The 63,034-nt window shown below is 43.2% G+C and overlaps 5 protein-coding genes across 5 annotated transcripts; 4 read left to right on the top strand and 1 right to left on the bottom strand.

The window, feature by feature from the left end:
- The first annotated feature begins 4,096 nt into the window (after nt 1–4,096).
- LOC307211600 (ovomucoid-like) lies at nt 4,097–29,926 on the top strand. The gene is made up of 4 exons (XM_079968350.1): nt 4,097–4,213; nt 27,548–27,576; nt 28,328–28,437; nt 29,760–29,926. Exons 1-4 carry the CDS (start codon nt 4,159–4,161, stop codon nt 29,818–29,820), a joined length of 255 nt encoding a protein of 84 aa, XP_079824476.1. The 5' UTR covers nt 4,097–4,158; the 3' UTR covers nt 29,821–29,926.
- On the bottom strand, nt 18,380–21,780 carry LOC307211601 (ovomucoid-like). The gene is made up of 4 exons (XM_079968351.1): nt 21,659–21,780; nt 20,742–20,770; nt 19,904–20,013; nt 18,380–18,609 (listed from the first exon to the last, which is right to left on the bottom strand). The coding sequence occupies exons 1-4, from the start codon at nt 21,711–21,713 to the stop codon at nt 18,555–18,557; spliced, it is 249 nt and encodes an 82-aa protein (XP_079824477.1). The 5' UTR covers nt 21,714–21,780; the 3' UTR covers nt 18,380–18,554.
- Nucleotides 29,927–36,056: 6,130 nt separating the features above from the next.
- On the top strand, nt 36,057–42,031 carry LOC307211599 (ovomucoid-like). Its single transcript, XM_079968349.1, has 4 exons — nt 36,057–36,248; nt 36,922–36,956; nt 41,006–41,115; nt 41,806–42,031. The coding sequence occupies exons 1-4, from the start codon at nt 36,194–36,196 to the stop codon at nt 41,867–41,869; spliced, it is 264 nt and encodes an 87-aa protein (XP_079824475.1). The 5' UTR covers nt 36,057–36,193; the 3' UTR covers nt 41,870–42,031.
- A 4,520-nt stretch (nt 42,032–46,551) lies between these two features.
- LOC307209906 (serine protease inhibitor Kazal-type 6-like) lies at nt 46,552–50,260 on the top strand. The gene is made up of 4 exons (XM_079965282.1): nt 46,552–46,954; nt 47,805–47,830; nt 48,428–48,546; nt 50,030–50,260. The coding sequence occupies exons 1-4, from the start codon at nt 46,897–46,899 to the stop codon at nt 50,076–50,078; spliced, it is 252 nt and encodes an 83-aa protein (XP_079821408.1). The 5' UTR covers nt 46,552–46,896; the 3' UTR covers nt 50,079–50,260.
- A 6,041-nt stretch (nt 50,261–56,301) lies between these two features.
- On the top strand, nt 56,302–61,632 carry LOC307211368 (ovomucoid-like). The gene is made up of 4 exons (XM_079967912.1): nt 56,302–56,609; nt 58,859–58,884; nt 59,969–60,099; nt 61,451–61,632. The coding sequence occupies exons 1-4, from the start codon at nt 56,546–56,548 to the stop codon at nt 61,494–61,496; spliced, it is 267 nt and encodes an 88-aa protein (XP_079824038.1). The 5' UTR covers nt 56,302–56,545; the 3' UTR covers nt 61,497–61,632.
- The last annotated feature ends 1,402 nt before the right edge of the window (nt 61,633–63,034 follow it).

Here is a 63,034-nt window from a genome sequence, read left to right as displayed (position 1 = left end):
TCACATATTTGATAAATGGTGTAAAATTATTTTTGAACACCTGTGTGAATATTTGTTGCCAATGTGCTGTACGAGTTGCACTACCACTGTGTTCTGTAGTAGCCTAGTGGGGTTTTCTGTTATTACTAGACAGACCACCCAACCTTGCAGGCATATTACTTAGCCACTGTCTTATGAATCTAGGCACTCATTGTGTTTTTCTCTTAAAGAAGTATTTATTTGCAAAAACCACTCTTAAATGTGTCAAGCATGAAACCCCTGGAGCTGCCCACTCGCAATTTGACAGGATTAATTTTCTCATGTTTGCAATTTTTGTTTTGCAGCGTGAAAAACTTTGTACCTGTTCTAACCCTGCAATATTTTAAACTTTAAGGTATCTTGCATGAAATCCCTGGCACTGATGATCTATAATTTGGCAGGTTTCAGCCCCCGCAATGGGGCCTTACCATGTCACCAAATCACATGCCCCAAGAACAACTTTATCACACAATTCACTGCTTGCCAGAATGATAAATCAGCATTTCATGTGCTTGAATGTACACCTTAATATAATACTTGGCGTACTGTCATTTGCATTCCTCATCTTTGCCTCATTCTTAATCATGTCACATTCAGAAAGGCCTTGCAGTCCAAAAGTTAAGTTGGGAGGACATTTAAAAGTGTTGTGTCCTTCATCTTCAGAAATATTGCAAAGGGTATCCAAAACCAGTATGCACCAGGGAGCTTAATCCCCACTGTGGCTCTGATGGCAAGACCTATGGAAACCAGTGTCTCTTCTGCAATGCATATATGTGAGTATATCAAAGAATCATGCAGTTGGAAGGAACCCCGAGAGTCATGTAGTCCAACCTCCTGGAGTGCAGGAATCATTCCCCCCCCCCCAGACATCTTTGTTGGAAGTTAAAAAGTACATGATTATATTTTCACTAAGCATGGTGAGATGTAAATAAAAGAACTGAAAAGAAAAAGAGAATCAGCACCCATGTAGAAGGGAAAGTCAAGCGGAGGGAAACCCCTCTCCTGAGTTATGTGTTGCTTATGGAGCCCAAAGGAACATGGTGAGCAGAGCTAATTTGTTGGTAGCCCTGAATTTGAAGATGGAGTGGCTTGGGAGGGCTATTCACATGCACCACCCTCCTGACACTCTTGTTACTGCTTCTAAGAGTGATCCAGGGGCACGGGGAGGGGAAATATGCCCAAATGGGCTCTATCGCCATCCCACCAGGCCAGACTCAACGCAAAAAGTAGTAGGGTTGGCCCAGAAGAAAAATAACCAAAAAAGCCATCAGGGAATTAGGGGATAGTAAGAACATTATTCTGAAGGTAACAAAGGCCTACACTAGGTGTTTCCTTAATGTGGATCTTGGAATTGCTCTAGGTAAATGTCTGAACGTTTACCCCTGGAGTAGTTTGACTCAGATTTACAATGAAGACGGGCAAAGGGGAATCTTCCACAAAGGGTAGACCTGAAAAGAATATTGGTCCCTCTTGCTCAATATTGGCTAGGCTGACAGGAAGCTGTTTTCCAGGGTCTCTGACAGGATTCTTCCTCAGCCCTTTCCCATCCCCAAGACACAGAGCAATGATGGCCTAAGCTTTCCCACCTATATAGTATTTCTCTTTCAGGAGTTATAATGAAAGCTGCATCTTATGAATTCTCATATTTATTTACTTCTTTTTTCTCATTAGCAAAAGTGGAAGAAAGCTGGAACTGAAATACTTAGGAAGATGCACAAGACTATGAAACACCTGCAAAAGAAGTCCCATTACTCTTTAAGATTCACTCATCGCATCACCACAAAAAAATAAATCCATTCTTCTCTTTGCTTATCCTCTGTGAGCCAGTGAATATCTTGCAACATCTTAATTCGGTTTATCAATAAATAAGCTCAGCAACATTATCAAACTCTCCATATATTTATTTGTGTATTATCTATTCTTAAAAATATTATATGATTTGGGCAAGAGATTGGTCTTGAAGTTTGTTACTAATAACGCACAATCAGGGAACTGAGTCAAACAATCAGGAGAATCTTCTCCCTTTCGACTATTACATTTCTGAGTTCTGGCAATTGAGTTCTGCAGAGTAAAAAACCCAAAAAAAACCACCTGTAGAGAGCAAGGTGATTAGTTAGACACTGAGGCTAAATCCCATCCCCTTGCCATGATACATTTCTTTGCTTTTCTATTGATTTTTAATCGAAGCAAATTAAAAAAAAACACCTGACATAGTTATAAGAGAAAAATACACATAGTAAATCAATTGATATAATATATAATTGATATAGGCCATTCAATTGGGTACCCAGCTACATCATTGTGCCATCAGAAGACTTAATGTTAATGCAATGGGATTTCTCTCCTCCTTGCTTTCCCCACCTGGGTTTCATACTGTGTTGCCTATGTTGCTCTGGTGGATTTGGGAAATCCCTAGGGCAGGTTAGGCTATGCAGAGGAGGAGAGTGGGAAGGGGAGACCGTTCTGCTGCCCAAGGGGAACGTAAGAAGCAGCTGCTGGATCAGGCCAATGGCCCACCAGATCCATCATCCTGTTCTGCATATGCCCAGTTGCCCAGTTCATTAGGACTTCTCTTAGAGGCAGCAACCATCTTGTTTTAGTGAGAGAGAAAGGCAGAAGAGCTCCTCACTTTCACAGGTATTGTTCCACAAGGAAATCTCAACAGAGCAGAGAAAATAGTGTCCGCCCATCAGCCTTTTCCACTGGAAGGCAACTCAACTGCTCATCAGAATATCTGCTTATGGCAGGGAATGGCAGGAAGTACCCCCATGTTGTGCAAACATCTGATAAAGTGTCAGGCTTCAATCCTATTCACTCTTCCTTGAAAGAGAATCCTTACTTCATAAGGCTTAAGGTAAAGGTAAAGGTACCCCTGCCCGTACGGGCCAGTCTTGACAGACTCTGGGGTTGTGCGCCCATCTCACTTAAGAGGCCAGGGGCCAGCGCTGTCCGGAGACACTTCCGGGTCACGTGGCCAGCATGACGAAGCTGCTCTGGCGAGCCAGAGCCGCACACGGAAACGCCATTTACCTTCCCGCTGGTAAGCGGTCCCTATTTATCTACTTGCACCTGGAGGTGCTTTCGAACTGCTAGGTTGGCAGGCGCTGGGCACCCCACCGCAGGGATTCGAACCGCCGACCTTTCGATCGGCAAGTCCTAGGCGCTGAGGCTTTAACCCACAGCGCCACCTGCGTCCCTTCATAAGGCTTACTGCTGAGTAAAAATGCATAGGATCAGGGGAAGCTCCTTTGAGCGACAAAGTGGGACATAGCTCTGCCAAGATTTGGAATCCTCCAAACTCTCCAGACCCAAGGTCCAGACTTTCTCCTGCCAGCTTCTTGTTTCCAAAATTGGCCAAGATGTGGGATCATGCCCATGTCTCTTCTGTCCCAGCATCCTGTTCTCACAGCTGACAACCAGATGCCTATGGGATGCCTGCAAGCAGGACCTGAGGGCAAAAACACTGGACCCACCTGCTGTTTTCCCAGTAACTTGTATTCAGAAGAAAATGGCCTCAAACAATGGAAATCCAAGATGCTCACGCCATACATTCATGGCTTGTTTTCTCCTATCAAGCAAATCTTGTTTTCTCTATGCTTGTTTTCCACTTCTGTGGTTTTAAACAATTAAAGATAATAAGTGTGTTTGACGTATATAATGTGTTTGTATTGCTTTCTGGGACAACAATACCTCTTTTATTTTATGACATACATGCTGAACGAGTAAGGCTCATTTGTTTTTCTTTGTGCTAAAATGATTGCCTGGGTCAAAAGAATCCAAGAATTTCTAAAACTGTTTTGTTTGTACCTCATTTTTTGTGACCTGTAACAGCAATGTCATCATTGCATCAGAAGCCGTATTTCCTAAGGATCTGGTTGCCAAATATTTCTTGCACACACAGGGAATGTGCACTTAAGGGGAACCATTAAAACTGGCAGAAAACATTGCAGTCCTGTATAATCACATTTGCACGTGTAAATATTTCTCAGAAATTGGGAGATTTCATCATCAAGGCTGCAGAAACTTCCATAAATACATGGAAGAGATGCCATACCTCATCGTAACCAGTGGAATCTGAAAAGCATCTACTGCTTGGAAAAGCACTAAGAGGCCAACAGATCCAAACCCACCAGAAAAATCATGAAGCCAAGCAGCTTTCTCCTCCTCACTCTGATGGTCTTCTTTTTGTACTCAGGTGAGTCATATTTCATATTGCAAAAGTTCTCTTTCTTGGAGAGGTGTAGGGACCAAACCCTAGACTATTCATGTATTCAGATGAGTGTAGGAAGGCTCCACCTGTGTTAATTAAATCCAGTTAAAATCTCCCTGCATACCTTGGTATTTGATGTCTGAAAGCTAAATGAAGGAGAGGACATTGGTCAAACATAGGGACACACATCCCCCCAAAACACACACACACACACTTGAGCCTTTCCCACATTCATTTGAATACTGAAACATGTCTATTCTCAAGGTTCCTCCTACATGAAATGATGAATGTCAGGAAGAACCAGAATGAATGTCTTGCCATGTGAGATTCACAATCCATCAGGGCTCTTCATTCCTGATAGTGCCCAGCACTTTCCACCCAATAGGAACCTCTTTGTGAGGTGAGACTTCAAACATTAATGCCCCCTAAAGCTACTACCACCACACACCATGCTTCCTTCACAATCTCTACATGGCTCTTGTAAGATAAATGGTAGACTTGGGAACAATTCTAAACACACACGGCACCACAGCTGGGTATTCCACTGAAATTAAAAAAATGGTACCCAGTTAGCTAGTAAATGAATCAGTATATTCAGTTATTCCTATTTAACTGATTACACCATTTTCCATTGATTTGATTATCTTCAAATCCATGCCCTGTGACATTTAAAGTAAATTGCATATTTCCAAGCCACATTATGGGTGCACTTTCAGTATAACAAAGGATGTAGAAGATGTTGTTGTTGTTGTTTTTCAATAATATTTATTCAAGTTTTAAAAGGTTACAAAGAAAAACACAATATATAAAAACAAAACATATCCAAGAGAAAAATAAAAATAGGAAAATAAAAAAGCAAAAACAGCTAAAAAGGAAAAAAGAATACAAATCCAAAAAAGCAAAAGAACAAATTAAACCTTAATATAACTCCTTTTCTTAACTTATCTCCTTGACCTCCTCACATCTCCCCTCTTTGTATTCTAATTCATATAGATATTTCAGCAAATCCTTTCATTTTCCAAACCAAGCCAGGCTTCCATCTCCAAAAACTGGCTCCTCCTGGTTGCCATCATGTAGGGCCTCGAATTATAATCCACCATTTGCTTTTGTAGGGTTACGGCTCCCCCTTTCATCACTTTAATCACAACAAGTTTCTCCTTCTCAAATTCTTCGATTTGTTCAGTTGGAAGATGTTCCTGTGCCAAGTTCTTGTCAGCTTCTTTACTAATGCCCACTTTTGTTCCCAAGATTACAACATTGGTAGCCATAACATTTATCTGGTCTTGCAGCTTTCCCAACAGATAAAATGTCCTGTTCAGTTCACACTCGACTTCCTTCCCAACCGCCATCCTTAAACAGTCCAAGGTCAAAAACTAGTTTCTCAGAGCTTTTATCTTTAAAAGCAATTTCCCAGCTGCATCCTTACGACAATATGACAAAGCTCCCTTTAGAGGGACACAAGTTCCTTTTATCACTCCTCTCAATCAGAGGAACGCCGCCATTGCCGATGGCGCTAACCCGGAAGTCTGTTGTTGTTTAGTCGTGTCCGACTCTTCGTGACCCCATGGACCAGAGCACGCCAGGCACTTCTGTCTTCCACTGCATCCTGCAGTTTGGTCAAACTCATGCTGGTAGCTTCAAGAACACTATCCAACCATCTCCTTGTGCCCTTCTCCTTGTGCCCTCCATCTTTCCCAGCATCAGGGTCTTTTCCAGGGAGTCGTCTCTTCTCATGAGGTGGCCAAAGTATTGGAGCCTCAGCTTCACGATCTGTCCTTCCAGTGAGCACTCGGGGCTGATTTCCTTAAGAATGGATACGTTTGATCTTCTTGCAGTCCATGGGACTCTCAAGAGTCTCCTCCAGCACCATAATTCAAAAGCATCAATTCTTTGGCGATCAGCCTTATTTATGGTCCAGCTCTCACTTCCATACATCACTACTGGGAAAACCATAGCTTTTACTATACGGACCTTTGTTGGCAAGGTGATGTCTCTACTTTTTAAGATGCTGTCTAGGTTTGTCATTGCTTTTCTCCCAAGAAGCAGGTGTCTTTTAATTTTGTGGCTGCTGTCACCATCTGCAGTGATCATGGAGCCCAAGAAAGTAAAATCTCTCACTGCCTCCATTTCTTCCCCTTCTATTTGCCAGGAGGTGATGGGACGAGTGGCCATGATCTTCGTTTTTTTGATGTTGAGCTTCAGACCATATTTTGTGCTCTCCTCTTTCACCTTCAATAAAAGGTTCTTTAATTCCTCCTCACTTTCTGCCATCAAGGTTGTGTTATCTGCACATCTGAGGTTGTTGATATTTCTTCCAGGAATCTTAATTCCGGCTAGGGATGTAGAAGATACAATGCTCATTTTTTGTTCCTAGAAATAACTGTTCTAATATGAACTGTTATTCAATATACGGATTTTCTTTATAACTTTACATTTTCTGTCTTTTGCTTCTAGATGTTGCTGTTAAAGCATCATGGGAAGCGGTAAGTGCCAAATATTATGATAGCGTTAAGAAAATATTCTTTAAGAAACAAATAAAAGTTCCTTGAAGCTTTAAAAAGGGTTCCAGAATTTTGTTTAGTGTGTGCGAGTGGCACTCTAGGCTTGATTGGTGCCAGCTGGAGGTACAAATAAAGGGAGGAAGTTGAAGGTTGCAATTTCCACATGAGGAAAGCACACACACTGTCTGTGCTGGTCCTGGGGACTAGTCGAGAGGTGAGGTCCGAGTCCAGTCCGAGGTTAATGGTGCAAAATGAAGGCAGTCCATAAAAGTCGAAGCTGGTTGCAGGGCAGGGTGTCGGGTGAGGTCAGAAGCTCCGGCATGGAAGCAGGGCAGGGATCAGGCTGCTACTGACAACCAACGATGTTGCTCCTGCAACTTGGGGCTGGCTGGCTTTTATCTCCCCCGAGGCATAGGGTGGCCCCAATCCACAGGTGAATTGCCTCTCCTGGCCTGAAGGCGAGCACTCCTCCTGAGGGAACTTAGTTCCCTCCGCCTCTCTGCCCTGAGCCTCTGCAGCTCAGGAGAGGCTGGAGGGTTACCGGACCCAGAGGCAACCTCAGCTTCCTCTGATGGGGCTGAGGGTGGAGCACCTGCAGGCAATGGGTCCTCCATCCCCTCAGGAGCCAGAGCAGACTCAGCTGGTGCCTGCACCTGAGGATCCAACACAAGTGAGGACCCTTCAGGCTCATGCCCCAGCCCCAGCTCAGCTGGTTCTGGAAGCGGGGAATCCTGTGCAGGCTGGGATTCCTCAGGTTCAGCATTCAAATCTGAATCCCAGGCCATCACACAGTCAGTACACATGCTGATAACAAGGTTGGAAGTAAATCCCCAAGGCTCCTAAACACTGGACTTCTCTGCTGTGTGGAGCTGGCACAGTCTAAATGGCAAAAAATAATCCACGTTCCCAGCTTTCCTTCTGACTGCCAAGAGCTGGAAGAGCCTCAGATGGGAGTACCTTTCTGCCCCTTTCCAGCCTGTTAATAGTTGGGAAGAGCAATGCTCACTAAAGCAAAACAGAGCTGAAATTCTCTTCCTACGAACTGAATACAGGAATCACACACACACATACGTCATGTCTGGGAGCATCAACCTGTCTTTGGAAGAAGTGGTAACTTGGGTTGAATATGGAACAACATTATCATGCAATTCACTGCTTGGCAGGATGATAAACCAGCTTTTCCTGTGCTTGAATGCATATCTTAAATTAACACTTGGTGTATTTGTTATCTGTGCTTCATTATTAGGCAAGTCATAGTCAGAAAGGCCTTGCAGTCCAGAGGTTAAGGGGGGAGGAGCCCTTAATAAGTGCTGTGTCCTTTTTCTTCAGAAATATTGCCAAGGGTACCCAAAAGTCATATGCACTGAGGAGTATCATGCCCACTGTGGTTCTGATGGCAAGACCTATAGCAACCGGTGTCACTTCTGCAATGAATATATGTGAGTATATCATTTTGTTGTCGTTTAGTCGTGTCCAACTCTTTGTGACCCCATAGACCAAGCACACCAGGCACTCCCGTCTTCCACTGCCTCCCACAGTTTGGTCAAACTCATGTTTGTAGCTTCGAGAACACTGTCCAACCATCTCGTCCTCTGTCATCCCCTTCTCCTTGTGCCCTCCATCTTTCCCAACCTCTGGGTCTTTTCCAGGGAGTCTTCTCTTCTCATGAGGTGGCCAAAGTATTGGAGCCTCAGCTTCACGATCTGTCCTTCCAGTGAGCACTCAGGGCTGATTTCCTTCAGAATGGAGAGAACCATAGAATTGTAGAGTCGGAAGGGACCACAAGGATCATCTAGTTCAAACCCCTGCAATGCAGGAATTTTTATTTTTTTTGCACAATGTGGGTTATGTGTTGCATATGAGGCCTAAATGAACATGGTGAGCAGAGCTAATCTGTAGACCGCCTTGAATTTTAAACTCAAATGGATTCACATGCACCACCCTCCTGACAGTACTGTTGTTGCTGCTGCTAAGTGGGCTCCTGTGGGAGGAGAGGGCAGGGGAAAGATGCCCAAATCAGTTCTATGTTCTGTGACACAGATCAACAATGAAGGGTGGAGAAGACGGATCTTCCACCAAGCGGTGGAGCTGAAAGGAACACTGGTCCATCTTGTTCGATATTGTCTAGGCAAATGGCAGAAGCTCTCCAGGGACTCAGACATTATTCTTCCATAGCCCCTTCCCTCCCCAGGACTTAGGGCAATAATGAACTTAGTTTTCCCACCTATATAGTATTTATCTTTAATGAGTTATAAGGAAACTTACATGTTATGAATTCTCGTATTTATTTTTTTCTCATCAGAATAAAGAATAGACAGCTGATACTAATGCACTTTGGAGAATGCAGAAGAGTTTAAGATGCACAAGACTATGGAACATCTGCAGAGAAGTCCCATTCCTCTTCAAGCTTCACTCATTGCATCACACACCCCCCAAAAAAAATTCCATTATTCTCTTTGGTTATGCTCTGTGAGCCAGTGAATACTTCGCAACATCTTAATTCAGTTCATCAATAAATAAGCTCAGCAACATTATCAAACTCCCCATACATTTACTTGTGTGTTATCTATTCTTAAACATATTAAGAATAGAATTTATATATGTCATCCAAGTTAGTATTCAGCTACATCCTTGCACTAGTGCAAGAATTAGTACATAACACACAATCAAGGAACTGAGTTTTAAACAATCAGCCTAATCTACTCCCTCTGGACTGTAACACTTCTGACTGCAGACAATGGATTTCTGCAGATTAAGAAAACCCCAAACCACCTGTTGACAGCCAGGTGATTAGTTAGACATTGAGGCTAGAACCCATTACCCTGCCATGATACTTTTCTTTTCTATTGATTTTTAATGGAAGAAAATGAGAAAGAGAAGCAGAGAAATAAAAGTACACATAGAAAATCCAATTACCACCATATGAATTGATATATGCCACCCAAGTTGGTATTCAGCTACATCCTTGCACTAGCTCAAGAATTAATGTCATTGCAATGGGATTTCCCTCCTCCTTGTTTTCCCCACTTGGGGGTCCCACTGTGTATCCTTGATTTCTCTGGTGGATTTGGGAAATCCCCGAGGGAGGCAGGTTAGGCTGTGCAGAAGAGGACTGGACAATTTTTTTCCAAGAAGAGTCCGTTTTTATTCATCCTATTGCTCCCATAAATGTAATATTAATAACCTCAGTAGCCCCCCCATCTGATTCAAAACCAGAGACGTGCATTGTATCACAAATTGGCCTGTATATAAATTGGCCTGGGATGCTCGCCCCGCCCCCTGGGTGCTGGCCCCGCCCCTGGGTGCACAGCATGTGCGCCGCTACGGATGCCAGAGCAGCTAGCTCTGCCTCTGCCTAGGACAACCAAACTAGGTGTCTCCAGGAAGACATCTGCCACGACCTGAAGCAGCTTGGCCAGGGAATCCTTAGTGCAGCGGGGAAGTCGGTACACCAAAAGGAATCCTGTACTGCCCCTATTGCCCAACTTCCAGAACATGCACTCAGAAAACTGGGTCTTCCCAATAGGACGCCCCTCCCTAATCCGATTCGAGATCAGTGACTTGCATTGTATCAAAAATTGGCCTGTATATGATTCTCGTTTTCAGAATGTGGGAATTGGGAGTCTGAAATCAGGAGACACTGTGGCCCCTTCAAAAGAAATTGCATTACAAAATTGCAGACATCTGCTTCCATAGGTTTTCATGCCAGCCACATCTAAACTCCTCATATATATATGAGAAATCTCTGTTGGCTAGAAGTCCATATAATAAATATTTACATGTGGAAATAGGACATTACAGAGGGCAGCAATGTAATGTACCATGCATAATAGTTCCCTTCCTGTGCAATAACTAGGGACATACAAGAGATATGGGGTAACCAGTAGCTTAGGAAGTTGCATGCAAAGTAACTTGTCTAGACCATAAGCCAAAGCAAGCTGAAAAAAGACTCCAGTGATAAATTGCATGTCATATAGTATTCACCAAAAAATAACAATTTATTACATGTACTCCTAGCCAACACTGATTTCAGATATATATATATTTTCCGGGGGTGGGGAGTTTAGATGTGGCTATCATGAAAACCCATGGAACGAGCCTTTCTCATTCAACATGTAAGCTATAAAATAAAAGAGGTGTTGTAAAGGTTGTCTTAGGAAGCAATACAAACATGTTATATACATCAAACACACTTATTATCTTTAATTATTTGAAAACCCCAGAAGTGGAAAACAAGCACAGAGAAAACAAGATTTGGTGATAGGAGAAAACAAGCCATGAATGTTTGGCGTGAGCATCTTGGATTTCCATTGTTTGAGGCCATTTTCTTCTGAATACAAGTTACTGGGAAAACAGCAGGTGGGTCCAGTGTTTTTGCCCTCAGGTCCTGCTTGCAGGCATCCCATAGGTATCTGGTTGTCAGCTGTGAGAACAGGAGGCTGGGACAGAAGAGACATGGGCACGATCCAGCAGGGGTATTCTTGTGTTCTTCTGATGCTCAGAGTATTACCTGAAGGCCATCTTCATCATTTTCTGATTCTCTTTGAAGCAGTATATTGCCATAGATTTAAGGGGGGGACCCCCCTAAACCCTAGAAATGAATATATGCTAGGATTTTGATTAATTGGGATATGGATTAAAATACAAGCTGCAGGGCTGTGCCAGACAGAGAATTCCTGGACTGGATTATCCAAACCAGCCTGACTGGCTTAGTGAAGAGCAAACCTGTTAACATGACATAAGGCTTTGATGGGCCATCATGGAGGAAACCACAATGTGTTAACAAGGTGATGGAGTGTATGTTTGAAGTGACAGGAAAAGGAAGTCTGGAAGCAAAGTGTGCTAGGAAGAAGTAGGAGGGAAAAGAACTAGGATCCATCTTGGGAAGACTGGCTGAAGGCTGCCTTCTCTGCTGTGGGGTACAAGCCCCTTTTGGAAGGACCATAACTGTAAGATCTGGACTCCCTCCATACAGATTGAATGTGCATATAGCTTAATAAAGCTTATTAAAGCCATGACAGTCTCCACCGCATCCTGAATTCTCCAAAGAAACACAGACCCTGGGGCCCCATAGGCTTTTGCCACCACCTGGCAGACAGAGGGACAGGCACTTGACTTTGGTAACAATATTCATTCTATTGAGATCACAGTGGTTTGGAAAGATCTTGATCCTTTTATATATTTTTTTGCAAATTAAATTTTTATTGATTTTCAGTAAACCACCTGTACCTATTATCAAAACCTTCTAAGTCTAAGAGATCTGTGTTTTCTAATTTTATCCAGTCTTTCACCCATGTTAAACATGCCGCTTCGTAGAATAGACTCAGTTCTGGCAGGGAAAAGCCTCCTCTTTCTTTTTTATCCACCAAGATTTTCATTTTTATTCTCGGTTTTTTTCCCTGCCAGACGAATCTTACTAATGTTTTTTGCCATTCTTTAAGTTGTTTTAGCCCTTTAATTACTGGAATAGTTTGGAATAGAAATAACATTCTGGGCAAAACATTCATTTTAATCACGGATATTCTCCCCAAGAATGACAGCTTTAATTTATCCCGTATTTCTAAGTCCTTTTTAATACCCCTCCATGTTGCCTCATAATTGTCTTTGTATAAGTTTATATTTTTTGCTGTAATCCATACTCCTAAGTATTTAACTTTCTTAACTACTGTAATTCCAGATCTTTGTTGTAGTTCCTCTATCTCTTCCTTGGTCATATTCTTTGTCAACATTTTAGTCTTATTATTGTTAAGTTTGAGGCCTGCCACCTTGCCGAATTCTTCTAGTCTCTGTAAGGCTTCTTGTAGACTCTACTTTGGCTCTTCTAGTGTTAACACTAGATTGTCCGCAAATGCTTTAATTTTGTACTCTTTACTTCCTACCTTGATCCCTTTAACTTCTGATGCTTCTCTTAGCCTCTTATTAAAAACCTCTAATACTGTTATGAATAACAGGGGAGACAGGGGGCATCCCTGTCTAGTCCATTTAGTGATATCACTAATTAGTGATACCTCTAATACTGTTATGAATAACAGGGGAGACAGGGGGCATCCCTATCTAGTCAATTTAGTGCTATTTATTATAAGTTTGGCTTTTTGATCTTGATATATGGCTTCAATTCCTTTTCCAAACCCTTCTCCAACTCCCATTGCTTTTAGATTTTCTTTCATAAATCTCCAGGAGATGTTATCAAATGCTTTTTCGGCATCAATAAATATCAATGCCGCTTGCTTGTCTATCCTATTCTCTAAATATTCAATAATGTCTATGACACTTCTTACATTGTCTTTCAATTGTCTTCCCGGAAGAAAGCCTGCTTGATCTTTGTAAATTTTCCCATTTAAAAGTCTTTTTAATCTTTCCGCCAATACATCAGCAAATATTTTGTAGTCGTTATTTAATAAAGAGATGGGTCTGTAGTTTTTAACTTCTAAGCCATCTGCATCTTTTTTTGGGATCAGGGCAATGTAGGCTTCCTTCCATGTGGCTGGGATTTTTCCTTCTTTTAAGATGTTATTCATGACCTCGCATAACACTGGAACTATTTGATCACATAGTGTTTTATAATATTTAGATAAAATGCCTTCTGGCCCCGGAGCCATTCCCATTTTCATTTTTTTTATTGTTTTCCGGATTTCTTGTTCTGCAATTGTCTGGTTTAATTGTTCTCTTTCATCTTCCTTAATATGTTGCAGTTGATATTTTTCCAAATATTCTTCTATTCTATTATCTGTCTCTTGTCCTTTTTTATATAATTCTTTATAGTATTTCTGAAACATCTTTCTTATTTCTTTGGGGTCTTCCACTATCTTTTCTCCATCCCTTATTCTACCTATTATATTTTGTTTTTTCCTTTCCTTTAACTGCCAAGCCAAATACTTCCCAATTTTGTTAGCTGATTCAAAAAATTTTTGCCTCAGCATTTTAATTCTCCATTCTACTTCTTGATTCACCACCATGGAAAACTGGGCCTGTAGCATCTTTATTTTTGTTTTATTGTTTCATCTTCTGGTTTAGATGTTAACTGTCTCTCGCTCTCCATGAGATGTATCAAGATTTCTTCTTTCTTTTTCTCTCTTCCCTTTCTTAAAGGCAAAGGTAAAGGTACCCCTGCCCGTACGGGCCAGTCTTGACAGACTCTGGGGTTGTGCGCCCATCTCACTTAAGAGGCCAGGGGCCAGCACTGTCCGGAGACACTTCCGGGTCACGTGGCCAGCATGATATCGCTGCTCTGGTGAGCCAGAGCCGCACACGGAAACACCGTTTACCTTCCCGCTGGTAAGCGGTCCCTATTTATCTACTTGCACCCGGAGGTGCTTTCGAACTGCTAGGTTGGCAGGCGCTGGGACCGAGCAGCGGGAGCGCACCCCGCCGCAGGGATTTGAACCGCCGACCTTTCGATCGGCAAGTCCTAGGCGCTGAGGCTTTAACCCACAGCGCCACCTGCGTCCCTTTCTTAAGTGACTGTTTTTCTGAATTAAAAACCCCCTCATAACCGCTTTACTTGCGTCCCAGACTATTTCTATGGGTTTCCTTTATTCAAGTTGTATTTAAAGTATTCCTCAATTGTTTATTTCGCCCTGTTTATTATCTTCTGGTCATTGAACAAGTTTTCATTCATTCTCCATCTGAAGGTTGCGGGGTCTTTTCCTCTTAACTCCATGTACACCGAATTGTGATCAGATAGTGTTTGTGGAAGAATTTCCGCTTTATTAGCTCTCATAATTAATTCTTTCGAGATCCAGATGTGATCTGTTCTTCCCCAACTTTGGTTTGGGTTTGAGAAAAAGGTGAACTGTTTTGTTGTAGGAATTTTGAATCTCCATATGTCAATTAGTCCCATATTATCCACCAATTCGAAAAAAGTTTTAGGTAGTTTGCCTTCGTTTGTTTCTTTTTTCCTTGTTGATCTGTCCAAGTCCGGTATAGTCATGCCCTTGAAATCTCCCATCAGTATCAGGTGTTGGTCCATCAATTCTAACAACTTGTCTCCCAATGTTGAGTAAAAGATCAATTTTTTATCATTAGGAGCATAGATTCCAACATCAGAACTCAGGGATCACACCTACAATCATGAAGTGTGAATTCTGCCTCATCTCCTTCCTAACCACCCCAGCAACTCTCTCCAGCCCTTATGCCATTACTTATTAGCCACCCATGTATAGTCCACACCAACATTGCCTCTCCACTAGCAGTTCTCTGGCCAATGGTATCTGGAGGATACCATGGTTGATGGTATCAAGATAAATGGTATCAAAGTTATATCAATGATGCTGCTGCTTTTGGGCAATCTGCACCTGATAACAGTGCCCATTTCTGATTTGTACTGGAGCTGCACCGAAGTTGCTTGTGCCATGGAGCATTTCGGAAGGAAACACGTTCAGTCTGGCCTTAGTAAAAAGTCTGTGGTAGCTGACCACTGCCAACCTCTTTAGATATTCAGCTATGTGAAATGTCCCAACAATCTGTAAATTCACATCCCTTGGTGAGCAGGATGGGTAGGGCCCGCAGATCACCATAGTGACTTTAGTGATTTAAAGGCTATGTTGAAGCCCAAGTATTGAAGATGAGATGGGGACAGCCCATTGAGGAAACTTTTTGGGTGTTGTGCTTGGACCAGCAACTAACATAATGGTTCTGAGCTAGAGGTTGGAGTAGTCCTGTGCCCAGTTTGAAAACATAGATCTTAAGCCAGTACAGATAAGGGAAGTAATAGTACTACTCTTTTATGCCTTGGACAGACCACACCTGGTATACTGTTTCCGATTCTGGGCACCCACAATTTAAAAAGGATATTGACGAACTGGAATGTGTGCAGAGGAGGGCAACCATGATGACCAAGAGTCTGGGAACTAAGCCTTATGAGGAACGGATGAAGGAGCTGGGCCTGTTTAGCCTGGAAAAGAGGAGACTGAGAAGCGATATGATTTTGTTGTTGTTGTTTAGTCGTTCAGTCGTGTCCGACTCTTTGTGACCCCATGGACCAGAGAACGCCAGGCACTCCTGTCCTCCACTGCCCCCCGCAGCTTGGTCAGACTCATGCTGGTAACCTCGAAAACACTATCCAACCATCTCGTCCTCTGTCGCCCCCTTCTCCTTGTGCCCTCCATCTTTCCCAATGTCTCAAGGGCTGTCACATGGAGGAGGGATCAAGCTTTTTTCTCCTGCTCCGGAGGGTAGGACTTGAACCAATGGTTTCAAGTTACAAGAAAGGAGATTCTGACTAAACATCAGGAAGAACTTTCTGACAGTAAGAGCTGTTCGACAGTAGAAATAACTCCAATGGAAGGTGACAGACTCTCCATCCTTGGAGGTTTTAAAGCAAAAGTTAGATGGGTATCTGTCGTGGATGCTGTAGCTGAGATTCCTGCATTGCAGGGGGTTGGACTAGATGACCCTTGGGGTCCATTCCAATTCTACAATTCTGTGATTCTAATTAGCTCTGCACCCCACACCCCTTATCATTATCCACACAATGTATTCCGGCTCAACTGGGTGGGGTTCAATGTTCGTTGCACTCAGAGTGAATCCACTGAAGCTAATAGACCTAATTAACTTAGGTTCATAAATTCAATTTGGTTAGAAAAAATTGAATGGGATAGCTTGCCAATTCTATACATACCGTCAAAATTAGCTCCCTTCCACCCACCCTCAATTCTCTCCAAGGGCAGCTGGTAGGTCTCATACCCTCCAACATTTCTCCCATGAAAATAGGGACATCCTAAGGGAAAGTGGGACATTCTGGGATAAAATCAGAAACCGGAATGGCTTCTCTAAATCAGGGACATCCCTGGAAAATAGGGACACTTGGAGGGTCTGAGCTCCTGGACCTGGCTATCTTCTCTATCTCCCTTCTCTCCATCTCTTACACAAACACACAATCACATGCACGGCAGGAAGAGAAGATGTGTGCGGTGGAAAAGATCAAACAGCCACACAGTGAAGCAGAGAGGCTGGTAACCAAACCACTGCCAGCTTATCTCCCAGTTTATGTTTGTGTCTTGCTCGATGGAGACATGGCGCCTGAGAGAAAAAACAGCAGCACAAAAGGATTAGAATCTTCCCTCTCACCCTCCATAGCCCTTTCTATGTGAGATCGTTGATTGGGCCTTTTTTCAACTGTCTCCTCTCCTTGGAAACAGGGCAGGAATCTGCTGCCAGTGCTTTTTATGGCTGACTAAGCAAAGGAGATGCGCAGAAGCCCTCAGTTGTTAAAAATGCATTGGCATTATTGTGGTTGACAGGCGAAGACTGGACCTTGGGCTTGGAGAGTTTGGAGGGTTCCAAATCTTGCCTGAGCCATGCCCCACTTTGCCCCTCAGAGGTAAGGGGCAGAAGTAAGAACTCGCTTTCAAGGAAAAGTGAATAGGATTGAAACCTGACACCTTTTTTGAAGTTTGCACAGCATGGGGGTACTTCCAGCCTTTCCTAACAAAAGCGGATGTTCTGATGAGCAGTTGAGTTGCCTTCCAATGCTTTCTCTCCATTCTTCTCCTAGTCCTCCAGTAGAAAAGGCTGAAAGACCTTTTCTCTCTATTTTCTCTGCTCTGTTGAGATTTCCTTGTGGAACAATACCTGTGAAATTGAGGAGCTCTTCTGCTTTTCTCCCTTACTAAAACAAGGTGGCTGCTGCCTCTCAGAGATGGGCATATGCAGAACAGGATGATGGACCTGGTGGGTGATGGGTCTGATCCAGCAGCTGCTTCTTACGTTCTCCTTGTGTAGCAGAACGGTCTCCCCTTCTCGCTTTCTCCTCCTCTGCATAAACTAACCTGCCCTGGGGATTCCTCAAATCCAGCAGAGTAACATAGGCAACACAGTGGGACACCCAGGTGAGGAAAGCAAGGAGGAGAGAAATCCCATTGCATTAACATTAATTCTTGTGCTGGTGCAATGATATACCTGGGTACCCACTTGAATGGCCTATATCAATCATATGATGGCAACTGAATTTTCAATGTGTACTTTTCTCTTATTTCTCTGTCTCTTTTTTATTTTCTTCTATTAAAAATCAATAGAAAAGAAAAGAAATGTATCATGGCAGGGGGGTGTCGCGAAATTCCTCGCGGCGCTTTCAGCAGAAACGCTCAGAGTCTCAGGTTTTTCCCAGTGCAGTCTTTTAAATGTGAGCTATATACAGGTATTTACAAAAACAGTCCATACAGAGTACCTGCTCCTTAAGGCGAACAAATACTCTCCACCCAGCATCACCACACCACAGCACAACCACCACAGCAACCACACCCACTGTTAAACAGGCTTTCCTTTTTAAAACAGGTGCTAGCCAATCACATTAATCACACACTCCTGCTGAGTCACTCTGACCCAGCACTTCACAGAGTATTGCATCATCCTGTTGAAGCCTGCAGACTTATTCAGTATCCTGCGAATCCCAACAAGGGGTGGGTTCTAGCCTCAGTGTCTAACTAATCACCTGGTGTTCTACAGGTTTTTTGTTTGTTTGTTTTTTTACTCTGCAGAACTCAATTGCCAGGACTCAGAAATGTCATACTCGAAAGGGAGAAGATTCTCCTGATTGTTTGACTTAGTTCCCTGATTGTGCGTTATTAGTAACAAACTTCAAGACCAATCTCTTGCCCAAATCATATAATATTTTTAAGAATAGATAATACACAAATAAATGTATGGAGAGTTTGATAATGTTGCTGAGCTTATTTATTGATAAACCGAATTAAGATGTTGCGAGATATTCACTGGCTCACAGAGGATAAGCAAGGAGAAGAATGGATTTTTTGGTGGTGATGCAATGAGTGAAGCTTAAAGAGAAATGGGACTTCTTTTGTAGATGTTTCATAGTCTTGTGCATCTTAAGCTTTTTTGCATTCTCCATAGTATTTCAGTTCCAGCTTTCTTCCACTTTTGCTAATGAGAAAAAAAGAAGTAAATAAATATGAGAATTCATAAGATGAAGCTTTCATTATAGCTCCTTAAAGAGAAATACTATATAGGTGGGAAAGCTTATGCCATCATTGCTCTTTGTCTTTGGGATGGGAAAGGGCTGAGGAGGAATCCTGTCTGAGACCCTGGAAAACAGCTTCCTGTCAGCCTAGCCAATATAGAGCAAGAGAGAACAATATTCTTTTCAGGTCTACCATTTGTAGAAGATCCCCCTTCTCCCGCCTTCATCGTACATCTGTGTCAAACTTCTCTAGGAGGAAATGTTCAGACTTTTACCTAGAGCTGTTCCAAGATCCACATTAAGGAAACACCTAGTGTAGGCCTTTGTAATGTAGGCCTTCATAATAATGTTCTTACTATCCCCTAATTGTGGGACGTGGGTGGCGCTGAGGGTTAAACCACAGAGCCTAGGACTTGCCGATCAGAAGGTCGGCGGTTCAAATCCGCACGACGGGGTGAGCTCCCGTTGCTCGGTCCCAGCTCCTGCCAACCTAGCAGTTCAAAAGCACGTCACAGTGCAAGTAGATAAATAGGTACCGCTCCGGCAGGAAAGTAAACAGCGTTTCCGTGCACTGCTCTGGTTCACCAGAAGCGGCTTAGTCATGCTGGCCACATGACCCAGAAGCTGTACGCCGGCTCCCTCGGCCAATAAAGCAAAATGAACGCTGCAACCCCAGAGTCGGTCACAACTGGACCTAATGATCAGGGGTCCCTTTACCTTTATCCCCTAATTCCCTGATGGCTTTTTTGGTTATTTTTCTTCTGGGCCATCCCTACTACCTTTTGCGTTGTGTCTGGCCTGGTGGGATGGTGATAGAGCCCTTCTGGGCATATTTCCCCTCCCCCCCATCACTCTTAGCGGGAGGGTTGTGCATGTGAATAGCCCTCCCAATCCACTCCATTTTCAAATTCTGGGCTACCTAAAGATTAGCTCTACTCACCATGTTCCTTTGGGCCTCATAAGCAACACAAAACTCAGGGCCATGGCTTAGAACCTGACATTCTGCAAAGTGATTCCTGCACTTCCCAGGGGAGGGGTGTCCCCCTGCTTGACTTTCCCTTCTACATGGGTGCTGATTCTCTTTTTCTTTTCCATTTTTTTATTTACATCTCACCATGCTTATTGCAAATATAACCACGTACTTTTTAACTTCCAACAAAGATGTCAGAGGGGGAAAAAGGATTCCTGCACTGCATGAGGTTAAACTACATGACTCTCAGGGTCCCTTCCAACTCTATGATTCCATGATATACTCACATATATGCATTGCAGAAGAAACACTTGTTGCCATAGGTCTCGCCATCAGAACCGCAGTGGGCCTGGTACTCCATGGTGCATATTGACTTTGGATACCCTTTGCAATATTTCTGAAGACGAAGGACACAACAGTTTTAAAGGTCCTCCCCGCTTAATCTTTGGACTACCCATTGTGGGTGCTTACACCTGTCAAATTATAGATCCTCAGTGCCAGGGATTACATGCAAGACACCTTAAAGTTTAAAATATTGCAGGGTTAGAACAGGTACAAATTTTTTCATGCTGTGAAACAAAATTTGCAGACATGGTAGTCCCCTCAGAGAAGATTAATCTTGCCAAATTGGGAGTGAGCAGCTCTAGGGGTTTCATGCTAGACACATTTAACGGTTGTTTTTGCAAAAAAATACTTTAAAAAAACACACAGTGAGTGCCTGGATTCTTAAGACAGTGGCCAAATAATATGCCTGCAAGGTTGGGCGGTCTGCCTAGTAATAACTGAATAACCCCACAAGGCTACTACTGAAGACAAGCTGAGACTCTCTTATAAATTGTGGGTAGCAACTGGAACTAATAATACCACCAACTTTTTTATTTTATTTTTTAAAGGGGTGGGATTAGAGATGTGAAATCCTGGGAAAAACCCAGCTCTTGTATGCTATATTTGTGTCGATGTGTTTTTGTTCCCTGTATTTTAAATTCTATTTTAAAAATTGACACACACATAATCACACACACAGAGAGAGAATATTTTAAAATTCCAAAAGAAGTATAAATTCACTTATCTTAACTCCATGCTACTTCCATGTTCTATCATAAGAATAAATGATTTCCCACTTACCGCTTCCCATGTTGCTTTCACAACAACATCTAGATGCAAAACACAGAAAATGTGGAAATTATTTCGCAAATCCATATGGTGCATAATAGTCCATTTGATAACATTCATTTCTAGGAACTGAAAAGTGGGGTGCATTGTATCTTGTACATCCTATGTTATCCTAAAAAGTGCCTTGGCAATATGCAATTTCCTTCAAATGTCACTGAGCATGGATAGGAAGACAATCAAATCAATGGGAAATGGTTCAGTCTGTTAACTATAATAATTACAAATAACTGTATATACTGGTCTAGTCCATATCTAACTGGGACCCAGTTCTGTTGATTTCCCTTGAATGCCTGGCTGTGGTGCTTTGCATGTTTAGAATCATGGCTGGGTCCACTTTTGATGTCACAAGTGCCACAAGGAGACCATGAAGAAAAGAGGGTACAGGGTAGCTTCAGGGGGCATTTGTGTTTTGAGCTTCAGCTTTCAAAAAGGCTCCTATTGTGTGAAAAGTGGTGGGCGCTGTGTGCAATGTAGAGCCCTGATGTACAGCATCTTTATTTGATAGAGTAAATTTAACATAGCAAGACATTCATTCTGGTTCTTCCTGGCACATATCATTTCATATATGAGGAACCTTGAGAACAGACATGTTTCAGTGCCCAAAAGAATGTGGGAAGGCTCAAGTGTGTATGTGTTTTGGGGGGATGTGTGCCCCTGCCCCCAGGGTCCCTATCCTTAAAAACAATGTCCCCTCCTTCCGTAAGGTTTAAAGCAGCAAACACAATGGTTTGCAAGGAGATTTTAACTGGATTTAGTCAACACAGGTGGAGCCTTCCTACACTCATCTGAAGACATGAATAGTCCATGGATTCTTTGGTCCCTACACCTCTCCGAGAAAGAGAACTTTTTCAATATGAAATATGACTCACCTGAGTACAAAAAGAAGACCATCAGAGTGAGGAAGAGAAAGCTGCTTGGCTTCATGATTTTGCTGGTGGGTTTGGATCTGTTGGCCTCTTAGTGCTTTTCCAAGCAGTAGACGCTTTTCAGATTCCACTGGTTACGGATGAGGTCTCGTATCTCTTCCATGTATTTATGGAAGTTTCTGCAGCCTTGATGATGAAATATTTACACATGAAAATGTGATTACAGAGGACTGCAATGTCTTGTACCAATTTTAATGGTTTCCCTTTCAATGCACATTCCACGTGCATGCAATAAACATTTGGCAACCGGTTCCTTAAGAAATATGGCCTTCTGGTGTGATGATGACATTGCTGTTGCAGGTCACAAGAAATGAGGTACAAACAAAACAGTTTTAGAAATGTTGGGATTCTTTTGATCATAGGCAATTGTTTTAGTATAAAGAAAAACAAAGGAGCCTTACTCATTCAGCATGTAAGCCACAAAATAAAAGAGGTATTGTTGTCCCAGAAAGTAATACAAACACGTTATATACATCAAACACACTTATTATCTTTAATTGTTTGGAAACCACAAAGTGGAAAACAAGCATGGAGAAAACAAGATTTGGTGATAGGAGAAAACAAGCCATGAATGTATGGCGTGAGCATCTTGGATTTCCATTGTTTGAGGCCATTTTCTTCTGAATACAAGTTACTGGGAAAACAGGAGGTGGGTCCAGTGTTTTTGCCCTCAGGTCCTGTTTGCAGGCATCCCATAGGTATCTGGTTGTCAGCTGTGAGAACAGGATCTTGGGACAGAAGAGACATGGGCACAATCCAGCAGGGGTATTCTTATGTTCTGATTAAACCACACTTCCGATGCTCAGAGTATTGCCCTAACAATATCTTTCCCATTTTTCCTTGGCGATTCTCCTTGAAGTGGCATATTCATTCTATTGAGATCGCAGTGGTAAGGCAAATCCTTGATACTTCTAAGGACAGAAGTCTTACAATTGTAAATGGGACTCAACGGTTCGGTAATTTTGGAGAGTGCTGGTTGCATTGCCTTCTTACTTCAGGTAAGCTCCAGTGGCTGCAGTGGCAGGAGGGCAGCCCCACAGCTCTGGCCCACCCAATGTGCCACTTCTGGATGCTGAACTTTGACTTGGACCCTCAGCCAGATCCAACAGGGCTTTTCTTCTCAAAACCTTCTCCAGTTTTGAAAAATAGAACTGGCATGTCCAGAGCATGTATATGTTATGGTGTGTGCATTTAGCCCATGGGCAGAAGTGGAAAACGGTACATGTTGGCTGGCAGTGGGTGCAGCAGATATGGAGCTGTATTTACTTCAGCAGCAATGAAATGATATCACCCTTCTCTAGAAACCCACGTGATACATTGCAATAAAGTTAACTGAGAATGTTACTGTCTTTTAATTCATTTTTATTGATTTACTTTGAAAATATCTGTTATATTTGCTATGACTTATGCTTGAGACAGTAAGCTGTTCCACGTACTATTTGCTAACTGGCTGGTTGCCAAATGTTTCTTGAACTGTGCACTAAAAGGAAACTGTTGAAATTGGTACAGGACACTGCAGTTCTCTGTAATATTCCATTTCCATTTCTAAGCACTAAGAGGCTGACAAATCCACCATTACAATCATGAAGTTGCCTGGGTTTGCTTCTCTGGCTGTGGTCGGGCAAGCGAGGTGCCAGTAGGGGATGCTGTCTGTTTCATTTCTCCAATCTGGGTGAGCTGACTCTGGGGGTTAGGCGATCTTGTAGGTAAACTGGTCCCAAGTTGTTAAGGGCTTTGTACGCTAATACCTTGAACTCTGCCTGGTACCCCATCCAGGATAGGCAATGGACCAATTTCTTGGACACAGGGACTACTTACCCACAGTGCATCCATCTTGCCAGGTTTCAAGCTCAGCTTGATTTTATTCATCCATTTCACCACTGCTTCCAGGCAATGGCCCAGGTACTGTACAGCCTCTCTGGATTCAGATGTTATGGCAAAGTAGAACTGAGTGTCGTCAGCATACTGATGGCACCTCACTCCGAAACTCCTATTGACCTCTCCCAATGGAATCATGTAGATATTAAATAGCATTGGAAATAAGCACTCCATAATGTGGCCACAAGATGCCCCCCCCCAAAACAGTGTCCCAAAGCTTTTGCAAAGTTTTTTGCAGGTACAGTCACTCTGATTCGGAAGGAAGTAGCCACAAGGCGGCCCCCCCAAAGAGTGATCCACAGCTATTCTCGGGACTTGCCATGATACATTTCTTTGCTTTTCTATTGATTTTTAATCAAAGAATATTAAAAAAGAAACCAGACAGAGTTATAAGAGAAAAATACACATAGTAAATCAATTGCCATAATATAAATTGATGTATGCCATACAATTGGGTACCCAGCTACATCATTGTGCCAGCAGAAGACCTAATGTTAATGCAATGGGATTTCTCTCCTGCTTGCTTTCCCTACCTGGGTGTCCCACTGTGTTGCCTATGTTGCTCTGGTGGATTTGGGAAATCCCTAGGGCAGGTTAGGCTATGCAGAGGAGGAGAGAGAGAAGGGGAGACCGTTCTGCTGCACAAGGGGAATGTAAGAAGCAGCTGCTGGATCAGGCCAATGGCCTACCAGGTCCATCATCCTGTTCTGCATATGTGCTGCATTATCCTTCTTTTTAAAAGTATCAAGATCTTTCCAAACCACTGTGATCTCAATAGAATGAATATTGCTACAAAAGTCGAATGCCTGCCCCTCTCTCTGCCAAGCGGTGGCAAAAGCCCATGGGGTCCCAGGCACCCACACAGGGTCTGTGTTTCTTTGGAGAATTGAGGATGCAGCAGAGACTGTCGTGGCTTTAAGAAATATGGTTTATTAAGCTATGTACACCTTTGATTTGCATGACGGGAGTCTAGATATTACAATTATGGCCATTTCAAGAGGGACTTGTACCCCACAGCAGTGAAGGCAGCCTTCAGACAACCTTCCCAAGATGGATCCCAACTCTTCTTCCTGCTTCTTCTTCCCAGCACCCTTTGCTTTCAGACAACCTTTTCCTGTCACCCCAAACATACACCCCATCACCTTGGTAACGTCCACATCATGGATTCCAAGTTGGCCCATCAACACCTTTGTCATATTCATAGAAAATTCAATTACCGCAATATAAATTGATATATGCCCCCCAGGTTGGTATTCAACTACACCCTAGAATTAGCTCAAGACTTAATAAAATTATCTGAAGAAGTGTGCATGCACATGAAAGTTTATACCAGAACAAACTTAGTTGGTCTATAAGGTGCTACTGGACAATTTTTTAATTTTTTATATTTTTTTCAACTGCGTCAGACCAACACGCCTACCTACCTGAATCAAAAATTAATGTTATTCATGTTATTAATTAATGTTATTGCAATGGAATTTCTCTCCTCCTTGTTTGTGATTCAAGGACCAACCACTCACTTGGGGATAAGAAAGAGACATGGACACGGTATATTAGGTTAATGGACTAAAAATGGCCACAACTTTATTGATTACAGCATGGGAGAGGTATTGGCTTAGGCATTGGATAAAATTGGATCTGACGAAAACCAGCAGCGGAATGAAAGGGAAGTGCTGCCGCAGCCACGTTTGAGCAGCAAAAGTCCACCCCCAAGCCTCCAGCTGGTTGGTTGGCTGCCTGGGGGCGTGGCGCAGCAGCCAGGTCAGCTGGGCAGGGGGCTGGAACGCCCCCTGCCAACGCGGGAAACGGCTCCTGCCCACAACTCCTCCCCTCTGTAAGGAGGAGAGGCTTTTCCCCACTTGGGTGTCCCACTGTGTATCCTTGATTTCTCTGGTGCATTTCGGAAATCCCCGAGGGAGGCAGGTTAGGCTGTGCAGAAGAGGACTGGACAATTTTTTTCAAGAAGAGTCCATTTTTATCCACGCTGTTGCTCTCATAAATGTAATATTAATAGCCTCAATAGCCCCTCCCTAATCTGATTCGAGACCATTGACTTGCATTGTATCACAAATTGGCCTGTATATGATTCTCGTTTTGAGACTGTCGGAATTTGGAGTCTGAAATCTGGAGACAGCTGCTTCCGTAGGTTTTCATGCTAGCCACATCTAAACTCCCCCACCCCCACGCCAATATATATGAAATCAGTGTTGGCTAGGTGCATGTAATATATTGTTATTTTTTGACAAATACTATATGACATGCAATTTATCACTGGAGTCTTTTTCAGCCTTGCTTTGGCTTATGGTCAAGACAAGCTATGGTCAAACGGTCACCCTTTGAAGACACAAATAAATTGGACCAATACTATGTGATATGCAATTTGTTGTTATAGTCCTTTTTCATCATGGGTTTGGCTTATGGTCAAAACAAGCTACTTCGTATGCTACTTCCTAAGGTACTGGTTACCATATCTCTTGCAGGTGCCTGGGTTCTGCACAGGAAAGGAACCATTATGCTTGGTACATCACATTGCAGCCCTTTGTAATATCCTATTTCCACATGTAAATATTTCTTGAGACTGGGAGTTTTCATCATCAGGGCCACAGAGACTTATATATATTCAGGGCAGAGAGTCCAGACCTCACTGCAGCCAGTGAACTCTGAGAAGGATCTACTGCTTTGAAAAGCACTAAGAGGAAGACATAATTAAACCCATCATGAAGCCAAGCAGCTTTATCCTCCTTACTCTGATGCTCTTCTTTTTGTGCTCAGGTGAGTCATATTTCACATTACAAATGTTCCATTAGATACTCCATCTCAGAAAGGAACCCAAAATCCATGAATTGTCCAGGTGTTCCAAAGACTGTATGAAGGCTCTTATTAGGTTGTCAACTGAATCTGATAAAATCTCCCTGCAAACCTCAGTGCTTCATTTGTGAAAGCTTGTGGAAGAAGGAGGCATTGTTGTCCCACACAGGGACATGGGAACAGAGAAGCACATCTCTCAAACACACACACACACACGCACACACAAACACACACACACACACACACACACACACACACACACAAGTTGAACCCTCACATATTCTTTTGAATGTTCAGAGGTAGCTATTCTCAAGGAAGCTTCTATATGAAATTAGTCAGTAGGAATGAGAAAGAATATCTTGTCATGTGAGATTTGCTCTGTCACCCTACTGAAAGCAACAGAATGGGCTTCAGTTCAGCTAGGAGTTGAATGGGTATATACATGTTTTCTTTATTAGTATCGTCAACTGATTAGCTAGTTTGATTTGATTCTCTTCCCATCAACTGATCAGGGACATTTAAATTCAGCTCCTATAAATGAACTTTTAAGAGAACAAAGGAAATGTAAGATAAAATGTATCTCATTTTTCTCTTCCTAGAAATAAATGTTTTCAAATGGAGAAATAAGTCAGGCATTGGGTAAGCCTTTGTTTGGTTGGAGGGGAGGTTGTAGCCTCCATCTTCCCCTCCTCATTAAGGGTATCTTGTTAAAGGAATCCAGGGGTGTGGTTCTGTCCAATGCCTGAACGTGAGCTAGGGCCATGCCACAATCCCAACAGGAAACCCGGAGGGTGCCCCTATTTTATGTAAGTCATAGGGCTCCCCCTTTTGGTGGTTTGGTTACTCCCTGCAGACGGGCAGAAGTCGAGATATAGTCTGTCTTCATCCAATGCCTAAGACAAACCACTCACATCTGTAACCAATAAAGTTGTGGCGTATTCAAACCCATAAACCAAAATCCACTTTCCGTGTGTTTATTTATCCACTAGGGAATTGTGGGTCACAGGGCCTTGGCACGCAAAAAGGAAGTGTAAGATAAAATGCATCTCACTCTTACATTCCCAGAAATGAATGTTCTCAAATGGACTATTATTCAACATGTAGATTTGCTTTGGAATTTTTACATTTTTTATGTTTTCATTCTAGCCATTGTCACTGAAGCAAGTTTTGAACGGGTGAGTGGCAGTCATTTATTCTTATTACAGAACATCAAAATAACTTGCTGTCAAGATGTGTAATATTGCTTTTTCCTGCAGCTCATGGTTAAACTATAGAACTCGCTCCCACAGGAGGCAGTGATGGCTACCCCCCTTGATGGCATTGAAAGGGATTAGACAAATTCATGGAGTAGAGGGCTACTTCATGAAAGCCAGTGTGGTGTAGTGGTTAAGAGCAGTAGACTCGTAATCTGGTGAACCGAGTTCACGTCCCTGCTCCCCACATGCAGCTGCTGGGTGACCTTGGGCTAGTCACACTTCTCTGAAGTCTCTCAACCCCACGCACCTCACAGAGTGTTTGTTGTGGGGGAGGAAGGGAAAGGAGAATGTTAGCCGCTTTGAGACTCCTTAAGGGGAGTGAAAGGCGGGATATCAAATCCAAACTCTTCTTCTTCTGCTTCTACTTTATTGGAGTTTACACAGATGGCTTTTTGCACTGCCTCTCTCCTTGCCAGTCCTTCCACATAGTTATAGCATAGTTGGTTGTAATGTTTGCAGGTCGCCTTTGAGTTCAGCAGATTTGCTTTGTGCAAAAATAAGACTGCGGCCCTGTCCCATTTGATCATTACTATTCATTTTGGGGGCGGGTGTGTTTGTGATTTCTTAAAACAAGAAAAACCTGATGTGCAACTAAGACCTGACTGGTAAAAGCAACCACATGAGATTTGCCAGAAAATGGGTAATACTGTAAAATTTACTCTCTCTGTAGAGATATTGTCGAGGATATCCAAAACCACAGTGCACCCTGGAACTCAATCCCCACTGTGGCTCTGATGGTGTGTCATATGGCAACAAGTGTGACTTCTGCAATGCGTATATGTGAGTACAGGTTTTGCTTATGAGGTGGAAATGTTAAGTCTGCAAGCCATGCATATTCTGTCAACTTAAGTTGCCATTCGTCTTTGGTTGAGACGTTGCTTGTTTTCCATTTTTGGGCTAACAAAACACAGGCCGCAATAGTATCATACATAAATAACCTTTTTTAACACCTGGGAATATAAGTCTGAATTATCCCCAACAGAAAGGACTCTGGGCTTTTGGGGGGGGAGTATTTTTAAATATATTTTTTTCAATTCATTATGGATCATTTCCCAATACTCTTTCACGCTTTCCCCACCCCCAAGGAGCAGAGATGCCCCTGTCAGGAGGGCAATCGTGTTGAAGTGCCCCACCATGCCTATCATGACACAAAAGGTAGTAAGGTTGGCCCAGAAGAAAAATCACTCAAAGGTCCATCAGGAAATTAGGGGGTAATAAGAAAGTTATTGTGAAGGTAGGAAAGGCTTACACTAGGCGCTTCCCTAATGTGGATCTCAGAATTGCTCTGGTGAGAAGTCTTAACATATACTCTTACAGAAACTTCTGACATGGATGAACAGTGTAAGCTGGAAAATGGGGGTGTTTTACCAAGCAGTGGTCCTGGAAAGAACATATGAACATAAGAAGCTGCCTTATACAGAGTCAGGCCACTTCATCCAGCTCAGTATTGTCTAGATTGATGGGTAGCGGCTATTGTGGTTATTAATATAGCTCTTTAGAAGCTAAAAGAACTTGTTCCAAAACCAGACACAAAACAATAATGACACACCCAATAGTCTCATAATATCATGCGCTTGTTTCAACACAGGCCTAACATCTTAGAAATATGAAATAACTTTTCCTAGAGCTGAAAACAAAGCTCTTTCTCTCCACACAGACTCCATTAGCCTGGAGGCTATTTTCTCCTGGACCTCCTATCTCTTCAGCCCTTCTTCAGAAAAACAAAGACCAACTCACACACCTAAAATGGAGAACTGCAATTGAATACCCCATGTGATCATGATGAGTAGCAGAGATACATTCTCAGTTAATCATTTAAATGTTAGACATTCTGTTGCTCTTTCTTAGCTTCCAATGCCATGTCTTGAGTGATACACATGCAGTTATTTTAAATGTCAATGTAGAATCAAGCAATTATACTTAACCCTATCTCTTCAGGTTATTGGACAGGATTCTTTCTCATCCATTTCCCTTCCCCAACAAATAGAGCAATGATGAACTTACCTTTCTCACCAATACTATTTCTGTTGAATGAGTAATAATGAAGCTTGCATCTTCTGAATTCTCATCCTGAGTTCTTCGCATTGTCTTTCCCGCATCAGCCGAACTGGAAGACGTCTTAGACTGAGGAACCTTGGAGACTGCAGAAAATTTGACGACTAAAGAACATCTACAAAAGAAGGTCGATTTCTCATCATACCCTGTTCATGCCATCTCCAGGAAGAAATTCATTATTATTCCCTCTGCTTATGCTCTGTTCTGCTAGCCAGTGAATATCTTGCAACATCTTCATTTGATTTATCAATAAATAAGCTCAGCATTATAAACCTCTCCATACATTTATTTCTGTATTATCTACTTTTTAATTTATTATGCGATTTGGGTGAAAGAGAGATCTGGAATTTTGTTACTAATAACGCACAATGAAAGAACCAAGTCAAACAATCAGCAGAATCTACTCCCTTTGGACTGTAACACTTCTGACTTCAGGCAATTGATTTATGTAGATTAAAAAACCCAAAAAAAAACCCCACCTGTAGCCAGATGATTTAGTTAGACATTGAAGCTAGAACCCATCACCCTGCCATGTTACTTTTTAAAAACTTTTTTATTGATTTCCAATAGAAGAAAAGGAGAAAAAGAAACAGACAGAAATGAGAGGAAAATACAAAAAAAAATCATTTAAATTGATATATAACAATATATATCTGTGTATTCAGCCACAGTCGTGCACTAGTGCAAGAATAAATATTATTGCAATGGGATTCCCTTCCTCTCTGCTTTCCCTACCTGTGCATCCCACTCTGTCCCCTAATTTCCTCTGGAGGATTGGAGAAATCCTCAGGACAGGTTAGGCTGTGCAGAAGAGGAGGCGAGGGGGAGGCCGTTTTGCATGCTGCACAAGGAGAAAATAAGAACATACAAATATAAGAAGCGCCCCAGTTTCTCAACAGAATATCTGCTTATTGCAGGGAAAGGCTGGAACTCTCCCCATCCTGCACCAACTTCAGATAAAGTGTCAGGCTGCGATCCTATGCAGAGTTGCTTGTGAGTGACTCCTTACTTCACAGGACTTACTGCTTAGTAAACATGCATACGGTCAGGGGAAGCTGCGCTGAAGGGCAGAGTGGAGCCCTGCCAAGACTTGGAAGCCTCCAAACTCTCAAAACGCAAGGTCCAGTCTTTCTCCTGTCACCCACAATAATACCAGTATATTGCCACCTCTGTAGATTCTCACCTCTGTCTCCAAGGAGAAGGAACAGTTGAAAAGAGGCCCAAGCAATTATTGTACATAGAAAGGGCTATGGAAGGAGAGGGTGGCAGTGAAGATGCTACTCCCTTTGTGCTGTTATCTTTCTCTCTCATAAGCAATGCTTCCATCGAGCAAGGCACAAGCATAAACTGGGAGATAAGCTGTAGAGAGATTTGGTCCCAAGCCTCTGTATCCCACCATGTGGCTGTTTGCTCCCACAGGAGGCAGTGATGGCTATCACCCTCGATGGCTTTAAAAGGAGGTTAGACAAATTCATGGAGGAGACTATCAATGTGATGTGTCTATGTTCTACCCCCAAAGTAAGAGGCAGCAATGCTTCTGAATACCAGTTGCTGGAAACCACAAGAGGGGAGAGTGCTTGCGGCTGCACTCAGGTCCTCCCTTGGGGATTCTCACACGCACCTGGTTGGCCACTGTGAAAACACAATGCGGGACTTACCTGGGCCATTGGCTTGATTCATCAGGCTCCTCTCTACAAGACGTGTCTTATGAGGAACGGCTAAGGGAGCTGGGCATGTTTAGCCTGGAGAAGAGGAGGTTAAGGGGTGATATGATAGCCATGTTCAAATATATAAAAGGATGTCACATAGAGGAGGGAGAAAGGTTGTTTTCTGCTGCTCCAGAGAAGCGGACACGGAGCAATGGTTCCAAACTACAAGAAAAAAGATTCCACCTAAACATTAGGAAGAACTTCCTGACAGTAAGAGCTGTTCGACAGTGGAATTTGCTGCCAAGGAGTGTGGTGGAGTCTCCTTCTTTGGAGGTCTTTAAGCAGAGGCTTGACAACCATATGTCAGGAGTGCTCTGATGGTGTTTCCTGCTTGGCAGGGGGTTGGACTCGATGGCCCTTGTGGTCTCTTCCAACTCTATGATTCTATTCTATGATTCTAAGAACCTAAACTTCCCCTTTTTAAAAGCTTCTAAGGAAGACAACTGTTTAAAATGTACAAGGTAAAGGAGATTTGGTTAGCAGCAGAGAATAAGCCCTAAGGATGTGGCTTATTCATTTATTCAGAGCCTGAGCAGGCTTTTCACCTTTAGAAGCCACACCTCTGATGGCTTTTCTGCCCCACCAGCTCTTTCTTTATTACACACTGGGGAATTCTCCTTAGAAACAGCTACATATCTGATCTAATGAGATCCTTATATATGCAGTAGTTTTTTCAATACCCTTCAGCGGGAGCACAGTGCTACCATTCCACTCCTGCCCCCTTTCTCTCTATATCCCACATGCAATAGTCTAGCAAGATAAACAGTGCCTTGCTCACCCATTATAGCACGTGTGCCAGCTTTACAAAGTCAGTGGAGAGAAGTGAAAGCTGTAACAGTTTACAGAGGTTTGCTCTGCCTAGACTGATTATACGATAAATATTACAAGGGGGCCATCTAGTGGCTATTACTGGTAGCATAAGGTAGTATATCTGTGGCAGTCTATGCGGTGTCAGAGGAGGAGTAGTACCTCTGGTGGGGAACACGCCATGCTCCTTCTGTTTGTCCACCTTTGGTCCCCGTCTTGCACTCAGCTCTCACTTGTGGCTCCTAGAAGCTGTCAGCATATGACAGTGGCCACACACTTTGACTGACCGGCTAAACCAGCTGAGAGTAGCCAGTGGGTCTCAAATCCTCAGTGTGTTTGACACTTCCCCTGCATTTGAAGACAGGCTCTGGCAGATTGAGCAGATGGGACCCATAGTGGGTCCAAGTCTCAAGAAAGAAGTTCCTGCACGTGTTGTAAAGGGAAGCAAGGGGCAACTTGGCCAGTTTCCCAGCTTCTCGATCTGGCTCAGGAAATGCATGTGTAGCCTCAGTTTCTGTGCACACCTTCCAGTGCAGTTCAATATACATGACAACGGCTTCAGTGTGCGTCTTGCCCCTGTCTTGCCCTAGTTTCCACCAGAGACTGCTTCCAGAATTATTGCACATAACCTCTTCAGTACTTAAATCGAGGTGCAGCTTCAGAGCCCTGCTCAGCAGGAAGTACTTTGAAGAGGTCATCCTGTCGAAGCCTAAGTGACATCTAAGGGCTATTGTCAAGCGACGTTAATATAAAACCTTGTACCTTTTCTGGTGCTCCTTTGAAGAAGGGGGGAAATACAACTATAAATGGTAACTTGAACTGCTCCCCCTGCTGTACTATTGATATTCTTATAATCATCTGTGGCATTCTGTGCTGGGTTTCATTACGTTAATGTTTGCCATGTGAAACATTAATGTTTGCCATGTGAAATGTTTGCCATGTAAAACATTAGCTTCCTGTAATTCAGTTACTAACAGTAACTTCCCCAAACAATGCATGAGTAAGTGCATCTCAAGCATAACATGTCCCATAACAATTTTTCCTCCCCATGGGGTAAGCATTTGATGATACCAAAGAAGGGAAGAGATAAATTCACATTCCATTGTCATTATATGCTCAAATGGGTGCGATGCCATCGTTAATATTAGCAAAAAGGTTTCAGTACTTAGCTTGATGATAATGAGTTATTAACAGTTAATGGCCTTTTGGGCTATGTGAATAGTTCACTTTTTGAATAATAAGAATTATATGTCACGGGGGGGGGGGGGTCAGGATTTTAGAGATGCTTAGGTGGGGCATGGCCAAAAAAAGGTTGGGAACCACTGACCTAGACTAAGTTGGCTGGATTTAGTTCCCATTTACGTGAATAGAACTTAAGTCACTGCTCACTGTTTTCATTGGTTTCAGGGGACCATAAATCTAGTCAAAGGCAATTTGATGCTGGCTATTTTATTTTCAGCCCCTTTCCTAATAAACCCTAGAATTGCAAGTGCCTATTTCCTTGCTAAGGGACGCAGGTGGCGCTGTGGGTTAAAGCCTCAGCGCCTAGGGCTTGCCGATCGAAAGGTCGGCGGTTCGAATCCCTGCGGCGGGTTGCGCTCCCGCTGCTCGGTCCCAGCGCCTGCCAACCTAGCAGTTCGAAAGCACCTCTGGGTGCAAGTAGATAAATAGGGACCGCTTACCAGCGGGAAGGTAAACGGCGTTTCCGTGTGCGGCTCTGGCTCGCCAGAGCAGCGATGTCACGCTGGCCACGTGACCCGGAAGTGTCTCCGGACAGCGCTGGCCCCTGGCCTCTTAAGTGAGATGGGCGCACAACCCCAGAGTCTGTCAAGACTGGCCCGTACGGGCAGGGGTACCTTTACCTTTACCTTTTATTTCCTTGCTGCTGCACCCTAAGCTGGCATTCTCGAATTGCCCCCCTTAAAAATCAAAATGCCCCTCTGAGGGGAACCACGTGTCTAGATCCAAGCAATGCTTTGTGTAAAATGCGTCACAACACTTCAAGGACGCAGAGTTGGGAAAGGTGGCAAAAAAGGCAACCAAAATGGAGCTCCTCCCCTTCACTTGTTGCTGCCTCTACACCTGTCCCCTCCTTGCAAACAAGCAATGGCTGCAGAAGGAGCAGCAGTCTCTGCTTGCCTTGTCTTCTCCCTCTAGGTGGCAGCACCGATTGGGCCCAGAGGAAGAGAGGGCAAGCAAGTGGGGAAGAAATGGAGAACAGGGACAGCAATTAGGAAACGGGGGGGGGGGGGTGTTGAGGCCTACTGATGGCATCTTGACCAAGCAACCCCCTGAACACAAAACAACTGGATCTGGCACTGATTTTGGCCACATCTGGACAATACATTTAAAGCAGCATTATACCACTTTCACCTGGGACGCGGGTGGCGCTGTGGGTTAAACCACAGAACCTAGGGCTTGCTGATCAGGTCGGCGGTTCGAATCCCCACGACGGGGTGAGCTCCCATTGCTCGGTCCCAGCTCCTGCCAACTTAACAGTTCAAAAACATAACCAGTGCAAGTAGATAAATAGGTACCGCTTTGGCTGGAAGGTAAATGGCATTTCCGTGTGCTGCTCTGCTGGCCACATGACCCAGAAGCTGTATGCCGGCTCCCTCGGCCAATAAAGCGAGATGAACGCCGCAACCCCAGAGTCGGTCATGACTGGACCTAATGGTCAGGGGTCCCTTTACCTTTACCTATACCACTTCCACAGTCATGGCTTCCCCCAAACAATCCTGGAAATGTAGTTTGTTCAGATCGTGGAGAGTTGTTCAGAGGGCCCTATTCATTTTACAGTCACATTTTCTAGCTGAAGCTGCATGGGACAGGATAACCCTAGGAGCGACAGGATAGAACAAAAATTATGCACGGTGAAGAGAAAGCAAACTGATCTTTCCCTCCCATCTCATAAAAGTCAGGTGACTCAGGGATGCAAGTACAGTGGTAGATGAGGAATGGGGGAACCTTCTGGGTGCTGCATGCCAGGGGTGGGTCGGGCTGCAGCCAGATTTGGAGGGGGGGAGGAACAATGTAGCTGCCCAAAAGCCAGAGGATTCTATACCCAATTCCGGTGCTTTTTTTTCTTAAAAAAATGTTTAGGGGTACTCTCATTTTAACTCAAGAAAACCACCATTTTATAGTTCAAATCGGGAAAGATAAATACAGTAAATGGACAAAAGTTCAAAGATTCGCAAAATGTTTAGGGGTATGCGTACCCCTGCATTCCCCCCCCCCCGAAAAAAGCACTGCTCCATTCTATACCAGAAGATTCTATGATTCCAATTCTCTTCCAGCCCCTGCATTTCTACCAAGTTTCGCCATCTGCACAGGACTGTTAATTTGATGGGGTTTTGAGGCTGAAGTGTTGAAGAGGCTCCCTCCCCACAACTTTCTGTTTCATTGTTACGTTTCTATGGAATCGCAATCCAAATGCTAGGCTCACTCTTCAGTTTAATGAGACCACAGGCTGAAGCAACAGCAAAACAGTTTGTGCTTGCCAACACTGAAAGGAGAATAATGAGGGGTGGGGTGGGGAAGGGCTCTGTTTGCTTTTGGAGCGAATTGGCATTGGTCTTATCTCTTATCTGGGCCTTTATAGGGAGAGTTGCCAGAAATACAAGTGAGAATTTTATTGAGCATTCTTTTTATTGAGTGCTTCTTTGGTGCATGCAATCCTCATATGTAATTTGTCAGCAAGCCCTGTTATGTACCGTATATGCTGTTCTTTGCTGTGGCATACGGCCAAGGCAACGAGATCAATTTACTTGCTCTCTGATAAGATGCTAGTTGCCCCTTCACAGATAAGAAACCTTTGAATTTGCTCCACCTGCCCACAGCAGTATCAAATTTCCACATGTAGATAGTGTTTGGAAAGGGGATATAGAGAGACCTCATATTCGATCTTTCCTCTGCCAGTGGAATCTGAGAAAAGTCTGCTTGGAGGTGCGAGAACAAGACTCACCATGAAGACATTGGGTTTTTTGCTTCTTGTTCTGACACTCTTCTTCCTGTACTCAGGTGAGTCACCTATCATACTGCCAAGGTACCTTTGGAGAGACTTTCCTCTTGAAATTTGTGTTGCATTATACACTCACATCTCAGAAAGGGACACACACCAATTCCATGATTCCATGAGCTGGATGTAAGTGCCACAGGGAATACAAATGCTTAACATGTAGAATTTACTCTGCCACATGGAGAGGCTCAATGACAGCACAGCAAATTCCTGGTGGTACCTGGCACTGTTACCTGGTACTCTCCATGCCAATCCACATGATGAATAGCTTGCAAACATTAAGGACCCCAGGAGCCACCACACACACATTTTTGGTGGCCTCTACAAGGTTGCCATAACACACAAAAACAGAACTTATGTGGAGTTCTAAGCATCAACAAGAGGAAGTTTGACAGGATTGTGTTGCAAACCGATGGGATTTGAACAAATTTATGGGGGGAAAGCTTTCATTTGTGTTGTCAACCAGATAATGAATCTTAATTTATTTGCTCATTTTCACTTCAACTATTAATCAGTTATGTTATTTGGCATATTCCATGTCAAAGTAGTAAAGGAAAGGTAAGAGAAAATGCACCTCATTTTTCAGAGGTGAATAAAATGTCCCCCAATGGACTGCTGTTCAACAGGTGGCTTGGCTTTGAAGCTTTTAAAATTGTTGTTTTGGTTCTACAGTAGATACTGTTGCTGAAGCAAGAAGACCCCAACTGCAGGTAAGAGCCAGCTATTTCTTCTGATTACACAATCAATATCGTGTAGCTGTAGAGGAGAATTAAAGCACATAATAGTAAGTAAAGAACAATGAAAACAAAGTTTAGGATTAAACTAATTCTTGCACTGGTGTGCTGTTGAATCCGAGAGGTTTACAGGGGGCAAATGTAAATATCTGGTCCTGTCTCATCATCATATTCATTTCCATGAAGGAAATGTGCTCCTGAACGGAACAGGGATAAATAATTCGCTTAGAAATGGGAATGAAATGCATTAAGTAAGAATTGTGGCTCAAAGGCAGTCGGAACAACTCTACTATGAGCAAAGGATACAATATACAGTATGGAACTTTTTAGTTTGGAAAAATGGTGAGAAAGAGGGCACATGACAGAGGTGTATCAAATAACGCAGGGCATGGGAGAAGTGAATAGATAAATGTTTTCCCGCTATAACACTAGAATTTGGGGCATACAGTGAAGCTGAATTTTTGAAGATTCAGGAGAGACAAAAGAAAGGGCTTCTTCAGTGGTTGAACTATGGGACTGAATCCAACAAATGATAGTTATAGCCACCAGCATAGGTGCTTTTACAAGAGCATTAAATAAAATTCATGAAGGATAAAGCTCCCAATGGCTACTAGCTATAATAGCTATGCACTCCATGGGTGTAGCCAAGACGGGACAGGAGAGGGCAGCTATCCACCCCCTAAATCAAGTAAATAAATAAAAATATCTAACTAACCAACCAACCACATCGCAGATAGCTTGTTCTCCCCTCACTAACATAGGTAAAAAGGTAAAGGGTAAAGGACCCCTGGACGGTTAGGTCCCGTCAAAGGCAACTATAGGGTTGCGGCGCTCATCTCGCTTTCAGGCTGAGGGAGCTGGTGTTTGTCCACAGACAGCTTTCCAAGTCATGTGGCCAGCATGACTAAACCACTTCTGGCACAATGAAACACTGTGACAGAAACCAGAGAGCACTGGTGTGCTTTCAAACTGCTAGGTTGGCAGGAGCTGGGACAGAGAAATGGGAGCTCACCCCGTCGCAGGGATTTGAAACACTGACCTTCTGATCGGCAAGCTCAAGAGGCTCATAAAGCCTGCGGCCACTAACATAAATCCTGGCTGTGTCCATGATGCACTACTGCATAGTATGGGGTGTAAGTGGGTTGCCATATTTCAAGAAGTAAAAGCCCGGGCAAAAAGTTGGGGGAACTGGCTGAGCTTCCCAAAGTTGTTGAGCTTTTTGGGGGAAAGAGCTGGGACACATTGTGCTGCTTCTGGGGCAGTTTGTCCACCTTTGGGATCCCTACCCTGCACCCAGCTCTTCATGACAGCAGACACACCCTGGAAACGGCTTCAACTACCTGCACACAGCTGTTGTTGCCACAGCAGCGGTGGGTGGTTTGTTCCTTGCAGGTTCCTTGGAGGCTGGATCTGCAGCCCCTATGGAACCTGCCCCCTGAGGTGGTCACCTTACCTTGACTTATGGGTGAGCTGGTCTTTATCACCCTGCCCCATCCAGCTAAGCTGTGGCAATGTTGGTATCACGCGGGAGCAGAGATGGGGAGAAATTCTATTCAGTTTGCATTTAAAGGCAAAACTGTCACATTGCACTTTCTGATGCAATGTGGAACTGAAGCAAAGCTATTATTCAAAATTCACAAATATCGTATTTTTCCATGTAAAAAGTATGTTAGGAATTGTGGGTTGTCTTATACATGGATAGTGCATGGGGGGGGCATAGGATTGGTTGCTGCCACGAGCCGGAGATTGTCAACGGCATGTTATTGGTGGTTGCGGCAAGGGCTGGTGTTGATTGGCTGTCGCTGTGGCAATTGGGTGGGCAATTGGCGGCTTCTGCCAGCAAGGTGACAGACAAAAGGTGGCTTTTGCGACACGTGTGAGTGGCAGTGTAGGTCATGCGGGTGAGCTATTTTCGGCAATACCACCTAAAAAAAAGCTCAACAACTATGGGCAATCCTTCCCCAAAAAATGTCAACAATTTTGGGCAATCTCCCCCCCACTTTCTTAATTTTGAGTCCCCCAAAATAGGGGTTGTCTTATACACGGGAGCATGTTATAAACGTAAAAATACAATATCCAAATTTTGCACTGCATTCCTCCAGCCAACAGACGTTTACAAAAATGCATATATTAAAAGGAAAGTGTGCATAAAAAATAATATATTAGAGCCAGTGTGGTGTAGTCTTTTGAGTGTTGGACTACTATCTGGGAGACCAGAATTCAATTCTGTGCTCAGCCATGAAGCTTACAGGGTGACCCTGGTTGTTGTGAGGCTAAAATGAGGGGGGAAGAACTTGAGCTCTTTGGGGCAAAAAGGTGGGGTCTAAATGTAATGAACAAATAATGAAATAACATACAAAAAACAAATTATACCGAGGGAAAGTGCTTGCAAAAACGTGTACAAAGCGTGTTCTCCTTCATGGAGAGCACGTGTTGCGGTGGGGGCCGCCAGGACACTCTAAAGTTGGGCAGCGGGCTAATTGATTGTTGGCCACTGATGTGCTTCCCTTGTTGTTGGGAAGAAGTTAATGTTGCCATTTATTGATTGACAGTCAGAAATGCTAAAACTCCTCGCACGGGGCTAGGGCTTCCTCTTTTCGCCCGTGCATCAGATTGCCCGTCCCCCCCTCCCTAGAATAGGGTTGTTTGCTTTGACCTTGCTATGCCTGTCATGGGGTCATCTGCTTTGGAGCGGGGGCCTGGTAGGAATTTTGTCCATCTGGCTGATTGGCTGGGGCCATTTGGTTTTTGCCTACTGCGTAGCAAATCGTCACAACTTGTAAGGTTCGCGGTTAGGGATTGGTTTATGGTTTGGTTGGTTGAGGGGCATGGATTGGCTGTGCCTGCCCCTCTAATGCTGCTGCTGCAAGAGATTCCATTAAAGGAATTGGGGGCTAACTATTGCTTGTCCACTCTGTCAAGGGGGCTCGGACCATAGCAATGAGCTCCTGGTTGCTTTTGGGGTGAGGGCAGGTTCCCTGCTCCGCGTAACCCCCAAGTGTATTCCCCTATTCTGACTTTCGCATCGTGCGGAATGTCAGTCTGTCCCCCATGGTGGGGGCAGATAGTCGCAACCAATGCCTACGCAACCACTCACAAATTTGTATTTTAATAAAGTTGTGGCCAAAATTATGCCAAAAATCTTAAACAAAAATTTCTGTGTGATGTGTGAGTTATTGGGGTGGACCTGGGGACCTCGACACGCAATTGTAAAAAAAATAAAAAATGATTGGAATAAACCTGCCTCAAAATGGTAATAAACTTCCAGGAGAACATAAAGAGAGAAAACTTATGAATTGTAGCAGAAATATCTGAAGAACTGGTTTTAAGATTGGAAAGCAGAAACAGAGAGAACTGAAATGAACAGACCCCCTCAATTCCTGGAAACACATAAACAAAAAATAGATACAGATAAATAAAATGAGCAGTGTAAAGTTTATTCATTTATTTCATTTACTTAAGGCATTTATACAGCTCCTAATTGTTTGCATCTCTGAGCAGTGCTTATAAAACAAGGCAAAAAAAATCATGGAACAATGAAAGAATTTAAAAATTATAATAAAACCAAACACTAGCTTAAGCTGCAACAGAGCACAGTCATATAATATGCATGTCCTCTGGTGGGAAATAAAAGGTAAGTATTTGGCTTGATGGTTTTAAACTAGTCAGGGTGTACATCTGTGTGGGTGTGTAGGTATGGTCACATTTATTTCTTTGGTTTCAACATTAAAAATTACATTGAGTTGGCTTTGCACGTAAGCCTGAGAACATCCCTTGCTTTCTGAAAACACGGAGGACTATCTTACTATATGTTTATCGTACGTCTGCCCCTGAAATTCTCCTTCTCTCTTGGCAGAATGGTAAGGCACAGCATAACAATGCTTGGTGAATGATCATAGGTATTCACTCACTCTGTATTTATGTATGTGCTTATATTTATAACACTCAAAGAAGTCATTGTGTAGCTTAATGCTAAGTGGGCAAGGAAGCTTGAAAAGGTGCTATTGCTCTCTCGCTATCTGCAGGTTGATTGCCAAGGCTATCCGAGAAACTTCTGCACCCTGGAGTTGCAACAAATGTGTGGTTCTGATGGCCAGACATACAGCAATAAGTGCTTCTTCTGCAATGCCTTTGTGTGAGTACAGTTTTCCCATGATGAACAATCTGAAAAGGATGTGCAGGATTTGTAGCCTATTTAAGAGAAACGCTCCCTTACAAAGGGCTGGATCCAATGTTTGTGCAAGTTTTCTGCTTGTGTAGTGGATCTTCCCCTCTCTCCTCTCACCCCCACTCTGGCATGAGGAACCCCACACCTGTTGTAGGTGTTCTTTCAATCCTCTAAACCAAATTTGGAGTGGGTGGGAGGGCACAAGGAGAGGAAAGGGAAGTTCCATGGCACACGTGGAAGTCCTTGCCTGAACAAAACAACTGCCAGATGCAATCCAAATAATTTTGTAACATGAAACTTGGAGAATGAAGCAATTTCATCCAGTGTTGTCACCAACAGGAAATGTAACTTAGGGAAGTAAGCAGTTGGGCTAGCACAAACACTTAGGGCTGCACAGTGGAATTTCTCATTCCCTTCTCCCACCTGAACATATTTAGGAGTTGCGCATGGTGTAGGGGGAGAGGATAAGGTGAAGTTTCATTGCACAGCTCCAAAGTCCTTATACTAGTAGACCTGTCCAGTTGGAGGCCACCCTATGGTTGCCAATTTCAAGTGACCTCTTTTTTTCAGTTGATCCTACTCACTGGTACATTTCTTCTGTTTAATAATTTTGCATCTTGTGGATCCTCACACTCTTCTTTGTCTTTCTTTCACCAGCAAAAGTCGTGGAAGGCTCTCCCTGATTAGATATGGACCATGCTATGGAGCTAGGAATGTCTAAAGAACATCCACTAAAGAATGTCACCTTCAGTTCATGCCTTGCTCACCTTTTAGCATCACCACAAAGCCACCCACTGTTTCCTCCTTGCATTTTCTGCTTTAGTAGCTGAAGAAAACATTGCATCATCTTGATTGGATTTATCAATAAATAAGCTAAGCAGCATTATCTATATCAGAGTCTTCTTTCCCATTCTTACACCTCGTATATATTTGGGATCTGTGAAGAGAGAAAAAGTAGATGTTGTCATACCCACTAAGAGTGGAGCTACACAAACAGTAATATCATGAGTTACAGTTTATGCTTGACACTGTGGATGGTGGGTTGCCACAAAATACACCTGCCTATACATAGGAAACCAGCATATCAGGCAGAAGCAAGTCTAAATTTCAATCCTTCTGTCTGATGTTCTACATTTCTAATTTCTCCACCCCGCGGGGAAGCATTCAGTGATGTGATTCATGCACCAGCAACTTGAAGTGGTGCAGTCTAGCAAGAGCCACACCATTTAATTCTGCTGGCCACATAGCTTGTTCTTAACATCTCCTTTGAAGGACCTCATGGCTTTGCAACTAAACCTTTAACACAAAGTTTTACAATGTCTGTTTTTGGCCTGGTAGGCTGGATAGTTATCTGTTCCCATTTCCATGGGTCATCTTTGACAGGTAGATGGGACAACCCACCTGGCAATCACCTGACATCATGATTATCAGATCATGGAGGATGAGTTCATACCTGCTTTCTGCAGGGATCAGCTGAGCAATTGTGTTCCCCATGGATGCTTTCAGAGTGTCCCTATTTTGGTGTAGGACTCGGTGACCTACTAGCAAATTCATGTTCCCTTCCCATAACAGAGCCTGGCTTCTAAGCAGTTGTCCCTATTTGCTGAGGTGAGATTATACAGCATTGTGTTGCTCAGTTGTTATCTCACTCTTCCCAGTGCATTTCCCTGTCATTTTCCTTATTGCAGAAAGTCCCATTTTTGAGGTCCCCTGAAGGAAAGGGATACCTTGGGCGGGGGGGAGATATAGCCAGGCCATGGCTGGATGGAAGGGACACCGCAAAACAGTAGGTGAATTCATGATTTATTGCAGCTGTAACAATATAAGTTCCCTCCCTCAGTCTGACTGGGCAGTCCTGGGGGCAAGGGTGAAGGAGGGACAGGAGTCAATGGGAAGAATGTTGTCTCATGCCTATATCACATTTCAGCTTGAGTGACAGGGGTGTCCCATGTGGAAACTGGAGGTGAAAGCACGGAACCTTAAAATATGCACATGGCAATTAATTTATGGTGGAACAGTGCCAGTTGGTATATTCAGATTTTGGATAGTCCAGTTCCCTCCAAAAATCTTGCTTAGGTCAATGTGACAGGTACATAACTTTTGCTAACACAAAATAAAAACAGTAACAAAAATGTTGTTGTCAGCAGCAGCAGCAGTATTCTCATGCACTATTTCCGCTTTCAATGTTGAAAAGCTTTGAAAATATGAAAGAGATTTCATAAAAACCAAAAGCAGTTTGTTTTGTGGGCCTTGTTCACATTTGTAGCATTTGTGCTGCCGTCATGTTTCACATTTATTCTATGAAATATCCCCAGAAATGGAAGGCACTTTGTGAAATGGATGGAGCCTATATCCCATGTATTACAATGCAAAGCGTGTCATTAAAAAAAAATAAAAAATCCAGGGCAGCTTTCTAATATAATACCTTTATTCTTCTGGGCTCAGGTGTGTCTCTGAAGCACCTCTGACCAAGGCGTCCCTGTCCTCATAACGAGGAGGCATGGAGGTTATTTTACAGAAATTACAGGTCAGCAAAAATAGATGGCTTGTTCTTCGATGGCTGGGAAGAGAAGATATGGAAACTATGCATCAGCACTGCTTTTTGTGGCAGCATAGAACTAATCAGGCATGGATTAATCATTTTACATTTAGGAATATATAGTATATCATTTAGGAATATATCTATACCAGATCAATATATAGTATATCATCCTGGCCACTATTTCAGGTTTTGATTACTTTCCTCATCACAATTGCTTTCGGCAGGCACTGGGAGAATGATATTGGAACAGACATCTACACAGTTGGGTGTAGGGGTCAGCTGGGTACACTCGCCCCAGACCTCCGAGGGGCACCTTGGGGTCAAAGGCAGGGGCCTTCTGGACTTAGACTGTCATGCCAAGAATGCCTTGTGTCTCCAAACCGACTGGGGACTCCCACCTCGGGACTCAGACAAATTCTGCATGGGTCTGCACCTACACAGTCAAGCATCCTGGTCCTGCACAGCATTCCATTTCTCTTGCATTGTGCTTCTATCAGGGGTCAACAAGCTTTTTCAGCCATGGGCCAGTCCACCGTCCCTTGGGCCAGACTATATTTGGGGGGGGGGGGGTGAACGAATTGTTATGCCCCACAAATAACCCAGAGATGCATTTTGAATAAAAGGACACATTCTACTCATGTAAAAACACGCTGATTCCTGGACTGTCCGCAGGCCAGATTAAGAAGGCAATTGAGCCGCATCTGGCCCCCGGGCCTTAGGTTGCTTCATCATCTCGTCTCCTCTCCTGAGGGCTTCCTAAAGACACACAGCAAAATTATTTTGAGTTTTACAATCTACCCTGATTGTCTCAGATTTGATGGGATTTTTATCATAAAAGGCTTGGTCTTAAGTTTCTTCTGAGCATCACAGCATCTCACCAAATGTTTTAAGAGGCATTTGGCCCAGCAGTAATAATTACATTTCAGAGAGGACAGGGGAGGACATTTCCCCCCTCTCATCCCTTGAAACCAGCTGGGTGTGTGGGTGTGGGTGTGGGTGTGTTATATATACACGAGCTGTACATACATACACATGATGACATTTAAATCAGCCTGTAGCACCTTTCTTTCATTTTTTCCAGTTTAGGAACATGTCACTCATGAAGTGCTTGTTGTACATCAAACTGAATGACTGGATGTCTATTGTTCTCTTCTAAGATAATTGTTTTCCTTCAAAGTACTTAAAAAGTAGTATCAAAGCCACACCCTTCCCACACCTAACAACAGAAGGGTTAGAGTTTCATCCAAAATTCATTCTGATTTGATCCCAGAATGTCCCACTTTTCCTTAGGATGTCCCTATTTTCATTGAAGAAATGTTGGAAGGTATGAGGTAATGGTGGACACAGCGATGGTTTCCCTGCACAGTTCCAGCTGAAATGAATGGGAGATGAGGAAGGAGGCAGTAATGTTCTAGCACAGTTCCCATTCATTGCAGTGGAACTCAAGCAAGAGAAACTCCCAGTGGATTGTCCTCAGTGCCGGATTACCAAATAAGCAGAGTTACCTATGGCTCCCACACCTTTTAGGGGTCCTACGACTATGGATAAAAATAACATTGATTTGATCTCAAAAGAAAATTACAAACACATATTAGGAGATAATTTGCAAAGGGCTCCCCAAGATTTCAACTGCCTAGGGGCCGCCACAGGGTTTAATCCTGCACTGATGGTCCTGCTTATGTATATGTTTTGCAACCTAAATTGTTTGTACATTTGCTTTTGAGCTAGGTAAGGTGAGCCTTACTTTGCGGACTCATCTTGCCCTCTAAGAACCACATAAAACACTTTCAGTGTCCTTGCTGTAATCCAGCTTCATTCATTTCAGTGTCAGTATAATGTATGTTATATGCAAAGTGTGCACTGCTCGACATCTGAGTCACAGCATGAGTCTTCTGATCTGCCACAAGCATTACAATGGATATTCTTTGTTGAACAGGAAGGATCCATGTTAAAATTCACCCTGCCAATATTTATTCAAAGGTTCTATTTTAAACAACCCTTCAAAAATAGAAGTCACCTTCAAATATAGTAATCTCCCCCAAATATCTGCTGAAACCATCTTCCCAGGACTGAAGATGAATCAGCCTTCCAAGTGCAGGGCAGTCGTCTGTAAAATAGGCCACCCTACACTTGACATAAGTCACACATCAAGACAACCAAAATGTGTAAGGGGAGTAAGGGGAGAGGTATTCCTTAAGTACCATTCTTCCCCAGCCTGGAGTCCTCCAGATGTTCTGGACTTCCCTCCCATCAGCCATGCTGCCTACTGCTGATGAAAGTTGTAGTTTAGAACATTTGGAGAGCACCAGGCCGATGAAGGTTGCTGTGCCATTCTAGCCAGTGAGGATGCTGAGCTTCAGAATTTTATTTTATTTTAAGCAACCCTACATTTTGACCATCCAAAGCATGAGTAGCAAATCTGGGTCTACAACTTACCATTTGTGGTTCATTCTGAGGTTCCCTGCTGGACCACAGGGACTCCCTGTTTAGGAACAAACCTATAACGTCCTTTCATCTCTTTGTAGAATTGAAAAAACAAAACTGACATTCATAGTCTAAATAGTCCAAAGGAGTGTCAGCAGCAGCAGCAGCAGCACATGTAACCTATGAGACTCCACAAGCAGCAATGAAGTCGTGCTCTTTTATATTGCCTTCTCCCAACACTTCTCGTGAACAAATTTAGACTCTGCTTCCAAAATAGAAAGCTGTGTTGGAGCCATTATGTTCTCCAAATCTCAATCCTTCTATTATTATCTTTCCTGTGCCCATTAAGAAACAGCTCATAACACGTTGAATCTACACTGCAAGGACTTGGTAAGAATCCCATGTCACCAGTGCTGTTGCCCTGCTGGGTGACTGGCTGGGAAGTTCCAAGCTGTGAGAAGGCTATGATTAGGGAGGAAATGGAAAGTAGCAATTGATGGATAAATTACAAGCTCCAAGGAGTGCCTCGCATCATTATTGTCGTAGTCTGGGCTTGTTGTGGATATAGCAGCATGCCTAAAGGATGCGACAACCCCATAAACATCTGCTGGTGTCTTGGGCCAATGGTTGCTCTTAAAAGAAGGTGAAGATGTTTTCTCACCAGGTGGGGCCTACTGTGCTGGGCATATAAATAAATGGAGAGTTTGATGGGTCAGAGCTTCCCCTGAGTTTCAGCACTGACAACCCATCCGCTTGACTTGAACCCAACTTATAGGAGCAAAATGAAAACTGCAGGTGTCTTTGTGCTGCTGAGCCTGGCTGTATTCTGCTTCTTCTCAGGTAAGTGAGAAAAAAGGAGGACTCCACTGTTTAAAAAACAGCCTCAGTCTCCATAAAAGACTGCTCCCAAGAGGGAGAGGTGCTATCCCAGAATGTACCAGAATATTTTCCTACCGTTTGTTGTAAAATGAATTGTGCTTCTGTTGACAACACCAGTAGGGATATTAAAAGATAAGACAATTCTTGCTTGAAAGCATCATCACCTGAGCATTTCACCTATATAAGACTATAACCTGTGTCAACCTCAGCTATCCAGATTCTGGTGTCCATATCTGACATAACTGCTGTTCCTCATTGTTTTCTTTCACGCACTCTTGGGAATACAAGTAAGATTTATGCAGATCTGTACAACTTGGCACACACCAAGCCAAGTATGTTTAGTGGTCACGTATGACAACATGATTAAACAGTTTTACTGATTGTACTTTTATATGGCTGTTTTAAATGGATTGTATTTTTTTTAAAAAAATGTGTATTCCACCCTGGGCTCCTTTGGAAGTAAGGAGAGGATAAAATCTTAACAAAGCAAATAAATACACTAAGAAGAAAATGCTAAGCTAGTGCAATGGTGCTACCTACACACATCAGGACTGCATGATTTTTGTATAATATTATGTGTACCTAACAATGACGGTCTTTCTAACTTGAGGGAAACTTTGAGCAGCAATTGCAGAATTCTTTTCTTTCTCCCCTTGCAATTTTGTATGGTGTACACTGCCCTGTCATATTTTCATGAAAGTGAAGTTTATAAAGTTCAGTTTATAAATACATACAATATTCTGATTCTATAACTCCTTCGGTATTAGGTCTATAATATGTTAGTAAGCCTTGCTGTTCCTTTCTGTTACAGATGTTACCAGCCAACGTGAGGGAGAGGTCAGTGCAGCTGTTTTTATTTCCTTCTGGGATGTTGCTTGTATATGGCCCCATTTCACATCTAGACTTACTATTAGGTTGCTATGAAGAGACGAGTTCCTATCTTGACCCTGAAAGGGATTAGTTCTCCAATCCCGTGGTCCTACACACCTGTCCTCTCCCTTTGTGTTGGCATCTGGGGAAGGGGCAAATAGAATATGGCTCTTCCAAGTTTTCTGATCAAGGCAAGCAATTTTAAGGGGCATGGACAACATTGGTTAGGCTATCCTGATTCAGAATTGGCTGTTATAAAACTGTTTAAGCTGGTATGCGGAATGGCCCTTGTTTCAGTCATGAGTGCAAACTGGCAGGACTAATAGGACCATGGGCACAGATTCCTAGGGATCAAGGCAGTTTCAGGGGGGCTATGTTTTTTTAGGAAGCTGGCCCCCTCAGTGTTCAGATGGGATTTGGCTCTGCCCCTAGCTCCTCACATTACATACGTGGCATCAGGACATCGTGTGATATCCTGTCGGGCCCCCTCAGTCATCTTGAGAATCTGGATCCTCTGAACTATAAAGAAAACTATCACTTAAAGGCTGTTTCTTATCCCTTTAGGCTATTGACTGCAGTGAGTTTGATAACAATGAACCATACTGCACCAGGGAATCTAACCCTCACTGCGGCACAGATGGCCAGACCTACGGAAACAAGTGTGCTTTTTGCAAGGCAGTTGAGTAAGTATATTGAAGAGAGCTCTATATGCACAGCAGATGAAAATATAATTATTATGTTGCTTTCATGGTCAATTCCAGGCTTCAGGACTGAAAAAATGTCTACTGACTGATGTGCACTCTCTGTTGTGTTGGCTACCTCTATGCTACAGTTAGTGAAACTTATTTTCAGGATTTGCATGTCCTCTCCTTTTATGGAAATTATGTTTCCACCAACTTTATGTTTCTGCCCAGAGACCCCCAATGAATCCAGCCTTGCTAGGAATTAGTTTCTTGTTGAAGTCAGGAAGAAATTTGCCTCTATACGATGTTGGAATAAGGTTCGCACATTTAAGCATTCAACAAGTGAATGTACTTGTGATCTTCTGAGACTATATTAGAGCCAAATCAGAGAGATTCCCACTGGTATTAAAAAAAAAACAACCAACCAACCTACCAACCTGGGTTTACAAGAGATTGCTGTTCTATGAGTTAAGACTTTACAAGGATGTATAACTATGCAAACAAGGTAGGGGAGTTTTCCCAGCATGATGCATCAGCTACAAGAGGATTAAAAGAGGGAATTGTTTGGCTCCTCCAAGCTGTTGGTGACAACTCTCCCTATCGTAGCAGGATGGAGAGACAGTCAGTGTATGATGTGATACAGCTTTCTGGCCCTTGAATACACAGTCAAGATGGGGTAAAATGGGAGTTAAGAAGGCTTTCCAATCACGAGAAAGTGAGGCTCAGTGCCTTGCAGAGTTCTTTGCCCCTCACCAAAACTGGCAGACAAGAAATAAATGATAAAAAAATAATTCTGCATGCAAATAATGTCCATTTCTATTATTGGTATCCTTTTTGCACGAGTCAGAGTTTAGCTTTGGCACACAAAATGTGTTGCTTTGATGTAGAGAAAAAATAGATATGTGAAAGATGCATCTTTCAGATTGTGCACTGTTTGACTGGTGTCCCTAAAAATGTCACTGCCCTTAACAGTTGCTTGAGTTGCCTGTGGTGTTGGGCCTGCACTGGCCCTTATTGGCAGTCAAGGGGGTCTCCTGCTGTTAAATGGACTGGTCTGTTTTTACTCACTGCTATTCCTCCCAATAAACATATAGCAATTAAATCAGGACATTCCATTTTTGGGTACCCTGCTCTCAGTAGGGCGCCCAAAAACGCACGTTATTGTGATGTCACATGGACCGTGCGGGAGCGCACCTGGGAAGACGCCTGTCCCGGTTTTTGGCCTAAACATGTTGGAGGGTATGATATAGATACAAAATGACAAAGTAAGACTATTTCAGCATCTCAGAACCAGGATCCCTACAAATAAAAAATGAGAAGTGAAGGAAAATTAAGTCAGGAATTTTCTCTTCCTTAAAAGTTCTGAACTTGGCCTTCCATAAGTAGACTGGTATATCATTATTCATCAGTTCCTGCCATATATAATCCTGTGTCTTCACAGACCAATGGCTTTAATTTACATTTGTAAATCCTATTTTTCTAGGAAAAGTAACGGGAGTCTCGGTCTCCTGCACATGGGAAGATGCTCTTGAAGGTTTCACTGTTGCAGCTGAACACTAAGATGTCATATTCTACGCTGTACTGGTGAACGCTTAGAGAAGCACTATGTAGGGGTGTGAGCTGTCATTGCTGCTGTGCTCCCCTCCCCACTTTGGGCTCCTGGTGATGCTACTGTCTCCAGCACACATCTTCAATAAAGCAAAACTCAGCAGAATGTTTTGGCTCTTCTTTGTACAATGAGAAGCCTCAAAATGATGCAAAGGATACGTTCCACTTAATATTCACTAGGGGGCTCCATTGACTGGTGAGTCCACATTCTTCCCTGTTTCCAATCCCTCTCACTCTCATAAAATGTCTGTTGGAAAGGAGCAAACACTCTCCATGCAAGAAGTTTCAGAGAGTATTATGTTGGGTGCAAGATAAAACTATGAATAGTTTCTGTGATTTGGAAATTCAGGAGCATGGGGTTAATTGGGAGTAGGGCATGTTGTTCAGGAGACCATGGCTCTACACAGGTCTGCACATAATTCAGCGTCTGTGTTGCCTCTTTTCCTTTTCCTGATACACAGCCAGAATGATGATAGTGGCGGCAACATAGTTAAGACCCAAAAGAAAATGAGAGAGAGAGAGAGAGAGAGAGAGAGAGAGAGAGAGAGAGAGAGTTAGTTGTTGGAGCCAGGGGCCATCTTAATATCAGAGCTTGCTTTTTGAGCAGATCTGAAGATCCAAATCTGCCAGTCTAAACTAGTTTGAAGCTCCTTTTCCACTTCTTCTTGTTGTTGTTTAGTGGTTTCCGACTCTTCGTGACCCCATGGACCAGAGCACGCCAGACTCTCCTGTCTTCCACTGCCTCCCGCAGTTTGGTCAAACTCATGTTCATAGCTTTGAGTTTTCACTATATATTTTACACACACACACACACACACACACACACACTTTTCTGGATTCAAAGTGTGCTCACAGCCAAAACAAAACTATTTCTAAATAGCTTTTCTCTAGCACAAAAGTTCCTTTTCAGATTTTCAACATCAACTGAAAATTCCAAAGTCCTCAATTTTGCAATCTCGCCCTGTAGGTGTGTTTCATATCCGTGGCATTAAACCCTCTTTGGTGACCCATTGAGCAAAGAAATTGCCCTATGAATCCTGCAGGCAAGATGACCCAGCACCATTGAACACAATCCTGATATTCAGATCTGAAAAGCAGATCGACAAGTCTTTCTCAGCAAATGTCAGAGACAGATTTATTATCTATTCATTTAAAAGATTCACACACACCCTTTCCACAGCTGCTCAAGATGGTTCAGCTGAAATTATATGGAATTTTATGTGCTTCCAGCACATATAAAAACACAATAAAACCCCTTGTAAGCTTATATATATATATATATATATATACAGCACCAGATTTTGCATTAATACATATCTCATGTCATGCATAGCTCAGCTATGCTGATAATACCAAGGTTGCAGGTTTGATCCCCATATGAGACAGCTTCACATTCCTGCATTGCAGTGGGTTGGATGATGATCCTCAGGGTCCCTTTCAACTCTGCAATTCTATGATTCTATGCATATGATTGTACATATGCATGTTTCTCAGATAGCCCTATTTTTTTTTTTTTTTTTAAACTGACTTTGGGCTAGATTGGATAGCTCCCATTGAATCCAGACCACTCCATGGAAAGAGAGAGAGCTGACTCCAGCTCCCCTCTTCTCTTGCATATCTGCCCTACTCTAGATGTCTCTCCATGACCATGTGGGGTTGAACTATACCTTGTGCATGTAAAATCCAACACACACGCCAAAAAAAAAAAGTTGGTCTCCATAAAACAAATCCCAGTCATTGGATATTTGGCATGTTTGCTCTGAATTTTATATATACACAAACACACACTCAAGGATGTGTAAGGACAATTGTAGATCTGTTGGGTTGGCAAGCAGAGAAAGCACTCTCTTGCACACTTCCAAGCCTTTTGGGCTAGACTAGGAGACAAACTTCATCTAATCCAGCTCATAACTTGAAGGCAAAGAGAATAAAACCATTTAAACAAGGTTTTCAGTTGGAAGACTGGAGGTTGGGTTGTTTTAGTTGCCAGACGCACTGAAAACAATGCATTGTTTGGGTTACAGGAAGAATCAATGTATGCAAAGCACTTGTTAAGGACAATTTTTGCCACAGGGTTCTGCAGTTCAGGTCCCACTGATATTAGCTACATCAAGGGAAAAAAGAAAAGAAGAAGAAGCAGATGGCTTGAAGTTCAAAAATCTTTTTGTGACTTTCCACTGCATCACTCTGCCAGAGAGGTGCCTTATTTATCATTTTCATCTCCCAGCTTCAGGCAACACTGGTTAGATTATTGTAATTACAAGGGCATTTAGAAGACATCCTGGTGCCACTGATCTGAAGCCATGAGCTCTGCTTCCATTCCCTTCTAATAAAAAAAGGAGCAGAAAAGACTTCAGACAGCAGTAACATTTTAAAGAATATTAGTAATATTTTTTCTCTCTCTAAAATGGGGACCACACCATGTGCAGCTGAATGTATGGTTTCATCCCAAATCTGAACACTTGAAGCATGAAGCTCTGCCACTGCCCCACTCATCTGGCTGGGTTCCCCCAGCCACTCTGGGCGGCTTCCACCAGAATATTAATAATATTTTTTTTAAAGCGATAAAACATCAAACATTAAAAACTTCCCTAAAAAGGGCTTCCTTCAGATATCTTCTAAAAGTCAGACAGTTGTTTATTTCCTTGGCATCCGACGGGAGAGCGTTCCACAGGGCAGGCACCACTACCGAGAAGGCCCTCTGCCTGGTCCCCTGTAACCTCACTTCTCACAATGGGGGTATCGCCAGAAGGCCCTCAGAGCTGGACCTCAGTGCCTGGGCTGAACGATGGGGATGGAGACGCTCCTTCAGTAAAGAGTCAGACACTGGACTGAAACACACCCAAATGTCACTGAAGGGAAGAGCTATAGCTCAGTTGCAGAGCATCTGCTTTGCATCAGAATGTCCCAGCTTCAACCCCAGCATCTCCAGGGAGGGCTGGGAGAGAACCCCCTCTGAACCCCCTGGAAAGCTGCTGCTAGATGAATCAATGGTCTGATAAGGAAACTTCCTGTGCTAAATATGCTTACTGGGATGATGCCCCATTGAACAGAATAAGAGTAAATTTTGAGTTAGCATGTATTGACTGGGCTGTAAATATTTAAGGGGGGGAAACCATATGGTACTGCCCATGTAGGTATGATCTCATGTTTTAGAGCACTTACACAATCTCATGTTTTAGAGCACTTACACAAAAAAGACTTTTGCTTGGTGCTTTTTCTCCTACATTCCAAGCCCACAGGCAAGGGAGCATTTGTGATGAAGCACTCGATTTTTTAATTCCCCTCCTGCACTCTCAGCTGATTAGAGAAAGCTGTGCCTTCTTCTTTTCACGAACCACATGCTTTCTTGTTACTGCTAGTTTGCACACATGTTCAAAACACTACATATTTCTTAAGAAGTATGTAACCTGTTTTCTAGCAAGGTACACCATGCATGTTCTTTACCTAAACAGATTAGAAAATGTATGGGGAACTTTTGATCCACTAGATCAGAAGTTTTCAACCTTTTCGAGTCCACGGCTCCCATGACCAACTACCTTCTTTCTGCAGCACCACTGTGGGGCTCAGGAGCCCAGTTATGTCACCCCTTGCCTGCTGAGCTGGCAGCCTCTTAACCGGTTTCAAATACCCTCCCTTGTGGAGTGTTCCCTCAGCCTCCTCTCCTCTCTTCTTGGGAGTCCTCTGGCCAGCCACTGCTGCCGCTTCTGGTCTCTGAGCTCCCCCCCCCAAAGAGATGGTCTTCCGGGCTGAACTTCACTGCATGTAATGCTTTGAAGGAAAATGTAATGAAAATGATATATAGATGGTACATGACCCCAGTTAAACTTGCCAAAATATACCATTTGTCTGATAATAAATGTTGGAAATGTAAAGAACATGAAGGAACATTCTTTCACCTCTGGTGGACTTGCCCTAGAGTGAAGGCCTTCTGGGAAATGATATATAATGAGTTGAAAAAGGTATTTAAGTATACCTTCACTAAGAAACCAGAGGCCTTCCTTCTGGGCATTGTCGGCCAGAAGGTGTTAAAGAAGGACCAAACATTTTTTATGTATGCAACAACGGCAGCAAGGATACTTATCGCTAGGAGCTGGAAAACTCAAGATCTACCCACACTGGAAGAGTGGCAGATGCAGCTGATGGACTATATGCAACTGGCTGAGATGACTGGTAGAATTCGAGACCTGGGAGAAGAGAGGGTTGAAGAAGACTGGAAGAAATTCAAGATTTATCTACAAAAGTATTGTAATTTGGTCGAATGCTAAGAAGGATGCTAGATCATAAATAATTGCCTACCATTGAATTAGATTTGAATCTGACGATAAGTGAGATTGAGGGAAACATAAAATTTTTGGAGATTAGATTAAATTAACTGAACAAGATTTAAGAATATAAATAAGATGATAAATTGTTGGAAAAAATTTACAATGATGTAAGTGGGAGTGGGAGACGTGAGGGAGTCCAAAGAAGTTCTGAAAAATGTGTTATGATACATGTTATATTGTTTATTATTTTTGCATTTTGTATTTAAAAAAAATCTCAATAAATATTTATAAAAAAACAAAACAAAGAAATGGTCTTCCTCACACTGCCCAACAGGGGGCCTGGGAAGAGGATCCCCCCAGCCTTAGTGGCCCAACGGAGACTGGCAGAGATGAACGTGAGGCCAGCAACTTACCTTGGGAGGCAGCAGTGGCAGCAGCGTGCACCACCAGGCCTGCATGGGGAAAGGCTCCCCTTTGGTCTGGTGGACTGGCTGGCTGGCTTGCTTACTCCAAGGCCGCCTCAGCTCCTGACAACCAGCATCCCACTGCCTCAGGGCACCATTTGCCTGAGGAGCTTGTAGCCAGGGATGCTTCAATGAACAGCTGTACAAGCCTTTGGGAAGCAGAGACACAAGAGGGCATCAGAGGAGGAAGGGAAGGAAGGAAAGAGGGATGGATGCCAGTGTTGCCCATGGCACCCCTGACCATCATTCAAGGCACCCCCAAGGTGCCACAGCTCACTGGTTGAAAACCACTGCACTAGATTATGATGATGATATGTTTATTTATGCTTCACCTTTCCTCTGACGGAAAAGAAGCATAGCTAAAAACATAGACTATAAATTCATTACAAAACAATTAAACATTAATACAATTAAAACTATCTACAATACATTTAAAATATGCAAGTAATTACAATCAGTGCTTTTTTTCCCTAGAAAAATAGGTGCTGGTTACTCACCATAAAGTTGTTATAGTAAGTGCCACACTTTTTAACAACAAAAAAGAGGTGTCGGTACTGCATACCATTGAGTACCTCCTGGGAAAAAAGACTGAATTCACCTAATGTTTTGCAGTGGCCCTTCCATCCAGCCACTTCATGTTACTGTGTTCTGACGTCCACACGTACCTTCTCCATGGGGGCAACAAGTCAGATGGTTTGTTTGCCCTGTGGGAACAGTACTCCCACAAGCAGGACAAAAGAAAGTGGCAGGCCTTCCCACCCCAACTTGGAAGGACAGGCATGTGCTTCACTCTCAGACTAGGTGAGGTGAGAGTTCATGTTTTTTCCTCACTTAGCAGATTGGTTATCCATCTCCATATATGGCTGAAGCCCTCAAAAACACCTATGGTGAGCTCATTGCATCTGACAGGTGATTGCAAAAGAATGACGTGCAAGCGAATGTGGAGCAAACCAACACACTTTCTTTGCAGCATTTCTATGAAAAGCAGAGCCACTGTATTGGTGCAGTGGGGTGTGTGTGTGTGTGTGTGTGTGTAACACAAAGTCAAGTGTCAGCATTAGGCCACTGTTCCAAGAGTGGACACAGCACCAGCCTTTAGAACTAATGCTCAGCTTGCTCTGCAACAGGCTTCCTAGGCGGGTTATTAGGTCGTTACTTTTCATTTATGGACAGAGCACTGGGGAGGTAACTCTGACGCATGCAGCTGCGAGGAATGCATCTGTATAGCTTTCAGTCTTAATCAGTGTGTGTGTTTATGGTTCCTGCAGTCAAATGCTGTTTTGACAGGCCGCAGCCTACGTGGCTGTAACTACTGTCAAGCAGTTGTTTCTTTCTGGTCTCCCTGCTGCGCAACATGGGAAATGGCCAAGTTATCTCAGTTATAAGTTTCAGATGTTTACAAAGCAGCACATAATTGCCCCACTTGTTCCTACAAATTGGTCTGCAGCCAAACCTCTTTAGAAATATCTAAAAAGGCCAGGACCTTTGGAGTTCTACTATTTACTACAAATCATTAAGGCAGGGGGAGAAGATGTCATCATTGCAAGTGTGCACAGAATGAGACTTTTTGGATATATATAAATACAGGGATTCCATCGCTGGGGAGCATTGGGAGACTGGACACCACCAAAAGCATCAGCATCAAATCACACTGTCTGCATGATGAAGGCTGCAGCTGTGCTGTTTCTCCTCCTAGGACTCTATTGCTGCTTCTTTGCCTCAGGTGAGTATAATTTTTTTTTTGACTTCACGCTCAATGAAGATGTTGACCCAGTGTGCAGCAGCTATGAAAAGGGTGGTTGCTATATTATTTTCTTTATCATTATTAAGATTTCTTACCCACTTTTTGCCATAAGATCCCAGGGTAGGTTATAACAGCCTTTAAAAATACATTCTTAAAGTCAGTTAAAACAATTTAAAATCAGAAGAGTAGAGTGGGTTACATATATATTTATGCATGTATGTATGTATGTACACACACACACAGAACTAAATGTGCCTTTTGTCTGTTCCGGGAGGATCAGGGAGTAAATAGAGTTAAGCAGTCCAGTGGGAATGCTTTTGCTCAGTGCCAGAGCACATGCGTTGCATGCGAAAGGTTTCAGGTTTAATCCTAAAACCCTGGAGAGACACTGCCTGTCAGTGCAGACAATACTAAACTAGATAGATCAGTGGTCTCTTTCAGTTTAAGGTAGCTTCCTATGTCTCTCTGAATATCACCTGTCTTGTCACCTGAATGTCACCTGTCTTGAAAAGAATGATTCATGTCATTTATGGATATATTTTAAAATGCAGATTAATGGCAGATTAAATTGATGGATTATGCCAAAATGGCAAAAATAACCAGAAGAATCAGAAATCAGGAAAACCAAAATTTTAATAAAGAATGGGGTAAATTTATAATTTATCTTAAAAACCATTGTAAACAGTTAAAACTGTTAGTAGGATTGGAATAACACTTGTAGTTTAATGGTGAATTTTTGATAAAATGGAGATGTAAAAGATCTGGATTATTATAAAAGATGCAGGAGGAAATGATTAACAATAGGACCCACAAAAGGGAGGAGGGAAGTTCAGGAGATTCTATGGAATCTTGTCTTTATGTTGTATGTTGGATATGTGATTGTAAAACTGTAATTTGAAAAACCAAATGAATAAATTAAAAGGAAAATGCAGCCCAAAAGGTAAAATTCATTTTTAGGTCTTGGGGCCAAAGGAGATAGCCTAGGGCTTCCTTTTTGCACAATGGGCCCATTGGGATCCAGGTGGCGCTGTGGTCTAAACCACGGAGCCTTGGGCTTACCAATTGGAAGGTCGGCGGTTTGAATCTCCGCGAGGGGTGAGCTCCCGTTTCTCTGTCCCAGCTCCTACCAACCTAACAGTTCGAAAGCACGTCAAAGTGCAAGTAGATAAATAGGTACCACTCTGGCGGGAAGGTAAACAGTGTTTCCGTGCACTGCTCTGGATCGCCAGAAGTGGCTTAGTCATGCTGGCCACATGACCCGGAAGCTGTACACCGGCTCCCTCGGCCAGTAAAGCGAGATGAGCACTGCAACCCCAGAGTCGGCCACAACTGGACTTAACTGTCAGGGGTCCTTTACCTTTACCTTTAATGCACATAAGCAATGTGAGCGTGCTAAACTTTTCTCATTACAAGTGATGTGCATTTGCTTCTTATACCAATAGCCCCTTGAAAGGCCAGTGAGGGACGTCAGTATTCTCATCTCCATTTTGCAGATAAGGAACTGAGTATGACTGGTAGTGGCTACCCTAAGACCACCCAGTGAAGACATAACAAAAGTAAAATTTGAAACCTGGAATCCGCAGGTCATCATCCTAGCATCAACAAACCAAATGAACATAAAGAGAGTGGTGACCAGTGGCAAAGGGCTACCTGGACCACTCTGCAGCTGCCACCTAGGAGGGATCCTAGTTGTTTTAATTTTTGCAGCTAGGTGGCTATGGCCAAGAGAGTGTGACAACAGGAGTCTTTATAGAGCAGCAGAGGTATCAGCAAAGTTACACCATCTCTCTACACTGGCCTTTAAAGACCTCTACATAGGCACCTCCACACACAGTGGCCTTTTTGTGCTCTCCAGCCCTCCCAGGCTTGCCACTGGCCAGGGTGACGTAAGGACCACACACACAAACAATCATGTAAGGCTGGTGTTGTGCAAATTCTGTGAACGCTGACTTTTAGCACAGTGCTCTGAGTGGTTTGCCAAAGGTGTGCCAAAGGTGAATGCGTGGGTAGTTCCGCTCATTCATATTATTATCATAAGAACCAGCATTTCATGTGTCTTGATGAATTTGTATGTGTATTCCCAAGGGTGATGAGGATCAGGTTGTTTTATTTTTGCTTTCTCGCACTGTAAAAGAAAATATAAAATTGAGACGCTTTTACACAATATGCTTTAATTCAGTTTTTTAAAATGATTTTCATCTCTGTTGTTTCTTTGCTTTCTCTTGCAGATGCTCGTCATTCCTATGAGCCACAGGTGAGTCCATCTGTTGATTGTTTCCTGTGGATATCTAGATAGCAATAGCATTTTTGAGCAAGATCCCTTGTGTGGAAACTAAATAAAAAGCCCATCATTACACTACCATGAGAAGTGGAGATCCTGAAACAAATCTTACCATATTCTCTAAGCACAAGTCTCATAATGCATGTTCCAGACATGGGATGATCCCTTGCATGAATTCACATCCATTGGACCTCAGTGAACAGACAGGAGGAGTGGGGGCAGCTTTAAGTATTCTGGCCTCAAGTCCTGCACTTCACAATTTCTTTGTGAATCCACAAAATATGCTTGTATGATTGCGTATCCATCCAGACACTGGTCACAGGAGACATACTGTTTCTCAAAACATAATGCATTTCTTTCTGCTGAGAGCATAGTTCTGGGAGTCTGAAAAGGCAAAGTTCTGTTCATTAGGAAATAAATGATATCAAAGATGAAACTTCCAATACCATAATGCCATGCTCCTTAGAGTACTCCTCGGAATAGATCTATTGAAATGAATAAACATGACTAGCTTAGGTCCATTTATTTTAATGGCTCTACTGTACTTTGAGTTGAACTTCACTGGAGGCAACACATGACTGTAACTTGGAATTCTGGGTTTACATGCTTGGCAAAAAATTAAAATTAAATAAAAGGGGGGCAGGCGTCGGGGGGGGGGGGACTTTGACAAGCACCAGTGCACCCAATGCGCTTTGATTATATAAGATTTTGACTTTATGTGCTATCCATGGAACACAACCCCATGTTGCTGGTCTAGTGTATAATTCTGGCACTTCCACTCCTTAAACTGAATACTGAAAAAGGTGCAGAAGAGGGCAGCCGAAATGATCAAGGGTCTGATTTGACAAAATAGGACATTCTGGGGTTATGTGCTGTCTTTGCTCACAAACCTACTTGAGCTGATTCCATTTTCTGTAACCAGGAAAAGCACATATGCTTTGGAGTTTGCATAATTTCCCCAAAGCTAAAAAGGTGAAGAGAGCAATTCAGTCAAGATTTAAATTCAGCAGTGCCAAAGTGGTCGTGGTTTTAAGAAGAGTACCTTTCCCTTTTCCAGGTTGACTGCAGTGCTTATATGAAGCTTTCCGACAGGACCAAACCTAAAGGATGCACCCTGGAGTACTTCCCAGTATGTGGTTCCAATGGCCAAACGTACACCAACAAATGTCTCTTTTGCAGAGCAGCCATGTAAGTAGGAAAATATCACTCCTGAATAAGTGAAGCAGAGATAAGCTACTTTTGTGAAGGGGGCACATGTCTCCTATAATGTGATAGACTCATTCGGACACCAATGCTAGTGTTGTTGTATTTACAGCTGTACATAATAGTGCTCTCTCTTGCCCATATAAGTAAATGCACAGAGTACAATAACACATTTCAAGGTAGTCATCCTCTGAGCCAATGCCAGCAAGCCTTTCCTCATATCCTCAAGGTTAGTGGGTGTTGTCAACACAAGGGATGAGAAATGATTTCAATTTTGCTTGCATTTTAATGAGAAATCACCTAATTTCTACTTCTTAAACCAATATGTGAACTGAAACACAACAATCCTTTGAAATTCATGCTTCTCTGAATTTTGCAATGTCATTAGAAACATAGGCAGCTGCCAGATGCAGAATCGATCCATTGGTCCACCTAGCTCAGTATAGTCTAAACACCAACTGGCATCAGCTGTCCAGGATTTCAGGCAAAGATCACTCCCAGGCCAGCCCTACCTGCAAATGCCAGGGATTGGAACTAAAATCTTCTGTATGCAAAATAGGTTCTCTACCACTGAGCTGCACCAGTTCTCCTAGCAGGCAATGCATATATTAGGGTGAAGTGTGCATTAAAATGTATGCATTTGTGAAAGTAACATACAGAAATGCATTCTGTTCAGGGAAATTGCTTGTAAAAAAGGAATGCACATTATTAAAAGCTGCATGCTAAATGCACACATTAGCGGAGATTCACACTAATATGCTGGCAGAAATGTGGAAAACTGAAATTATGATGGGGGAAATGAGAAGCTGAGAGAAACCAAAATGGACATGTTTGTCCATCCCTAAACCTACAGAAATTTCATTTCTGGAACATGGGGGATCAGCAGAGGCACCGAATCGAGATTTTTTTCTAAGGCTATCCACTTAGGGCACTAGAGCTAGTACAGCTGAACTCCAAATCAAGGTTCCTGGTTTGAAGGTTGTCTCTACTGTGAACTCACTAGGTAGCAATAAGCAAGCCGCACTCTGTCAGCTTCTATTCCACCCCATCTACAGCATTCGGCCTAATAATACTGACCTATCTGACAGCAAGGCTGGGGAACCTGTGGCCCTCCAGATCTTTTTGGACTCCCATCTGCCCCAGTCAGTATGGCCAAAGGTCAGGGGTGATGAGAGCTGTAGTCCAGCAACATCTGGAGGGCCACAGGCTTCACATCTGTGTCCGATCAGATTGTTGTATGGATTGCAACGAAGTGCATATGTCAGACACTTGAAAACACTGCGCAAATGTTAAGTATTATTATTAGCTTTGTTTTATTTTCTTGTTTTCACCCTAGAGCAAGTCAAGGGAAGATCCATTTTAAGCATTATGGGAAATGCTGAGTCATTGCCACACACAGTCCATGGAGGCGTGTTCCGTTCATCTCTGGCAGCTCTGCCTTGCTCTTTTCATCTCATCCTGCTGCATCCTAATCCACTCAAGCTTTTGTTCTTTTCAAGTTTCTCCTGATCTGTTGATTTAAAATAAAGACTCCCCAGTCTTATGTGGAATGATTAATTTTTAAGAAACATTTGCAGTAGCACACTAAACCAGGACCTAAGCTCAGCGTTAAGTGCTTTCACTGCTACTTGACACACCCAGAATCCCCAGGGTCATATGGAGAGGTTCTACACCAGCAGCAGATGCCTCCAGGAAATCTAGCACAGACATGGATACTCTTCACATAAACTGGGGAAGATCTATGTGAACAAGCTATGCTGAAGGTTGCATCTGTGGTGTAATGTTCTCTGGCAGGCAACCAAGCCCCGATAAGAAGTAATAACTCTCTGGCAGTTTTATGTACGTTTATTTACAAAAAAAAGACACATCCACAGCACGGCTTCTCGCCTGCTCGTATTTACGATAGTTGGTCAGTCTGAAATTTCGCCCCTCCGACAGCAGGAAGGACGCCTTTCCCCTCTTGCCCTTCCATTACCATCTGATCTTATCCAGACTCCTAGCACGAGGACTGAGAGGCTGGCCTCCCCACTGCTACTCAACCCAGACTCAGACCTCTGCTTATCTGCTGATTGCTTAGCAATGCTCTGGCTACATTTGAACTCTTCTTCATCTCGAGAGCTAACAGAGTTTTCCCCAGGAAAGGGAGTCGAACTGCCCTTTCTCAACTGACAGCCACCTCTCATGTGCAGAGTCTGCCCCTCGTTCGTTTAGTTCAATTTCTGAGTCTAAATCTTCTCCTGCACTCTGGGGGGGAGGGGACATTCCTGACATCTTGGAAGAATTTGCACATATACATACTTCTTGCCAAAGGGAAGGCTGACAGCTTATGCTCACAAAGTACGAGCCATATGATATAGGATCAGGAGCGTAGATGGGGGGGCAAAGGGGGCGGCCAGCCCCGGGTGCCACTTTGGGGGGGTGACAAGATGGCCCCTGCCTCCCCCCCAGCTGTAGAACAGCCGAGGGTGCATGCAGTCCGTATGGGAGCTGCTCTCACGGCGTCCGTATGGGCTGCCGCATGAGCAGCATCCCTTATGGACTGCGCATGTGCAGCAGCCCATATGGAGTGCATATGTGCAGCACTCTGTATGGTCTGCGCATGCGCACTCCGTACGGGATGCTGCACATGTGCACTGCCCCACCCCAGGTGCCAGAGAGGGTTCCTCCGCCCCTGTATATGATTTATAGTCATGTAAGAACAAATTCAGATCAAGCACCACTAATTAAACATGTGGCACTCCAGCATCAATCCACAAAACCCATGGCCACTCGCCCCATTTTTTGACATTGGAATTGTTCTCTGTTGCCTGACAGGGCAATATTTAATCAAATAGAGTTAAAGGAAAAGATGGTTTCAGCTGAACATTAGGAGAAACAACTTAGCTCTAGGAGCAGCTAGTTCCCTACATGAGCAGTGTTG

This window comes from Podarcis cretensis, assembly GCF_951804945.1.
Source record: "Podarcis cretensis genome assembly, chromosome: 2".
NCBI lineage: Eukaryota > Metazoa > Chordata > Lepidosauria > Squamata > Lacertidae > Podarcis > Podarcis cretensis.
The sequence above is the reverse complement of the archived record's forward strand: the minus strand, read 5'-3'. Positions and strand labels throughout refer to the sequence as shown.

What these genes read in the sequence shown, in the direction of transcription:
- LOC307211600 (XM_079968350.1), top strand. Translation starts at nt 4,159, where the DNA reads ATGAAGCCAAGCAGCTTTCTCCTCCTCACTCTGATGGTCTTCTTTTTG. An exon ending in CTGAAGCAAGTTTTGAACGG is followed by an intron (nt 27,577 to 28,327) that starts GTGAGTGGCAGT and finishes CTCTCTCTGTAG; the next exon opens with AGATATTGTCGAGGATATCC. An exon ending in GACTTCTGCAATGCGTATAT is followed by an intron (nt 28,438 to 29,759) that starts GTGAGTACAGGT and finishes TTCCCGCATCAG; the next exon opens with CCGAACTGGAAGACGTCTTA.
- LOC307211601 (XM_079968351.1), bottom strand. Translation starts at nt 21,713, where the DNA reads ATGAAGCCAAGCAGCTTTCTCTTCCTCACTCTGATGGTCTTCTTTTTG. An exon ending in GGTCTTCTTTTTGTACTCAG is followed by an intron (nt 20,771 to 21,658) that starts GTGAGTCATATT and finishes TTTTGCATCTAG; the next exon opens with ATGTTGTTGTGAAAGCAACA. An exon ending in TTCTTCTGCAATGCATATAT is followed by an intron (nt 18,610 to 19,903) that starts GTGAGTATATCA and finishes TTTTCTCATTAG; the next exon opens with CAAAAGTGGAAGAAAGCTGG.
- LOC307211599 (XM_079968349.1), top strand. Translation starts at nt 36,194, where the DNA reads ATGAAGACATTGGGTTTTTTGCTTCTTGTTCTGACACTCTTCTTCCTG. An exon ending in CAAGAAGACCCCAACTGCAG is followed by an intron (nt 36,957 to 41,005) that starts GTAAGAGCCAGC and finishes CGCTATCTGCAG; the next exon opens with GTTGATTGCCAAGGCTATCC. An exon ending in TTCTTCTGCAATGCCTTTGT is followed by an intron (nt 41,116 to 41,805) that starts GTGAGTACAGTT and finishes TTCTTTCACCAG; the next exon opens with CAAAAGTCGTGGAAGGCTCT.
- LOC307209906 (XM_079965282.1), top strand. Translation starts at nt 46,897, where the DNA reads ATGAAAACTGCAGGTGTCTTTGTGCTGCTGAGCCTGGCTGTATTCTGC. An exon ending in CCAGCCAACGTGAGGGAGAG is followed by an intron (nt 47,831 to 48,427) that starts GTCAGTGCAGCT and finishes TTATCCCTTTAG; the next exon opens with GCTATTGACTGCAGTGAGTT. An exon ending in GCTTTTTGCAAGGCAGTTGA is followed by an intron (nt 48,547 to 50,029) that starts GTAAGTATATTG and finishes CTATTTTTCTAG; the next exon opens with GAAAAGTAACGGGAGTCTCG.
- LOC307211368 (XM_079967912.1), top strand. Translation starts at nt 56,546, where the DNA reads ATGATGAAGGCTGCAGCTGTGCTGTTTCTCCTCCTAGGACTCTATTGC. An exon ending in TTGCTGCTTCTTTGCCTCAG is followed by an intron (nt 56,610 to 58,858) that starts GTGAGTATAATT and finishes TTTCTCTTGCAG; the next exon opens with ATGCTCGTCATTCCTATGAG. An exon ending in CTCTTTTGCAGAGCAGCCAT is followed by an intron (nt 60,100 to 61,450) that starts GTAAGTAGGAAA and finishes TTTTCACCCTAG; the next exon opens with AGCAAGTCAAGGGAAGATCC.